The following is a 60,948-nucleotide window of genomic DNA, read 5'->3' as shown; positions in this document are numbered from 1 at the left end:
ATGGCTGCAATCAGACTGGCTGTCTTGAGAAGACTACAGCTGATCTCAGTCTTTCTTATACCCGGTTCCACCAAGGGGTTCTGAACAGAGCAGTCTACACCTCACCCACCAGGACTTAATGTTCACAGCACGAAGGACTGTGCTGTATACTCCTTGACCAGCAGCTTTTTTTTTTTTTTTTTACCTGCCGAGTAAGCCTCTATGCCTATATATATTAGATCATCTTCAGCACTTGGACTCTTTCCACCAGATCTGAAGGAGTAGAGCAGATTGAAATCACTGTCCATTCCCCTCTTCTACAGTAATACAGAGATGAATCTGATTTGCCAGTACTCACAGAAATGTACCAGTTCAACTTGGCAAAAGCCTTAAAGGAACATAAGAGAACTTTTCCACTGAACTTAAAATTTACCCCTGACTTGATGAGTATCACAGAACCATTTGCCAGTGGGAGGCTGGTTGTCCTGCTTCCTGTCAGCAAGACAGTTGGGCTCTCAAACTCATAACCACTGAGTTTACTTACATTGGAACTGTATAGTATCTCCCAGAATATGCTATTGGACGTGATTATTACATTCAAATGGATTACAAGCCGCCTGAGTAGAAGACAAACTTGCTCCTCATGACTTTTTCCAGATACATTTCTTGTCAAGGAAGGAGCCAGTGCCAGCTGTTACCATTCAACTCTATGAGCAGAGGTGAAACTTTTTCAATATCTGGTCTTACCAGTGACCAGATCAATCAGCACAGTCCATCTCCTTGACCATAGTGATTGGTTCAGGAATGGTCATGTAATTCAAGTTGGTCCAGTGATACCCAACCCTGAGAGTTTTAGTGAACTGTGGAGGAGAAGCTCAGAAGCTCTGCTAAGTTTGCCTAGCTCTGTAGGATGAAAAGCTCAAACCATATCTAATGAACCACTCAAAGAATGAAGCCAGTACAGAGGAAAGCAGAGCCAAATGATGGAGAGACTTGGGTCCTGATGACAAGGTTTGTGCCCCTGGATCCAGCCATGCCTGAAGCTAGTATATCCCCTGGACTTTTCAGTTATGTGAACCAATAAATACCCCTCTTTGCTTTAAAAAAAAAAAAATCCTTCATCAACTCTTCGGTGACCTTGAGGTAGTTTGTCCAAGAAAGGCAAGATAACATGATCTTTCCCCTTTCTTTATTTCAGAATAATACATTGATTTCCTAACAGATTTCAATGGTGGTCAGTGGGGGTTAGGTTTTTTTTAGTATCTTTGTCAACTCCTGGATGTTAATATGTGTGACATGTTTCTGTCCATTGCAGTCATTATGCTTTTTGATGCCCAGGGCCCGTCTGTGGTCAGGGAGAGCCTCTTTAGTTTAGTTCTTGCAATTCTGACTCAACACCAGCATGCTTTGGTAGCTTTCTTGCCCCCTGCTCTGCAAGGAGTTCCGGGCATATTCAGACACTTCCTGCCCTGCACCTGGGCTCGACTACTTACACGTTGAGCCTGGCTCCTTTAGTGGGACGTGATAGTTAGAAACCACGATCTGTGTGCTCATCACTACTGCATTGGTTGGTTATTATTTTTAGGCCTTTTCAATAGCAGATCTGGAAAACACACCTGGAAAAAAGTTTTTTTCATGGATTATTTATAACATTTTTTCTTTTCTTTTTAAAAACATTTAAAATCGAATGATTTTTTTAAATTCCATAGTGCTTTACAATTTTCAGAAGTTTCACACACGTGATTTCATATAATCCCACCATAACCCTTTTTTTGGTCCCCTACCCCTATATTGCCCCAGCCCCCTCTACCCACTGGTAACCACTAGTTTGTTCTCTGTACCTGTGAGTCTGCTGCTGCTAGGTCATAAACCCACAAAACTCTTAATAAATTTGTAGGGATAGAAATAATACAAATTATGTACTCTGGCCACAGTGGAATGAAATTAGAAATGAATAACAGAAAGAAGTTTGGGGAAATCACATAAAACAACACACTCCTAAATAACCAGGGGGTCAAAGAAGAAATCAAAAGGGAAATTAGAAAATGCTTTGATATGAATGCACAAGAAGACACAACTTACCAAAACTTATGGAATGCAGCTAAAGCCGTGATTATAGGGAAGTTTATAGCTGTAAATGCCTATATTAAAAAGAAAAAAAGTCTCAATCAGTAACCTAGCCTTCCTCCTTAAAACATTGGTGGAAGAAGAGCACACTAACCTAAAGTAAGCTCGTTAGTAGCCAGATAAACGTGTGTCTGTTAGAGCAAACATTCATGAGACAGAGAACAGAAAATCAATAAATCCAAAAGGTGGTTCACTGAAAAAAATCAGCAAAACTGACATATCTGGCTGCACTGACCAGGAAAAAGTGAAGACCCAAATTACTAAAATCAGAAGTAAAAGAGGGGACATTACTACCAAACTAATAGAAATGAAAAGGATTATGAGAGAATACTGTGAACAATTTTATGACAAAAATTGGATCACTGAGATGAAATGGACAAATTGCTGAAAACACATGATCTACCACAACTGATTAAAGAGGAAATAAAAAATCTACACAGACTTATAACAACTAAAAAGATTGAATAAGTAATAAAAAAAACTCCCAACAAAGAAAAGCCCAGGCACAGATGGCTGGTAAATTATACCAAACATTTAAAGCAGAATTAACACCAATCCTTTTCTAATTCTTTCAAAAATTAAAGGGGACACTTCCTAACTTATTTTATGAAGCCAGCATTACTCTGATTCCAAAGCCGGACAATGACATTATGAGAAAACTACAGACAAATATCCTTTATGAATATAAATGCAAAAAGCTTCAACAAAATACTAGCAAACGAAATTCAGCATCATGTCAAAAGAACTATTGAATATCTGACATGACCAAGTGGGATTTACTCCAGAAATGCAAGGGTGGTTAAACAACAAAATAATAAATGTAATACACTATGTTATTAGACATGCAAGACAAAGCTATTTCAATTGATGTAGAAAACATTTGATGTAAAAAACCAACAGCCTTTCATGATAAAAACACACAACAAAGAATAGAAGGGCCTTTCCTTAACCCAATAAGGGGCACCTGCAAGAAACCCCGTAGCTAACATCAAACTCAATGATGAAAGACTAGATACTTTCTCCCTAAGATCAGGAAGAAGACAAGAATGTCTTCTCTCACCATTTCTATATAGTATTATATTGGAGTTGTTAGCCAGTGTAATTAGGCAAGAAAAATAAATAAGAGGCATTCAGGTTGGAAAGGAAAAAGTTAAACTCTATTTGCAGATATCATCTTACAGATTGAAAATCTTAGGAAACCACTTTAAAACGAACAAACTAGTATTAAACTATTTTGACTAAGTATAAAAATATATTAATCTAAAAATAAAACTATTACACTATTAAAACTAATAAATACATTCAGTAAGATTGCAGGATATAAGATCAACATACAAAAATCAATAGTATTTCTCTACAGTTGCAGTGAACAAACCAAAAGTGAAATTTCAAAAACAATTCCATTTACAGTGGCATCAATAAGAATAAAATGCTTATTAATGCATTTAACAAGACCAGTGTAAAATTTATACTCTGAAAACCACAAAACATTGTTAAGGAAATTAGAGGAGGCCTCAATAAGTGGAAAGACATCTCCCTATCAGAATCTCAACTGACTTCTTTGTACAAATCGAGACTGATTTTAAAATTCATATGGAATTGCAGGGGTCCCAGCATAGCCATAACCATCTTGAAAAAGAACAAAGCTGAAGGACTCTGATTTTCCAATTTCAAACTTACTGCAAAACAATGGTAATCAAGATAGCATGACACTGGCCTAAAGATAGACATACAGAAACAATGGAGTAGAATAGATCCCAGAAATAAACCCATATGTCTCTGTCAACTGATTTTCAACGACGGTGCCAAGAATTTTTAATGAGAGTAAGAACAGTGTTTTCAACAAACGGTGCTGGGACTACTGGTGATCACACACAAAAGAGTGAAATTTGACCCGACCTCACACCACATAGAAAAATTAATTCAACTTGGATTGAAGAGCTAAATGTAAGAGCTTAAACTCTAAAACTTTGAGAAGAAAATACAGGGATAAATCTTCATGTCCTTGGATTTGTCAATGGATTGCTAGATATAAGCAAGGAAAGAAAAAAATCAAAATTAAAAACTTTAATGCTTTAAAGGATACTATGAAGAAAATGAAACATAACCCACAGTATGGGAGATGTTTTGAAAATCATATATCTCATAAGGGACTTGTATGTATTTAGGATAAATTTTAAAATCTTACGACTTAATAATAAAGACAAACAACCAAATTAAGAAATGGACAAAGCGTATGAATAGAAATTTCTACTAAGAAAGATACACAAATGGCGAATAAGCCCGTGAAAGGATGCGCAACATCATCAGCCATCAGGGATATGAGAGAGATCACTTCACAATCGCTAGTATGGCTATAGTCGAAGTCAATAAGTGTCGGTGAGGATGTGGAGACGGTGGAAACCTCGTGCGCTGCTGGTGGGAATGCAAAATGGCGCAGCTGCTGTGGACAACAGTTGGCAGCTCCTCTAATGTTAAACATCGAGTTACCATAAGACCCAGCAATTCCACTCCTAGGCATATACTCAAGAGACATGAAAACATATGTCCACACAGAGATTTATAGCAGCATGATTCATAGAAGCCAAAGAATGGAAACCACCCAAGTATCCATCAGTTGATGAATGGATAAACAAATTGTGGTCTACCATACCATGGAATATTATTCATCATCATTATTATTCATAATAATGAATATTATTCATTATTATATTATTATTATTATACCATACCATGGAGTATTATTCATCCATAAAAAGGAATGTAGTACTGAAACATGCTACAACATGGATGAACTTGAAAACATTATAGTAAGCAAAATAATCTAGTCGTGAAAGACCACATATGATTCCATTTATATGAAATGTCCAGACAGGAAAATACACAGAGACAAAGTAGATGAGTGGCTGCTTAGGGATAGAGGGGTAGGGGAATCGGGCATAAAAGCTGTCGGGCTGGGAACCGTTTTGGAGGATGAAAATGTTCTAAAATTGATTGTGGTGATGGTTGCACGGCTGTGAATGTACTAAAAGCCACTGGAGTGTGCACGTTTAAATGGGGGTATTGGATGGAATGTGAATTAGGTCTCAACAGAGCTGTTCACAAAAGAGTCCCAGCATTCTAACAGACATGCCCTCTTGTCACTTCCGTTTCCTTTTAAAGAGGTGATTTGTGACACCCAGAAGCCATCAGATCCACTTTTAAGGTCTGCTTTATTGTCAGCCCTCCCAGAAGCGTCGCCCTGGTGCCATGTGGTCTTCAGGACGGTGGCTTCGGCCCTGCACACTTCGTCACACAGCTGGCTTCCTGACCCACGTCCTAGTCCCCAGAGCAGCATGGGGAGTGGCTCTGGGTGCTGGTGGGCGCGGTGGTTGACGGGGGGATGAGGGGCTCCCACCTTCTCTACTCTACTCGCCAGCAGGTGTTTCTTTGTGAAGTTCTGCATCTTCAGGGGTGCTGGCGAAGCGGAGGCTAGGCGACCTTTCTTGGGAGGACTGTGTGTTGCTTAAGGCAGGAAGGTGGAGGGACATGGTTGAGCCTCTGATGATTATTGTCGGGGGCTCGCTGCCCTCCCGTCCCCCAGCCCACTGTGCCTCCTGCCACCAGTGGCCAGAGAGCAGAGCCAAGAGTCTCCCCTCCAGAGAGGGGTGTGAGCCGCCAGGCAAGGCCGGAGAGAACCTGGTGCTGCCCGGTGGCCTTTCAAGGTGTGGTGAGCGGACACAGAGCCGGGGCTGGAGGCTGCAGGCCCGAGGGCCCGGATGCAGGAGCAGAGGGACGCCGCCGACACCGAGCCCCACTCTGTGCCCTCAGACCTGCTTGGGGGCTGTCCAAGGCTTGGGGCGCCTGCCTGCCTTGCCGCACAGCCAGGGGTGGGCCCACCACAGGAGGGTGGTCGAGGTGGGCAGCTCAGAGCCCCCTCCGCGTGTGGCGTCACGCGTGACCAGGAGGGCCCGTGGGGGCTAACGCGGTCTCTCGGTGCAACGGAGCTGGCGCCATGTCGCCGGCTGAAGCGGAAGGGCACCGCCTGCCCGAGGGGCTGGGCTTGGACGAGCAGCGAGTGGCAGAGGGTGGCGGTGGGCTGGGTGTGCTGCCAGGCCGGTCCCGACCTGCGCTGCCCCAGACAGCACGGCTCTCGAGTGGCCTGGCCCTGCTGCGGGCGGTGGGCATCCTGGACGGCGCCCGCCCACTAAACCTTGGTGGACGGGGCTGGGGTGGGGCGCGGGGGAGGCACACCCACCGGACTCACTGTTCCCCTGAGGCAGGTGCCAGGCCCACTCCCGAGGTGCGCCGCTAGGAGTCTGCTCCCCCCACCGCAGACTCCTCCCCACTCCCACGCCGTGGTGCGGGTCCCCAAATGGTGTGGTGTCGTCTCCTGCCCAGTCGGGCCGGCCAGCACCCGGATGGCTTCCAGGGCACGGGACTTGTTTCCTGTTCCCAGTAGCACCGCACTGGACACAGGGCAGGCCCCGGGGCTCAGGGCCTCGGGCACAGGTGACGGGTGCCTCCCGACGGCCCACGTGGCTCCCCTGCAGGATTCCCTTCTTCAAGTTCTGCTACGAGTGTGGCCGCTCCACTGGGGTGCGCCTCGCACCCTGCACCCGCTGCTACGGGATCCTGACCTGCAGCAAATACTGCAAGACCAAAGCCTGGAGCGACTTCCGCAAGGATTGCCACTCGCTGATAGCCATCGGTGAGTCCAGGTGTCGGGCCGGGCTGCTCCCAGGACACAGGCACCGGCCTGCAGGGTGGCCGGGCAAGTATCCCCCATCATCCTCTGAAATTGCTCAAATTCAAGCCACTCTGCAGAATTCCCAGATGGGTCTGTGTGGGGACAGGGAGGGCACTGTCCCCGTGTAAGGTGGCGACGCCACTCTCAGTGTGCCCGTGGCTCCCTGGAGGTGTGACGTGACACCGGGGGCTCCGCTGGACACCTGGGGGCTCTGCTGACACCGGAAGGCCCTGGTAGACATGGCTTCCCCGGACCGCAGGGCACTTGGCCTTGGGGCTGCTTCTGGAAGTTTGCTCCTAACCCGCTCTCCCGGGTGTCTGTCGCAGCAGGAGTCTGCTTCTAGAAGCACCCTCCTCTCCCACCCTCCCCACCCCCCTCTGGTGGGCTGCGAGGGGAGCTGAGGGTGCGTGGGTAGTGACTCTCCGCTGGTCCTGTGCTCCCGGTGAGGCGGTGGCGAGCAGAGCTGTGTGCAGACTGTCCCCTGGGACGTGGCCAGGAGGCCCGGGCCTGCTGGGGGCCAGGGAGGGGGGCAGGTGTTGCCTGTACGTTCTCAGGGCCTGCTCTGGGAGCAGCAGCCGCCGGCCCTCGAGGGCGTGCGGGACCCCGGGGGACGGCCCGGGCCCCTCACCTTCTCCTCCTCCCTGCCGGTGCCTTGTGCAGGGGCCCACCGGAAGGACGAGGACTGGAGGGTGGAAGGATCTCGGTGGCGGAGCCGCACCTGGTGCCGAGGCTGCTCCCTCCGGGAGGGCCGGGCTGCCTGTTCTCACCTGCTGGCAGCTGCCCCTTGGGGTCGCTTCTGGGCTCCTGGCCCCAAGAAATCGAGGGCGGGGGGTCTGCGCCTGTAGGGCTGTGCGTAGCAAGGTCTCCCTCCTGACCCCCAATAAAGCGGCGGCTCCTGGGGGTGTTTTTAACCCTCTCTGCCCCTACCCGGGCCAGGGGCTCCCTGTCTCTGCTGGCGATCTCACTGGGCCCGTGGGCCTGGGCCGTCTGTCAGGAGGGCCGGAGGGTGCGGCTGGAGCGCGCTCTAGAGATTATCGCTGGGGTGGGGGACCCACAGCCCTGCTCTCCATCTGGGCTCAGAGGGGATGGGCTGGGTGTCTCACGTTTCTGCCCACGGGCTCCAGGCTGTCCGCTGGTGTCTAGCGCGTTCACTTCTTCTTCGTGCATTTACTGAGTGTCTGCTTTGCCAGGGGTGTTCTAGGGGGGCTGCTGGGTGTGGACTGAGACGGAGGAGGAACTAGAGGGCGACCGTGAGCCAGGAGCACAGCGTGAGGAGGGTGGGCTCCTGGGGGGTGCGTCTGCTCTCGTGGAGGTGGGGGGGAAGGGGGTGGGGGAGGGCGTGGTGAGGAGTGAGGGCAAGAAGGTGCTGGTGTTTCCAGGGAGGAGGTGGCGGGAGGGGGGCTCGCTGCTGAGAGCAGAACCGTGGGGAGTGGGGCAGGGCGGGGCATGGCAGTGGGCAGGGAGTCGGGGCTGGAGCCCCGCAGGTGAGGACCCCAACCAGGCAGGCTTTTTGCTGGTCAAGGCGGCATCTGCAGCCGTGGTGGTTTTGCTTGACTTTCATAGCCTCTTGTGGGAGACGGGGCTCCCTATGTGGAAGGTGTGCTGGGGGCCGTCCCGACTGATGCTCCTGTAAGGGGAGAGGAAGGCCTGTGGGCAGAGCGAGAAATGACCTCGTGTGTCACTCTGGAGCTGGGCTGGCTTTTCAGAGGGGCTCCCCATGGAGGCTGGGGGCTGGGCCTTTGTAGCAGCCTCGGCGAGTTGTGGCTGCAGGCCCCCTGGGGGGACACATAACATGGCAGTGGAGGGCCTTCCTGGGGAGGGGAGGGGTGGGGGTGTGGCTGCCTCCCACTGCATCTGCCAGAGGAAAACGTCCTAACAAGGACTCTTGAAAAGTTAGAGAACATGGGTGGGTGCACGAGAGTAAGAAATAGCGAACGACGACTATCCCGACACCCGGAAGTTACCATGGTCGGCACTGTGCTGTGTGTCCTTCCAACTTCATCTGTGTGTCTACAGACACCACACACACAACACAGACGCACATGCGTATCTGAAGTGGGAGCACGATCGTGTTCTAAACTAGGCCACGAACATCTCTCTATGCTACTAAATACTCGCCTGCAGCATCATTTTCCCCGGATGAAGTTTGTTTTATTCTGGTTATGCACGATGAACTCAGCGTAAAGCATCCGAGCCTACTCAAGTGTAACTATGCTGAACGTGTTTAGACTTTCATCTGCGCACGCATGCGTACATGCGTGTATGTCCTCAAGCACCCCATGCACACACGTGCTTTATCATGCACTCCATCCATTTACGTTAATTAAAACAAAGGTGAACTTTGCGACCTTAACCTGCCTTCCTAGAGCACCGCGCGGTCCTGTCGCTTGCACGCAGGAACCCAGCACGTCTGCCCGATGCCCCTGTGAAGGGCGTTTGGGTTCACCGTTCACCTGTGAGAGGGTGCTGCACACACACCGTTGGCCTATTTTCCCCTTTGTCTAAATTCACAGGCGTTAACTCTTCACACCTTTGGTTTTGCGTTCTGGGAGGTCACCGCGCGTGTCCCCACACCGCACCATCAGTCACGGGCTCTGGCACTGTCGCCCTGTCCGGTCCCCTGGGGAATGCTTGTACCAGTGTGAGCACACTTCCGATTCAACATTTGTCTTTCCTCTTGCCCTGCTTTCACTGGAGAGCTTTGCTCTCCCCGACTTGTGAGGACTCTTCCTAAAGCACATTCCCTCTCCCTCTCCTGTGGAAAGGGCCTTCTCCCAGTTGAACTTGGCCACGTGGAATTTTCTACTCTTTTCTTCACTTCGTCTGTTCTGTCCTTCAGGGTCCGGTTTGCTGGGCTGCTTAGGGAGCAACCCTGGACGAGATTATACAAGGGTGTGCCCAGATTTTACAAACGATTTTCTTGCACTACGGTTTTACCTGTAATTTTATAATCAGACTAGAATTCATTTTTGTGCCGGACCCGAGAGCCGCCTAGCTGGACCTCTCCCCCCAGGATTAATGGTGATCGAGTGTCCACTTCAGTTTGCTGCCCGGGCACACGTGGTCCTGGGTGCTCCAGGCTGCTGGCTCTACTGTCCCCGGGACAATCCCACCAGGGTTCTATTCCCTCTGAAATGCACTAGCTGTTGCCCGTACGCAGATGAATTGTAAATTGTTAGGTTCAAGAATGTGTTGCTGGGACTTTGTAATTATTTTCAGTGTTTAGTTTGATCGGGAGACAGCATCTTCTGTATGTTGTTTTCTAGGCAACAATATGTTGCTGTTGAGTTCGATATTTTCCGTTACAAAGGCATCACGGTCAACCTCTTTCACACCTCACGTCAGATCTTCAGCAAGTCTGATCAGCTCCGCCTTCAGTGTGCGGCCCAGGGCCATGTAGCTCCGCCCTCAACCCGCACGCCCTCAGAGCCCTCGCGCCTCTGGCCGCTGCGTCGCCACACCCACCCTGGCGCTTGGCTCCACCCTCTGGCTGGACCGCCCTCCCGCAAACGTGGTTCATTCCCTCCCTCCCGCCCCCAGATGGGTGCTGCGATGTCCACTCCTTTCTGGGCCAACACGTGCACTGAGTGCGTCCCCGCTGCCCAGCATGCTCTGGGCACCCAGGACACCGCAGAGGACAAGGGCACCGGGTCCCTGCCCTGGGGGGGCCCACATTCCAGCAGGGAGAGCTGCTGTGTGGGGTAGGGCCACAGCTGCCGGCCTCCACAAGGAACTGTGTGCCAAGCCGAACCGCAGGTGCCACAACAGTGCCTCAGTACCGTCCACGGGGGACCCACCCACAGGCCCCAGCGTCCGTCTTACACATGACCTGTGCCCACACCACGGATGAGATCGGGCAGCCGCGGCTGCTGCTTGCCCCCAGCTCTCTGGGTGGTCGGCCACGGGCTCCGGAGATGGCCATGCCTGGGTCCGTCCCTTCCCGGCGTCTGTGGCTCTCTATCCCTTCCCCGGCGCGCTGGCCGGTGCTGCAGTGGTGCTGGATGACGTGGCAGCGGCAGGCCACCTGTGACTTTAAGGGAATGCTTTCAGCCACTGATTTCTTAAAAGGATACGCGGCATTCCATTCTACGGTTGTTGCGCTTTAGTCGTCCCAGCTTAGATCTTACCTCTGCTCCACTGATCTATTTAATGGGTGCTGTGCCTCTGTGTAGTTTTACTTGTGTGGTGAAGCATCTCCCCATCACCGCCACTCTCGGGCCACGGGCCCAGCGCTGTCCTTTGCGTCCCTTTCTCACCCGGAAATTCAGCTGCGTCTCCAGTATATACGGGAACCCATCACCTCTCACCTTGCCCTTGGTGGTCCCTGCAGTGTCTGGGAGGCTGTGCCTCATGGACCCCTCCTTCGTGCCGGCCATTCCCCTCCCACATTGCCGTCCACGGAGACTCTGACCAGAGCAGGGATACAGCCAAGCCAATGGCCACCCCCTCAGGTCCCGAGTGCCTCGGGCAGCCGCCGGTCGGGATTTCAGACACAGGGGTAGCTTGGGCTCTTGGCTGTCCCTGGGGTCAGCTTTCCCCTTGACAGACTCAGAGCAGGATGGCACCCGGCACTGCCAGCGTGTGTGGAGCAAGGGGGGCCCCGTGCTAGGGGCTCCTGCAAAGCAAAGCTCCCTTTCCAGAAAGTTCTGTGATGTTGCTGAGACCCTCTGCCTGCTTCTGTTCTCTGAGCGTGAGGATGTGCTCCGAAATCCCACGTCCCTTCTCCCGGCCGCAGTGGGCTGGCCTGGCCGCTGGCCCCTTGGCTCTCTGCGAACTTGGAGTTCTGGTCGCTTAGGCCCCGCGGTAGGAAGACGGGCCCCAGGAAGCTAGGGAGGCTGTGTCCAGGCTGCACTCTGGGCCCGACCTGTGCCCCCGTCGACACCCTGGACCTGGAGGAGGCTGCCCGCCCCTCCCTCGTGGGTCCCAACCCCTCGGGGGGTCGTGGCGTCGCTGGGACTGCCGATCGCCTGCTGGAGGCTGGTGGGAGGGGAACGTCCAAGGTCGCTGGGGCAGCAGCGCTCGGGGTGAGACCGCCATCGGGGGGTGGGCTGAGGCCAGGGAGTACGGTGTGCGAGGCCTGGTGACTCTCCGGGACCTCGGTGCCCCAGAGGGAGGAGCTCTGAGGGCCTGGCGCTGGGTCCCTCAGGGGCTGTGCTGGGTGTCAGGGCCACGAGGGCAGGAGGGGGACCAGCCACGGTGGGGGGGGGGGCACAAGGCAGCGATCGACAGGTCTAAGTGACGGGTCAAGTTTTGGCGGGAGGGGGTGCAGGGTCAGAGCTCAACGTTGAAACGCTCAGCATGTCCTGGGCAGCTGCAGGAGGCGGGGCTGCAGAGAAGCGCACGCTGGCGCCGGGAGCACGTGGCAGGGCTGCCGGGGTGGGCGCGTCAGCCGTGGGCGGTCACTGGAGCCGCGTGGCTGGATGGGGGTGGTGCGCGGCCTCAGGGTCAAGTCCTGCGTGTCCCGAGAAGTTGAGGGGGAGAGCGGACTGCCCACGGCCTCAGGAAGGGGAGGCAGCACGGTGGGATTTCTCCTGCCCCGGGCAGCTGCGGAGGGGGGGTGTGTCCCTGTGTGTCCGCGTGTGCAGAGGCGGTCACGGCCAAGTAGGTGGAGGGCCGGGCTGCCCGGGGGCTGTCTCGCCGGGCAGCCGTGAGGGGTCAGTTTGCTGAGGCTGCTCCGAGGTGCTCCCACCCCTGCCTTCTCACTCCCCCCAGCCACGCCCACCCTTCCTCTGGCTCAAGAGTGTGCCCGGATGCCTCCTGGCTCCCCTGCGACCCTCGCTCGCAGCTCCCCCCACTCCAGGCTCCTCTCGGCCAGCCACCTGGACGCTGGGGTCCTGCCTCAGGCTGGTAAGAGGGGCCCTGCCACGTGCCTCGCCCCAGGCCCACACCGGGGACACTTGAGGTGGGGCGGGGCGGGACGGCGCAGGGGGGCGGTGGCCCAGGGGGACCGTGGGCGACCTCAGAGCGAGGGTGGCGGCCGTGGCCTCCGGGGTCCAGACTCACTGGAAGAGCAGCAGGCCAGGAGTGCAGTGAGGGAGGACGGCGGAGAGCGTGCGTGAAGGGGGGCAGGGTGCGGGCGGGGGAGAGAAGGGGCGGGAGTGCGGATGGGCTGAGGGGCCCCTCCTAGAGCGGGGGAGGAGGGCGGGGGACAGGCCAAGAGGATGCTATGAGGGGAGCCCATGTTCTCAGGGCATGAGCGGAGGGGACAGTGGGGGGTGGCGGGCCGGAGCCTCTGGGCCGGAGGGACCAGGCCGGTTGGTAGTACCCCGAGGGATGCCAGATAAGGTCTGGGGAGCAGCCCGGAAGCTGGGAAGGGGAGTCGGGGAGCCCAAGAGGGGCACAGCCTGGGAGGAGGCCTTGGAATGGGGAAAGGGCAGTGGCATTTGGCCGGGAATGTTGGTGGTTGAGATAAAGGGCCTGGAATTTGGGGTGCTGGGGTTCTGCCCAGAGCCAGCGTTCTATGCTCTGGAGAGATGGGGTGGGGGGCAGGGTGAGTCCCAGGAAGGATGCAGAAAACAAGTGCCTGGAACCTCAGGTTCCTTCCAGGCCACAGAGCCCCCGCCAGCCCGCCCCTGGAGCCTGGGGAGCTGGGCACCTGCCCCTCCCCCTTCCCGCCTGCTACCTCCTCCTCCTCCGGGTCCTGGGGAGGCTCCCAGCTTAGTTTCCTTTGTGGTTTGTGTTGTTTTTAAAGAGACCACCCTCCACCCCCTTATAAGAGCTTCAAGGCCCTGGATCCGACCTAGTGCAATGCTGGAAATTTAAAAAAGTCAACAATAAAAAGAGCCTCTCCCCCTCCCCCCGGTGGGACAGGTGTCCGCACAAGCGTGTGGACACGCTGGCCTTGCCCAGGCCACCCACAGGTAGCTCCCTGTGGAGATGGCTGATCTCTGCCCGTCGCTGTGGGTCGGTCAGGCTGTCTGTGGCTTCCTGGATCCCCATGAGGAATGAACGGGGCCCAGGAGCCAAGGAGGGGGAGCCTCTCGCTGCCCAGCACCTGGCCTGGGGTGGGCAGGGCTTGGGAGCTCACGGCTGGTCCGGGGCCGGGCCCAGGGCTGCAGGGACAAGGCACAGAGACCCCCGAGGTGGGCGCCCTCCCTTCGTGCTCCTGACCCATCGGCTGTCACCTCCCCTGTGGACTCCTTTCCCCCGACAGGGAAAATACATCCAGCTCTGTTCACAAGGAAATCTTTGAAGCAACGTGGCAACGAGCCACAGAAGTCAGACCCTGAAGCTGCCACACAAGTCGAGGTGCTTACGTTGCACCTACAGTCACGAGTGAGCGTCTGGGCGCCCACCTGCCTATACAGGGCTCCAGGAGGAGCTGGGCCAGCAGGAACGGGGACCACTCCAGGACTCGTGGAGGGGTGGGCGGGTGAGCACGCAGTTGCTGCCCGGCAGGTGTCCAGGGAGGCCTGAGCTTCGCCCCAGGCCCAGCAGGAGCTGCGACCCCTGCAGGACTCCCTCCGTGGAGCTGCATTCCCCTCCCAGGGTGCGCCGCCTGGCCCCCCCGACCCCGTGCTGGGGGCCCAGCAGGAGCTGCGACCCCTGCAGGACTCCCTCCGTGGAGCTGCATTATCCTCCCAGGGTGCGCCGCCTGGCCCCCCCAACCCCGTGCTGGGGTCCCAGCTCCCTGTACTCACGGGGCCCAGGGTCCTGGCTGCTGGTCCTTCAGTGGTCCAGGGCCCCAGGAGACGAGAAGCTTTGCGGAACGTTTGACCGGCAGCCACTGTGGGCTGCGACACCCAAATAAAGTGACCCTCGGTGGCTGGCGCCTCTGTGTTGCAGCCTCTGGCTGAGGCGCCGGGCCCTGCACTCGGTGCGATGCTGCAGAGGCCGGTGTGCAGGTGGGGCTGCAGGGCCCCCCGGGGGCAAAAGTGGGTCTGGCAGCTTCACTCAGGGATCCCACGGGACTGCCTGGGGAAGGGCAGCGTGGCTGGGCAGGGGTCCGCGCTCTGGTGAGAGGAGCCAGGTGTGGCAGGGCTCTCTGTAGCACTGGGGGCTGACTGGACCATCAGGATGTCTCGCCAGGCTCGGCCTCAGGAGACGCTGGTCCCCGTGCTCTGACCTCCTGGGCATCTCTGAGGCTACTTGGCAGGAACTGGTAACGGGAACCTTCCTGGGACACGTGTCTGGATGTGTGTGTACAGAGCAGGGGCGGTGAGGGTGGACGGCACGGGGGACCCCGGTCGGGGGCAGGACAGCACTCTGCAGCCGTGGGCCACACCGCCAGGCGCGATCTGTGTCCGAACCCCTCCTGACCTCCCAACCGGCCACGGCCTGCTGTGCACGGCCCACGGCACACCCTTGCGGCTGGGCTGAGCACAGCGGGATCACTGCAGCCACACGCGGTCTCCAGCCTTTTATTCATACGAGGACTCAAAGAACACACGTCACCTGCTGACACCGTGCAGCACAAGGAGACGGCAGGCCTGGCCGCCGCCTGGCCAGTGCCCGTGGCAGGGCCGCCCCTTCCAGAGACACATGTAGGGCAGGGCCGGAATGCAGGCCGCTCTGGGGCCGTCCTGGCACACGGGTGGTCACTGCCCCAGAGCCCCTGAGAGTTCAGCTAGCCCTCACTCGCAGGGAAGGAGGCCCCAGGCCCAGCCCCCTGCCCAGGCACGACAGGGTTACGATGGGGTGGGTGTGCCTGTGAGGCTGGGCTGCCGGCGGAGTGCAGGACCCCACACACCCCAGAAGCCCCGTGAGGAAAAGCAAAGCAGCGCGAAGCAGCCTTCTCAGGGCCCGGGGGCTGGTGAGGACCACTCTGCCTGGCCATGGTGGCTCAGCACCCCCCAGACCCTCAAGGACCACCTCCTGTGCCCGGCTCCCTCTCTCGCCAGCCCCTCCCCAGGCCCTGCAGAGGGTAGGGCCCAGGAGGGTGGGCCCACAGGTCTACGGAGGGGCCTGGACAGCCTGAGTGAGCGGGGGTGCGCCCAGATCCCAGGGCCGCGGAAGGTCGCCCGGGACCTTCAAAAGCATCTGGGGACGAGCTGAGAAAGCAGCTCTAGGTGAGGACGGGCAGCGCTTGCAGAGCACGCTCGGCTGGGGAAGCCCTTAACTGCCAGAGCGCCCCGGGCCCTGCAGCTGGCGGGCGCAGGGAAGGGATGTCCCTCCGGCCTGCAGAGCCGGGTCTCGCTGGCCCTGAGCTGAAGTTTCACCAGCCACCCAGCATCTCTGTGGCCAGGTGACAGCCAGGGGTCACCTGCAGCCCTGGCCTGTGTCGCCCTGAGCTGGGACTGGCCCTGGGTCTGGGCGGAGACAGGGGGCAGGACAACGGCAGGCGGCGCGTCCGCACAGCCCGAAGTCCCCTGTGGATGGGCAGGAGCCGCGGCCCAGCCCCGCACAGACGCAGCTGAGAGGTGGCTCTGGTGGGGGGCTGGGGCAAGGTTCATGCGTGATCTCAAAGGCCCCGTTAGACCCTAGACGGCGGGAACCCCGACGCCCTCTCAGGGATTCTTGGGCGCTGGGGGTGGGCCTGGCTTTCAGACACCTGGAGGCCCCGGTGCTCGGCGGGGCAGGCGGGAGATGAAGGCGCGGCTCGCGCTCCGGCGGGACTCTGCTCGGGCCGCCTCCTCGCAGGCCCTGGTACTGCCGTGATGGCGCAGGAGCTGGGGGCGAGAGACGGCACCGGCATCCCCGAGGTCCCTGAAATGCATGGCTTTTGGGGACGCCGTTCCCTGCTGACCTGAGGGCCTCATACAAAACTAAAAGCCAGGGTGGCTGGCACAGCCCCTCGCCCGGCCCCCAGCACAGTCACGGCCGCGGTTCCTCGCCGACCCTTCCTGTACCGTCTGGTTTGAGTTTTGGCAAAGTCAGTCCTTGGCCTCGGGCCCTGGGGCCGGGCAGTTACCGCCACCGGGGCCTGGCTGCTGAGAGCACCAGCGGGAGGCCGGAGAGCAGCAGGAGGCGCGTGCAGGGCTGCGGGCGGCCCGTGGCTGATGCCTTCTGACCCTCTCGCTCGGAGAGGCCGGGCAGGGCGTGGCTCAGGGGCGTCCGGGAGCTGGAGCTCTTCCTGCCGACCCTCCGGCCACACTCGTCGTCGGGGCAGCCCTCGCCGCTGCCTGAGCCGCTGCCGTCATCACCTGGGGAGAAGAGGCGGCTCCAGTGGGCCCCCCCCAGCCCTGGGCCCCGAGAGCCGCGTCCCTCCGCCTGGGCCTCACGGGCCAGTGACGCCAGCTCCACCCTGACCACAGCAGCCCGACCCCCTGGGCCTGCCGAGGCTGGGAGGACGTCCGGGCCAGGTCACAACTGTGCCCGGGGACAAGGGGCAGGGGGACTTTGTGACCACACCGGGCAGTGGCAGCGTCCTCAGAGCCACGGTGGAGGCCCGGGGGCTGGGAGGGCCCCGTCCGCTGCAGCCTTCCCCGGCCGGGGGTTCTCCCCGGCGTTCCGGCACCAACCCTCAGCTCCCAGCCCCCAGGCCCACCCGGGCCCCGCTCTCACTGGCGTCCTGGAAGTCCACGTCGTTGCCGTTGTAGGCGCCGCGCAGACGGTTGGTCGTGATCTTCAGCTGCATGATCTGCTGGCGGATGGCCATGTCGGGCTTGGTGATGTCCACCTCCACCTCGGGGTTGTTGATCTGGTTGGCCAGGCCGTCGCCCATCACCTCGGGCAGGTACCTGGAGGCCGGGAAGGCAAGCCCTGGGTCGCTGCCCTGCTCCCCGCACAGGGGCACTGCCCCAGCATGCCTGCCCACTCCCCTCCCCCCGTCAGGGCGGTGGCAAGCCCGAGACCCCTGCAGTGGCTCCAGGGGCCGACGGGAGCCCGTGCAGACCCCACTGCAGTGGGGTGAGGATGCGCTGAGCATGGCGCCTGCTGTGGGGAGCTGGCACAGGGCGCGGACTCAGCCCTCATCCCAGCCCTGGGTCCCGTTGGGTGTCCCGCGTCAGGTATGGCCCTATGCACACAACATCTGGTGCCCCAGACCGGCAAGGGGCCGTGGAGGAGGGACGCAGTGTGTCAGCCAGGGGGCACCTACCGACCCTTGGCCACCCCGTTCCAGCAGCGGTCATCGCTGGCCGCGCTCATGGCCAACTTCTCACTGCACAGCGTCCCCGGGAGGCTGATCCAGAAGTCCTGGGCATCTCGGAGCTGGGCCTTGGCCTCGGAGACCTGCAGGGCAGCAGTCAGGCCCCTGGGCGCCCCGGCCCAGCCTGCCCTGGACCCCCAACCACTTCCCCCCGGGGCCTGCCCGGCTGAGGGGCCCCTCACCAGCTTCTGAAGCGTGCCCGCGGGTGGCTTCTCCGGCAGCGCCAGCTTGCCCCGGCGCCGCTTCTCCTCGGGCTCGGGGCCCTGGGGGTTCACCTTGGGGTTCCCGCAGCCCTGGATGACCTGGGGAGAGAACGCAGGTGTCCTGGAAGGGTACGAGGCCGTATCCGGGGCGCCCACCCTCGCCCACTGCACGCCCCTGCCCGCACCTTGGCTGTGAGGGTGTCGCTGTTGTCCTGTAGGGCGCTGATGGCCTCTGCCAGCCACAAGTGCACGCCGCCGATGACGCTCTCTGCGCCCGTCGGGCCCCAGAACTTGTCTGTGATGAGCACCATGGAGTCTGGCACGGGCGTGAGCACACACACAGGGGGCGCTTTGTACGTACGCGCACTGGCTCACCACGTGCTACCACACACACGGCAGCTTGTACGAGACGATATATCTGTATGTCGGCTCACTTCAGGCCAGCCCGTGTACACGTTAGCGCCTGTGTGTGTCGGCACACGTACACCTGGCCCACCACATGCCTATGTTACCTAGTTTTCACGTTGGCTCGAGGCACGCCAGCACACGTCCACGTTAGCACGTGTCTCAGCACGAATGTGGGCTGGCCCACGTGTCAGCACGCGTTAGAACTTACACATCTCGGTATACAGGCACGCTGAGCCCTCCCGTCAGCCCACGTGTGTCGCTGTGGATGCACGCGGGCTCACCTCGCAGCAGGTGTACACACTGTGGCACATCTGTGTTGGCACAGCTGCTTGGTGACCCACGTCACGTCGGCACCCCTCAGAGCTGGCCCACCCCAGGGCAGCACGCACACGTTAACTCACGCACGTGTTGGCACGTACGCGCTCAGTGGAGAAGGGCAGGACTGTGACCCCGCAGGGCTCCCTCCCGGGCAGCTGCCCACGTTGCAGTCTGTTCAGGACGTTCGGGGGGCATCTTGTTCCTCGCCCCAGGGACCGCCTGCTCCAGAGGACAGGCCCGGTTTTGCACGCCCCCAACCCCCCTTCCCGCAGGCGGTGGCGGCAGTGGGAGCTCACCCAGAAGGTTCCTCCACTCGGCGTCCAGGTCAGCCTGGTTGGCCAGGCAGCCCTTGAGCACGTTGCGGCAGTAGTCGGGGCAGGGCCGGGCGCCGGGCACCCCCAGGCAGTGGGCGCAGTACACCAACTTCATGACGGCCCGTGAGCACTCCGGGCTCAGGGGCACCTGGGGAGGCAAGGCAACCTGAGCGCCAGCCCGCAGCAGGTGTGCAGCCCCACAAGGCGCGCCCGGGTCCTTCTCAGATGACCAAGCAGGCCTGCTGGCCGTGGTGGGGCTCCGTCTAATAAGCGATACACTCACAGTGCCGCGACTCCCCGGGGCACCGCGGTCACGAACCCTCCTAGGGAAGCGGGAATACTGCCCACCACGCAGCTGAATGGATGGAGGCTGGGGCTGGAGGTGACTCGTTAGGGACCCCAGTGGGGGTGGAGGTGGCTCACGATGCCCTCCCACACCCGACGCTGGTGGGTCTGACGCGAGCGAGCTGCCCGACGGGGCCAGGCATCCCTCGCCCCGGCCTCGGAGCACACATCTCCCTCATCCCCCGTCTCCCGTCCACCTGACCCCTGGAGCTGGCTCAGCAACCAGCCGCAGCCCTCTTCCCTTCCCTTTCTGCCCGGGACCGGCCTGGCCATCGCTGCCCCGAGCAGAGCTCGCATGCTGGATCCTCCCACCCGCCCGGGTGGTGGGTGGAAAGGGACACCGGGAGTCCCAGGGCCCCGGGGTGGGGCGCGGGGACGTGCGGCAGGGGGCGGGGCCTCCGCGCGCACCTGGGCCACCTTCCGGACCACGTCGCTAGCCACGCCCAGGCCCTGCACGAAGGCGCGCGCCGCCACGAAGGCGCGGGTGGCGCGCAGGCGCAGCTCGCGGGGGGCCTCCCCGAAGGGCCGCAGCGGCTCGGCCTGCTTGCCCAGGCAGTCCAGGTAGTCGTCGGGCAGCAGCAGCTGCGGGTGCAGCTGCCGGAAGAGGCGCTCGAGCAGGCGGGCCCAGAACTCGGCCAGCGTCTCCTCCAGGTGCAGGTTGGCGCCGCGGTAGTAGAGGCGCAGCTCGGCGTACAGGTCGCGGAAGGCCTTGGCGTTCTGCACGTACAGCTCCCCGAAGGCGCCCGGGAAGGCCTCCTGCAGCGCCCGCTCCGAGTCGTTCAGCAGGCGCTGGAAGTGATCTGCGCACGGGAGGCGGGCGTCAGGCCTTCCCGGAGCCCCCTGCCCACCCCCCGTGCTGTGGCAGCGCGACCGGCATTAAGGGGGCTCTGCCGGGGACCCCCGGTGCTCTGAGAGTCATCAGAGCCTGCACGGGCCCTGGGTGCCCGCCCCCACGGGGCTCTGAGACCTCCCCCTCCTGGCCCCGGGCCTGGGCATCCAGAATCCATTTCTGAGCTGGGCCTTGAGCAGGGGACACACGGTGCCTCACTGCCCCCCGAGATCACCTGGCAAGGGTCTGTGTGGAGGGGCAGGAGGGTGCTCTGAGTCGGAGTGGGACCCACTGGGGGAAGAAGGCCCAGGGCGTCCCTCGCCTGCTTTCCCTCCCAGCAGCTCTCCTTGCGTCCCTCCCCCTCCCCGTCCCCCGGCCTCTGTCACCCAGCCAGGCCCCCTGCCCTGGGGGTGTGCCTCTGCACTCTCCACCCCGCCCACCTCTGAGGCTCTCCTGGGCTTCCTGCCCTCCCCCTCCGTCCTCATCTCTCTCGGACGCCCTCTCTCTGGTTTGGAAGCTGGACAGCCTGAGGGTCTGGGGAGGGTCTCCACAGCCCTCGGGATGCACCCGGAGTCTCGGAGGGGGGTGCCGAGGCGGGGCATGAGCGTGGGCCGCCGACCCCTGTGGTTTCAGGGAAATACCTCTGGGCCCCGTGTGCTGAGAACGAGGCCCCTAACGCCGTCCGCCCCTTTCAGCAGGGAGACGGCAGGGTCCATAAGCACACAGACCGTCCACTCAGACGCTTCCTCGAGAGCTGTGGCCCGCCCTCCCCACACAGGCCCCAACTCGGGTGTCCAGGGACACACGGCCAGGTTGGCTTTGCTCTGAGGCGTGGTGGACGTTAGGCCTCTGGCTCTCGGACCCGTGTGTACACCCACCCCACCAAGACCCTCCCGCAGCTCCGGCTGTGCCCCTGCAGCTCCCCAGGAGGGAGCTGTGGGAAGGAGCGGATGGTCCAAGCTCCCATCCAGCTCCCGCCGCGGGACTCCGGGTCCTGGTCCCCACACCAGCCTCCGGCCCAAACGGGCAGTCTGTAGCTCATCGCTAGCCCAGCAGCACACAGGGTGGTCGCGGGGCCCCCAACCCCACGGCCAGCCCCCAGCCCCATCTTTTGAGCAGGGTCCTGCTCTGAGCCAGGACCCTGGCAGCCGGCCCAGAAGGTGTGGCGCGTGAGCGTGGGCCCCGCGTCCTGGAACACAGCCACCCGAGGCCCTGCGACACGCAGGTCCCAGGCGCACTTCAGACGAAGGCTCTGAGACCCCTGCCGCTGGTGGCCAGGTAAGGACTGCTCCCGGGGCACAAGGCACGGGGCAGCCGGAGCAGGCACGACAGTGGGGCTGAGGCGCGGGGCGGGAAGCGGCACGCAGAGGGGCAGGTGGAAAGGACTCTCGGGGTGGGGGGGCACAAGTGGGCCTGGAAGCGGAAGAGGAGTCGCTTTTAACCCAGATTAGTGTCCCGAATGGATGCTGTGCAGGCTCTGACATCAGCTGTCACTTCTGGGACCCCTCCCACCAGCGCCCGCCATCCCCTCCGAGGCGCCCGCTGTCAGCGTCACAACGTCATCCCGCCATCCCTTGTTTAGGGGCCCAGACACGACGAGAGAGCTGGTGAGGGGCTGGGAATAGATGACTGACACACAGCTGAGCTGGAGGCTCGAGGGCCACGGCAGGGGCCCCGAACTCCTTGTGCCTCCACCCAGCACCCCGCAGCCCCGGCCTGGCCCCCGATATCAGTCCTCACGCTGAGCTCCCCACCTCCAGACCACCTGGTGGCCAGTGGCAGGTGCCTAGGAGAGCTCTGGAGGGCAGAGGGTCCCCTCTGAGGGCCTGATGGAAGGGACAGGCTGGCTCTCCCCAAACGTGCATGCCTTGGGGTGCACGGAGACCTGCAGGTGACCCCCAGTTCACGGATCCCTGCTCAGACCCCTGCACGCGGCCAGTGCTCTGCTACTACGTGCCCTCTGACCCTGCCTCACTGCGAGAGGTCCCCAAGTGCCCAGCCCCCCGCCGTGAGTGTCCTGCGGCCCCAGAGTCCCTCACCGTCAAAGCCCCGCAGCTGGGCGGCCAGCGTGGCCTGCAGGGCCCGGCCGCTGTCCAGGAGCGCCGTCTCCAGCTCGGCCCGGCTGCGGTTGGCCAGGTTCTCCTCCATCTCGCTGGTGCAGCAGGTGTAGCCCTGGGGGCAGATCCGCAGGTGCTCACCTGTGGGGAGGGGCTGGCATGAGGGAGAGGAGGGCTATGGGAGGCTGGGGGGCGGGGCACCAGGAGAGCGGGCCTCGCGGCGGGTGGGCTCTCCTGCAGAGAGGGGACGTGATCGGCACGCAGGTGGGGCTGCCTGCCAGGGTGGGGGGAAGGCAGGCCCGGCTCGGGGCAGCGCCTGGGGTGGGCCGTGCAGCCCTCAGCACAGGGCACAGGAGCAGGGCTTCCCTGCAGAATCCCACCTCCAGGCCTCCTGGGGCAAGCCCCGGTGGGGATGGGTGTAGAGCAGGAGTGCGGAAGGCTGAGCCCTCCTCCACGCCCCCTGCGTGTGAGGAGGGCCGCCCCAGGGGCCCTGAGCAGCTCAGCTCACGCCTGGACCTCAGCACAGAGAGGCCTCAGGTCCTGTGTGGGGGGCACGGGGGGCTGCCAGGTTCGAGGCTCACAGCGGAAGTGCCCAGGCCTGCCCGGCGCCCCTCCCCGACCCCAGTGCGGGGTGCCAGCTCCCACTGAGGACAGCAGCCCCTGCAGGCCACCCACCCACAGCGCCGGGCCGGCCAGAGGCAGTGGCCCCCCAGGCCGAGGCCCACCCCGTCAGGACAGCCCGGGCACAGGTCTGCTGGGGCCCTGCTGTGAGACCCGCACCCACCTGGCAGGACACACCGAGCCCCCTCGGGTGTGCGCACCCTCCTCTGTACCCTCAAAGCCCCCATCACCCCTGTGCCGCCGCCCGGGCGCGGGCTCCCGGCAGCACTGCTTACAGCAGCGCTAGGACGTGACTGAGGTCGCTTCCACCACTCTCGTGGTGCAGGGCGCACCTTTGAAACTGTGCTGGTCCCCGTTCTGAGGTGGGTGTGTGAACCCACTTTACAGACCAGGAAACTGAGGCTGGCAGAGATGACGGTTCCTGTCTGAAGTCACACAGTCAGGGGCCGAGTGGCTCAGGCCGCTCGATTTCAGGCCCCCACGGCCACTGGGTTGCCTCACAGCCCCCCAGGCCCACTCCCCACAGGCCGTAATTCCTGACTCTAAGCGGGGCAGGGCATGGAGGGAAGTGGACGCAGGGGTCTGGCCCGGACAGGGGCTGTGTGGGGCTGGAGTCGAGGGCTCGCCCGGTGCGGCCGGCACAGTTGCAGGGGGTCGTGGAGCAGCCTGGGCAGAGCTCTCTGGGTCCCGAGGCTGCCCTGAGGGGTGGGGGGCTGCAGGGTGGGCAGCGCCTCCAGCGGAGGCCTTGCCTGGGGGAGAGGGGTGGGTAAGACCAAGTCATTCTCCGCAGGCTGAATTAACCCTGGAGAGCCTGCGGGGGGCGGGGGTGCTTAGGTCACGCTTAAGTCTGGGCGTCTTCCTCTCCTGCACACGCCCCGGGGAAGCAGGGACAGGTGCAGAGGACAGAGTCACCCTATGGCCTGTCTGCAGCTCTGTGCCCATCAGTGTAACAGCCAGGAGAGGGCAGCGGTGCCCCAGGCGCGGTGGGAGGGGCAGAAGGGCGCTGCACACTCCGGTGGCACTCGAGGCAGGTGAGAGAGGCTCGGTGGGGAGGAAGGAGGGCGGGGGGCAGAGGCAGGAAGCGCAGCTCCTTCCCCCTTTTCCCTTACAAACCTGCCCCCAGGGCCTGCTGTCTAAGGGGCGCTGTGGCCTCCACCCTGGAACAGGGCTGACTGTGGGGTAGATGTCGGAGCTCGTGTGCCTATGCCCTGCAGAGCCCCAGGCCCGCGGGGTGGGGAGTCAGGGGTCTGGGACCTGCCCCCTGCCCCGGGTTGAGTCAGGCCTTTCTGGCCACGTGCGGGCCTCACGGGAACCAGCTGGGGTGGAGGGCCAGAGCCTGGCTCCCCAGGGCCTGGCAGAGAGTAAGCACCCCCATCCCTGCCCTCCTTCCTTCGGGGGGTGGGGTGGGCGGGCACCTCCAGGCCAGGCGGGGAGGGCTGGGACCCGAGGACGTCCCCAGAGACAGTTCTTCCTCCCGGCTGCCCTTGCTGACGCTGACCCGTGGCCCTGCACCATCGCCAGCAGGGGGCAGCTTACAGAGCAGGACGAGGGTCCCCCACCTGGCGTCCCAGCTGGTAGAGCCGGGCAGACCTGATGGTGGAGGCTGTGCAACAGGGCCGTGTGCACCCAGCCAGGAGGGGCCGGGGCCCTGACCGCCTTCCCCCTGGCAGGGGCCGGGAGAGCACCCTTGGCGAGGACCCTCCCCTGCTGCTTGGGACCAGCGGGCCGTGGTGGTGCTGGGCTGGGGGTCGGGGGCTGAACTGGGTACGTGCCCTGGGGCTGGGAGCGGCTGCAGGTGCCAACCTAGGCTCAGCTGTGACAGGCACCCAGGCCAGGTTGGATGGGTCACAGGGCAGCGGCGGGCAGGCAGGAGAGGCAGGAGGGTGCAGGCTGTCGAGGTGGCCTCCCCGGCTGGCCGCCCTCCCTCCTGAACCTTCCATTCCTGCAGGCAGGAGAGAGGCGAGGACAAAACACCCAGGACCCCCTTTTCTCAGGCCGGCTCCTTGGCAGTGTCGGGCCCACCCACCGCTCACAGCCGTGAGCTGCCCCCCCTCGCCCCCCGCCCTTGGCCTCCCCGCCCCTCCCCCGCCCCCGCCGCCTCCCTGCGGCGCCCCCTCAGCCCCGCCTGGCCACCTCGTCCAGCCAGCCCGGTGACCTGCGCTGTTCCGGCCGCCCCAGCACAGCCCCCGTCCCTCCCTCCCTCCTCGGACACACACGGGAGTGAAGACACGGAGCCAGAGCCCGGGCGCCGGCCTGAGGCCCCGGGCAGGCTGGGCTGAGGCTCCCCGAGCCCGCGGCAGGGCAGACGCGGTGGCCGCTGCTAGTCGGTGGGCAAGGCCCTGGCCCAGCTCGGCCTGGGCCCGCGGGTCATCTGTCGGTCCTGGACATCAGCCGGGCAGAGGTGGGCTCTGCAGGGCACCTTCCCAAAAAGCAAGTCTGCTCCCTGATCTAAGCCGCACGGTTGGAGGGGGGTGGGGCCTGCCAGAGGGGAGGTGAGCTCCCTGACCCTGGAAGTGTGCAAGGCAGACTGATAAAATCCCCCTCTCGTCATTTCACACCTCCACCCCCAAACCCTCACCTCTGGAGAAAGGGGGGCACTCGGGCCAGGCAGGAGGGCATGGCTGGCATCCTGTCCATCTTAGAGCTGCCCAGTCCCACCCTCCGGTCACCCCCACCCCTGCCCTTTCCCCTCCCCACTGGGAGGCATCAGCCTGGCCCCTCTTCCCACTGCCCCCTCCCATCTGCACTGAGGCTTCTCCCCCAGCTGGCCAGTGACGGCCCCTCCTTCCTTCCTCAGTCTGTTGCTGCTTTTTCAACAGCAGACTACGTCCTTCTAGAACTCTCCCTTCCCTCAGCCTTTGGGACACCTCCTCCTCTCGAGATCCCAGGTTTTTTGGGAGGAAGAGGGGAAGCTCTTTCATGGCAGGTTTGCTCCCCCATCCCCAGTCTCTTTAGAGCCTCTCCTCTAGGCCCGGCCCCTAGGTCCCAAGTCTCCAAACCCCCAGCCGCCCTCCCCAGGTTAAAACACCTGCACTCGCTTCCTACCCCGCCCCCCCAGCAGTTCCTTCTCTTGCTGGATGGCAGACCACGTATCCGCCTTCTTCCCCCCATACTCAGACCTCCGGGGGCACCCCAGATTCCGGCTTCTCCTCAGCAAGTCCCATCAGCCTATGGCTTAAACACCTTTAAGCCTCACACCTCCTGCCACCTGCTGACACAGCCGCAGTTCCCAGCCCTCCGAAGGGCACAAGCAGCCTCCTGATGGCGTTCCCACCCAGCAGGCCCCCCACCGGCTCTGCAGACCCAGTGCTTTAGCCCAAGACCCCACCCCAACAGGGATCCCCATCACCAGTGCTGGATGCAGACCTCATCTGTCCGGGCCCAGCCTGGCAGCCGCTCCTGACTGGTGGCCCCAGAGCCCTCCCAGGAGGCTGCAGAGGGAAGATGGCGCGACACCAAGCCGTCTCTCCAGAAGCTTCTGCAGCTCACACAGGGGTACGCAGACCGCCTGCTCAACTTGCCTTTAAAGCCACATCCCAGGTGCTCTGCACCGACAAATCCTGCCGCCCCTAGAATACTCTCGGCAATTCGGTGTAGGCAATTAGCTGCCCTGGCCTCCCAGGACGGTGCTGGAAGGCAGCTGTGGCCAGTTCTAGGCACCCTGGCCTCCAAAACACGAGGGAGAGGCCCAGGTCTGGAAAAGCAGTTAGGGGGCTGCGTCCCTACCCCTCCCTTCTTCTCAGCTCTGGACCCCAGCCGGCCTGCTGAGGGGGTGGGGCGTGCAGAAGGCTCTCCCCAAGCACGTGACCCTTCTTGGGACAACTGCCCATGCCCACTCCTGCTCCTGGACCCCTTCCAGCTCCAGTGGGCGCTGCAGGACCCTGCTGCGGGGGGGGGGGCACTGGACAAGTAACCCGAGGTCCCCTGGGCACCGCCCACAACCCGAGCTCCGGACCTTCTTTCCTCATCTCCTCACTCCGCCCCACCCCCCCGCCCCGGCCCCGACCAAGAAGCGTTTGTTCCTGGCCAGTCTCTGTCGCAGGGTTACCCCGAGCACCTAGAGTCCATGCAGGGGGGCAGCCTCAGACCCACCTCAGACGGGACATTTCAACCACCATCCTCCCCCGCTCCTAACGCGGCAACAAAACCCGTAACCCCTCCTGCCCCGCTCCCAGCGCGCTTCTCTACCCCTCACCGGCCACCTCTCCGCCGGCCCTAAGCCCCTCCACCATTCCGGCCACGTGACAGCATCACCAAGGCGGCCCTCTGCCGCCGCTGCGGAGCTCCGTCACGCTCGGGGACCGAAACTGAGGGGTCTCGGCTGAGACACCTCTGCGCTCGGCGGGAGGGGTCTGCCCCTCAGGCTCGCCAGGGGTCCCGCTGCCCAGGGGCTGCGTCGCTGGCGGCGGGACAAAGACCGAGCGCCCGGGCGCCAGGCGCTGCCGGCCAAGGACCGAGGGCCCCACGCCGCGGCGCAGGAGCCGGCGCGCGGGGGTCTGGAGCGGCGGCCGAGCTCCTGGCTCCTGGCGCAGCGAGCAGGGGGCGCTGGCGCAGTGGGCGCGGCCGCGCAGAGAGCAGGGGGGCCGCGCCGCCGGGGCCTGCGGCAGGCGAAGGGGGGCGGGCAGGAGGGCGACGCGATTGGCGGGGAAGGGGCTTGCCGCAGTGGGCGCGGCAGGCCCTGGCGGGGGTGGCAGGAGAGGGGGCTCGCAGGGGCTGCCGCAAGCGAAGGGGAGGGGAATGGGTTTGACGGAAGAGGAAGGGGGGCTTGCTGCAGGAAGAGATGGGGGCGGGGAGGGGTGGCAGGGGCGCTGCGGGGATACAGCGGGAGGCACGCGAAGATGGGGTGAAGGTGGGGAACTGAGGGGAGGAGAGGTGGGTTGGTGATGGGCGCACTGAGGATGAGGGATCGATGGGGTGGACACGGAGACTGGCGAGGGGGCTCATGATGGGAAGGGGATGGAGAAATGGATGAGGGCGCAGACGAGGGCTTGTGGTGAGGGTGAGGGTGAGGGCGGGGGCGGGGTAGCATGGACTGAAGGTGGGGTTCTCGCGGTGGTGATGGGGGACGACAGCGCTGGAGATGAAGATGGCTAGGAGGAGGGAGTGGAGGTGAGGGTAGTGGGCCTGAGGATGGAGATGCGGTGGGCCGGCGGAGATGGAAATGGGTATAGGGCGGGCGGCCGGCTGGGCCCGGGCGGGGTCACCGGCTTGGATCCCAGCTCCGCGGACGCCGCCCGGGCTTAGCCCGAAACCCCTTCTCGGCGGCGGCTCCGGCGGCGGCGTCCCCAGCTGCGGTGGTGGCGGCGGCGGCGGCGGTCCGGGCGGGCGGCGCGCGACGCCGGGTGCGAGCGCGTGGGGGGCTCGGGGTCCGCCCGTGGAAAGGCGGATGAGCAGGATCGGGTTGGAGGGCTTGGAGGAGGTGCGCGGAAGCGCAGCCGAGCGGGACCGGCTGGAGGACTCCGCGGCCGCCTCCCAGGGCGGCACTACAGCCGCACTGGCGCGCACCGTGGAGGGCGGCGGCTCCCCGCGCGGCGACGCGCCTCCTCCCGCTGCCCCCGCCCCGCTGCGCTCGGCACCGCCCCCGTCTCCCAGGAAACCGCCGCGGCCGCCCCGCACCCCTCCTGCCGCCGGCTCTGCAGCCGCGCTCAGCCCCCGAGCTTCCCACGGCCAGAGGCCCACCCGGTGCCCGCCAGGCTCCTGCCGCCCTGCCCTACGGGGGGCTGCGCCCCATTTGGAGTCTGGTGGGCAGGGGAGCCAGGGCCCATCCCAGAATGGTGATGGGAGGGGCGTCAGCTCTCTCCTCCGAAGGAGAGTGACAGCCCACTGCCTGAGAGTCCCCTCTCCGCATGACAACGACCAGATCCCTACTGCTGTCTGGGCACTCAAGGGCCACCATCGGTCACTCCCGTATCCTCTCCCCGCCCTCTCCAGCCCCCAGCCTCTGGCCTCAGGGACCTGGGCCTCCATCCTAACGTCCTGATCTGCTTCCCTAGGAAATATCAGACCGCGCCTGGCCACGCCCTCCTCTGGCTCAGCCACCTCCTCCTCCTGGCTCACCCTCCCACACCCAGGACCAATCCCCTCCACTCGCTGCAGCCCCAGCCCTGCTCCTTGCCTCCGCCGTGCCGGCCAGACCCACTGGAGAAACCACCCACTGAGTCCCCCTTCCCGCAGTGCCGCCGCGCCGGGTCCCCCCCTCCCCCGCCCCCACCCCGGCCAGCCCGCACAGGGACACGGAGACACGTGCTGCACAGGTAGCTCTGGAGCGAAGTACCCTCTCCAAGGCGGCCCAGAACACCGAGGGCCCCCGAAGAAGGGGGTTCCACCAGGTAGCTCACAAGGCCGCTCTCTGCTGTCTGGTTCCTGCTCAGGGACCCCCCCACCTTGAGCAGGCCACCTTGCCGGCAGGCACCGGGCTTGGGGGTGCCTTGGCGAGGAGGTGGGCCCCCCGGAGGTGGGCCTGGAAGCAGCTCTGGCTCAGAGGCCAGGCCTCTTCCCACTGGCCTCCCCACAGTGCTTCAGGGTTCAGGGCTCACACCGTGGCCTCAGAACAAACTGGGGATGAAGGGGCACCTTCTGTGCCCGCGACCCCAGGTCTTGGTTGCAGGACAGGAGGCTCTCTCGTGGGGCCTGGGAGTGAGATGCTCCCTGGAAGCCTCACCCACCAGGCCAGGCTCAGCGCTGATTCCTCATCCTTGGCCCAAGCCCAGCTGCAGAGGACACTCCCCCAGGGCTCTACACAGCCGTCCCTGACAGGGGCCGGGGGGGAGCTCTGGGCTCCGTACAGCTCTCCCATTTAGCTTGCCCGTCCACCCAACCTCTGGGCCAGGGGGGCCGCCCAGGAGATGGACCGATGCCGCCTGCCTCTGCCGTGTCCACCGAGGAGATCCTGGAATAGCAGGAGGGGACACTGCGGCCCAGGGGTCCTCTCAGCCAGTTTCCCCCAAAGACCCAACGCAGGCCACCCATCCACGCCGGGAAGGCTGAACAGGCAGAGGGCACAGACGCTCAGCTGGGCCGGAACATAGAGCAGACCCCTGAGTGCCACTGAGGGAGCCCTCGGGGGCAGGCTGAGGCCCAGGCCCATGCCCAGCACCGGCTCCATAAATGCAGAGGGGAAGGAACAGAGGGGCTCAGCCGCTCACCTCCCCACAAAGCCTGGCAGCCTCTCTGAGGTCACGGCCATCCCTGCTGGCATCCGCTCCGACCTGCTGCTTCCACTAGCCCCTGATCTCACGCACCCTTCTCCCTTGCCCTGCTCTCTTTCAAGGCCCACTCACCTCTCCCTTCCTCCAGGAAGCCCTCCAGGTCCCTCTGGGCAGAAGCACCTGCCTAGCCTCTAACCTCCCTGACCGTGGGCAGCCCTCCCTGGGGGCTTTCCGACTGGCCCCCCTTCTCAGCAGCAGCAGGAGAGCTGCTCGGCCTGCTGGTGGGAGCCTCTTCTCCTCTCGCCTCTCTGCCCAGCGTCCAGGCTGGACCTGGTGCTGAGTAACAAACATGTACAAAGAAAGGATCTCTGTGTAGTGTTGGCATTCAGGGAAATGAGGCTTCACAGCAGCGCTGCCCCAGAGCCGCAGCCTCAGACCTCCCCTCCCCTGGAAAGCCAGCACCCCCCCAGGCCCGACCCCTCCCCAGAGGTGGCCCCTCCCCAGAGGCGGCATGACAGCCATCTGCATGCTGGTGCGAGGGGGGCCGCGGGGTGACTTCACAGTCCACAAGGACTCCCTTATTCTTCCAGAGGCCCCGGCCACCTCCTGATGAGATGGCGCTCTCACTGGGTGTCTGCAAGGGTCTCAGCCATTTCCGGGTTTGAGAATCCTTTCCTCTTCACGACAACTGCTCTCTCCCATTCTACTGCTGCCGGCGGCGCCACACAGGGAGCTAGAGTGACATGCCCAGGCGACTCAGCTTGGAGTGCTGCAAGGGACACAGAAGCATCCTGGCCTCCCCCGCCTCTCCCATCGCAAGACCTCCCTTGATTCCAGTCCCAGGGGAATTCCTGAGCAGGAGGGTGGCGGCTGAAGCAGGAACAGACACGCTCTGCCCGCAGGCGACATGCAGACGGCCACCCGGAGGGCCCTGGGAGTTCTCAGGTGCGATGGTCCCCAGCTGCTGACTCAGCACATCCGCCCAGGCAGCACCTCCGTGCGCAGCACACACCCAGCTCGCCGGTGTCGGGGCACCGAGCCCAGCCCCAAAGGCACGATTGGGAGGGCCTGCGCACGGATACAGCCAGGACACAGCTAACTGTGCACCTCAGAGAAACGATGCATTATTTTTTCAGAATAAAAGTATCTGGCCCCAAAGAACTGAAAACAGGCACTTGAACAGAATCTTTTCCACCCCTGTTCACAGCAGCATTATTTGCAGGAGCCAAAAGGTGGAAACAGCCCAAGCGTCCACTGATGGCTGAACAGATACACAAAACGGGGCACATCCACACACGGGCCCCATTCAGCCCCGAGTCACGAAGCGCCGACACGCACCACCACGTGGACGTACCCTGAAAACACACGCTGAGCGCGAGAAGCCCGTCTCGAAACGACACATACTGCTACGATTCCACTTAAGTGAGGGCCCCAGAGGAGTCAAATTCAATGAGACGGTAGAATGGTGATTCCCAGGCACTGAAGAGAGCGGGGCGGCGGGGGGCGGTGAGTGTTTAATGGGTACGGAGTGGGGGAAGATGACATTTCTGCGGGTGGGTGGTGGTGACGGCTGCACAGCAGTGTGAACGCCGCTGAACGTGCACGTAAAAGCCGTTAAAGCGGGAGATTTTATTATGTGTCTTTTACCACCGAGGAAGCACACAGTCCCCCTCCCCAGTATCTGGGACATGCTTATACTAAACATGTGGAGTGGACTCATTAAAAATGTATGCGTTGTTTATTTGAAATCTAAATACTCAGGACATACGCTACAAAACTATTAACTATCTGAAATAGCAATTTCACTGGGTCTCCTGTAGTTTTATCTGCTAAATCTGGCGGCCTGGCCCTCTGTGGGGCGTGGGGAGAAGCCTGACCGAAGTCACTCAGGCTCCCCACCGGCAACTCCCCGCCACACGTGGGCATGCACACACGTGCACTGCCTTCCAGGCCCCCTGGAAAAGGGCCTCAGACCCTGCCCATGCCAGCGGCAGGAGGGCAGAGGTTGATGTCAGAGCAGGGTCTGCCTTCCCACAGCCCCCCACCTCCTTGGAGAATGGTGGGCCTCACCGTCTCAGTCAACAGAAGATACAGTTATCCCCAGCTCACAGATGGGAAGACTGAGGCTGGGAGGGTTCCGAGACTTGCTCAATGTCTCAAACGTGTTGCCTAGTGCTGGTCTCCTTCCACTGGCCCGAGTGCCTCCCTGTCTTCACTGAAGGGAAGGAAATGAAAGTGCTGGGCACCTGGGGGCCCACCAGCAGCCCAGAGGTCCCAGGTACGGAGATGAAGGCTCCTGGAAGATGAGGGCAGAGTGGTGGCCTGGCCACCCTGCTAGCCTGCACCACCCCGTCAGTGGCCAGGAGCTGCTGAGACCTAGAACACCGTCAGGCAGCTGGGCAGGAGCCCATGGGGCCAGCGGCCACGCCCAAGCCCCGCACGGGAGGGACACCTGCCGGGACACTCCCGCAGCAGCACAAACCCACCAGAAAGGGCCCCCACCACCCAAGCACATGGAGGGCTCCCAACCTGGGCAGCCGGGTGACCTCGGCATTTGCCCGCTTCCCGGCTCCCCAGAGATGGACCCTGACCTCCCGTGGGGCCTGGGGCCTGTGGGAACGGGTGGGCCAGCCTATTTCCTGACTCTCCAGCTCAGTTTCTCCAGGGTGGTCGAGCTGACGCATCGGTCAGGGAAGGGCCAGGTGTCTACGCAGCCCGGGAATTCCGCTCCCTCAGGCACCCAGTGTCCTGGTCTCCGCTCTGTTCAGCCACATCCAGCAGGCGAGTGGGACGGTCCCGCCCAGGGCAGTCAGATTCCTGGGGCAGACAGCGCCATCCCCAGAGAGGGGTCAAAGGGGCGGGGACAGGCCCCACATGACCTGGGCAAGGAGAGGCCCCTTCTGATGCGGGCTGCCAGGCCCCTAGGCTGGCCGTGAGTGGGGTCCTGCTGGCGCTGTCTTCCCCCCACCCTCCGACGTCTCTGCAGAGCCTGCAGGGCCTCTGGGCCTCTGCTTGGGATTCATGTCTGAATACCACCTGCCACCCTCCAAGGTTGCCCTCCTGGCTGGTGGCACGGCCCTGTGCTGGGGCAGCACTCCTCCATCGCGGGCTGCCCCTCCAGCAGGGGCCTGCAGCCAACTCTTCTTGCAGTTCCCAATTTCTCAGGACCAGGGCCAGCCAAGGGGGAACACGGGACACCACGAGACAGCGCCACCCAGGAAGCAGCAGTAGTGACCAGGGAGCCCCTCCTCTCCAGCCCGATCCCTCAGACCCCCAGTGTGGGGGTGGGGTCGATCCCTGGGCCTGGTTGGCGCAGGCTGGCCTCCCTCCCCACCAGGGGGCACTCTTCCCCACAGCCACCTCGAGAAAGGATGGGCCTGTCTCTCCAACAGGCTCCCCCACCTGCCGTGATGCCCCCCCAGGACACAGCCCCATGCTGAGCACTCCACATGAGAACCCAGTTTCACAACCACTCCACACAGCAGGTGTTGCTACCATCCCCATTTTACAGAAAAGGATTCTGAGGCACAGAGAGGTTCAGTAATTGGCCCAAGGTCACACAGCGAGGGAGCATGGCGCCAGACTTGAAACCTGGCGGCTGGATGGCCGCGTCCAGGAGACCAGGTTTTGGCTTCTGCTAGGGCTCCACCTGTTTCCTAAGACACACGCCACTGGGAATGGCCACTGGATCCAAAGGACACTGGCCCTGGGCCGGGGGGTGGCCTTGAAAACTCTAGGTAGCAGAGGAGGAATGCCTGGGGTGGGGGGCCCAAGGCAAGAGCCCTGCAAGAGCAGCGTGGGACCCTCGGGCCAGGAGGGGAGCTGTGTCCGAGCGAGTGCCTCAAGCCCTCAGGGAGGATGGGGCGAGAAGGCCACGGCTCACAGCGAGTGGCCGAGCGGCACGTGGGCCAGGGGCCGCCCCAGGCTGGGAGGGGTCTTCGCTGTGCGGTCAAGGGGGACATGTATGGTTCCAAACCACATGCGTGTGTCTAAACCCACACGTTACTTCTCGTTACTTATAACTTACAAAAGTAACACGTGGTCATCGTGGCCAGCAAAGCTGCAGTTCACGTGAAGCCTCTGACACCCTTCCAGTCCCTGCGCGGATGGCATTGCAGCTGCATTTCAGCACCGAGGACAGTGCCCGGCACACAGTAGGAGCTCAAGGAACACTACCGAGTGACTCAGAGAGACTGATCTCTGTGTCCCTATCACCCTCACCCGCAGGCAGCTGGCCAGGCCCCCGCTCTGCCCCAGCTCCCGGACGGCCCGCTGGCTCTCCTGGGACAGACCTGGCGCTCCACCGGCCCTCCCGCCTTGGCTGGGGGCCCAGCCCGCCGCCCAGAGGCCTCCCCTTCTCTGGGCCCTGGGCCTCCTTGGACGCTGGCTGAAGACTGCAGACCCGTTCTCAGAATAAAGAAGTAATGAAGTAAAAAATTACGCAGAGGATCATGAAGGAAGCTAGCTGCAGTGCTGCAGCCGTCGGAACATTATAAACAGGTGCGTGAGGTGGTGCCCATGCGCTTTCCTATGACATCTTTCAGGCCTGATGCCCATCAGAGACTCAGAGCTGTGGTGAGTGGAAACGGTACTTTGAGATATTTGCTACAAACGTAAAGGGACATGAAAAAATCAGCAGTTTCCACTGGTGACCAAGCCCCAGATTCTAGAATGTCATCGTCGCCTTGTTCATAGTAACAAGAAATACTAAAGGTTAGCAAAAAAGGAGATTAATTTCTTTCTCAGTCAAGTTCATGAACTCCCTGACCCCTAAACCTGGGCCTCTCCGGTGCACCCTGGTGAAGGACCCCAGCCTCAAATGACCTGCCTGCACACCCACGTCTGTCCACCCCAGTTTGCCCATCCTTCTGGAGCTGACTCCACCACCATCCCTGCAAAGCCATCCTGGCCCCGAAGCAGAGGGGTGCCCCCTCCCCTCTGCCCCCTCGGCCGCTGGCTCGATCCTGCCTAGAGCTTCGGTTCAAGGGCTCCTCATGGGGTGGGACTGGCGTTTCGGGAAGCCACCTCCCCCCTGTTCAGGACAGTCCTGCACTTCATGGGGTCCCTGGCCTCCCTGTCCCCTCCCCTAAATGCTGTGACAACCAAAAACGCCCCCCGGGAACGGCTCCCGGCTGGGAACACCCACTTTATCCTGGGGCGGTCAGCTGTGTGTCTGACCTGCAGCAGCTCCCAAACAGTGATGGGGAGGTGGCAGTCCCTGGGCGTTAGGTCACTGGAAGGGAGACCGGCAAGGCGCCTGGAGTGTCCTGTGGGCGGCCACTGCCAGGCCAGGGGAGGGGGGTCAGGGACGGCGGGGCTTAACGTTTTAAGAGCCTCGTCCCTTTAAAATACCCCTATGGGTCCGGTGTGTCCCGAACTCCATGATGAAGGGAGGTGGGAGTGAACACCTCAGCCGGTCCTGAAGCAGGTGGCATCACCTGTCTCCCCAGGGCCTGCAGATGGTCCCAGGTGGGTGGGATGTACTCTCCGTAGCCCCAGACACTCGAGGACGCACACAGACGTCACACATGGCTCACCACAGGGCCCAGATGTCCACAGGTGGCCCCAGGATGCGCTTAGACACACAGACGAGCCCGTACGGCCACCCTCAGGCTCAGAGAGTGGGCCTCAGCACTGGGAATGCTGTCCGAAGGTGTGCACAGGCCACAGACCTCCACAGGTTCTGGTGCTGATGGCGGGCCCAAGAAATGTCCCCGCCAGGGAGACACGGGGCCACAGTCACTGCCAGGTGCACCTGTCCAGGGCCTGGCTGCCCGCCTGAGCGGGAGACGTGTTGGCCTATCCCTCAGGCTGCTGGGAGCACTGCAGCCTAATCCACCCCCAGGGCCAACTGCCGGGGCGCAGACGCGGCTCAGGATACGGCCAGTGGCTGCCTGGCTCCAGACTGCAGGGTTTCTCACTAGACCCTGCCCTTCTGGGGGTGGGGCCCATAGCTTGAGGGTGAGCACAGAGCGGATGAATGGATGGATGGGTAGGAGGGTGAAGGGCCTTGCCTCCTGCCTGGCCAGCCTCTCCTCGTCCCTTCCAAGCAGGCGGGGCGGCGGGGCGGCGGGGCGCGGGCGTTTGGTGCCCGTCGGCAGGACCAGCTCTGAGCTTAGGAGGCCCTCCTTGAGGCGGTGGGCTGGCAGAGTTTGGGCTAGGGTTGAGCGGAGCCTGACCTTGTCTTCTCCTGCCGGCCGGCTGGCCGGGCCCTCCTGCAGCCCGTGTCCTCACGTGCACCTCTCTTAGGCCGGCTCCTCTCCCGGACACCCCACCCAGCCCCTCCTGGGGCTCGCCCACCTGTCCTAGCCTTGGAGCCCCTCAGTCCTCTGGGGCCTGCCAGGGCCCACCTTTCCTTGTACCTGTGGGAGCTCTGTGGCCTCCCCGCCAGCTCTGTCCTCTGGCCGACCTCACCCCTGCAGCCTGGAACGCACGCCCAGCACCTAAGGACAGGGCCACACGGATGCCCCCCAGCGCCCCAACGAGGCAGGCTTGCGTGGGCTTGCCCCTGACCTCCTCCTCTCTGGGGCACCCCCTCAATGGGTGGCACCATTGCCCGGGGCCCACACCAGATACCTGGGACAAACCTGGGCCAGGGCAGCAAGGCCACGGAGGAGAAGCTACTCCAGGGACAGGGCTCTGAGCACTGGGGACCCCTTTCTGGGACCCAGCTTCCCCACCTGCACACCAGGTGGTACTCAGCCTGCCCTGCAGGCACTCCGTCCTGCCTGCTCTGGGAGGCTGGGAGGGGCTGCCAGGCAACGGGCCAGTGGAGGCCAGGGCACGGCTTAAGGACGCAGGGCCTTGGACCGAGGCCGGGCCTGGCTCCTGGACACTTCAGTGGGTGGGAAGGAGTGGTGAGGAGGCGGGGCCTGCAGGGCCTCCGCTTGCTGGCCTGCTCCAGCCCAGGTGCCTCCTTGGTCCCATGCCCGGCTGTGGCCACCCTGTCCATCCTGTCCACCTGTAGGGCCCTGGGCTCGGCCACACTGCAGACGCGCGAGCTGATGGGAGGCCTGCCTCACGGTGCTGCTGGCTGGTCCTCACCTGATGCTGGACCCCATCTTCCATCTCCTGCCTCCCCGCAGCCCCGGACTCGGCCAGGTCGCAAACTGCCTGGCCTCCCCCCGCCGGAGTCCGAGCCCGCACAGCTCTCCTCCTCCAAGATGCAGCAGGGGCGGCAGGCAGGGCGCTGGGCCTCCAGGGGGCCGAGGTCAGGGCAGATGGTGAGGGAGCAGGGTGGACGGAGCCCGCCGGGCCTGCCCTGTCCTCCAGCCAAGCCTCTAGAACCCAGGGAGCACTTCGTACAAATCGGCAGCCAGCGTCCTCGGCTGGGCCATGGAGCCAGGAGCCAGCGGCCCGCCCACCTCCCCTCCCCACACCCTGCCCCGCACGCTGTGTGCCCTGCTCAGGGGCCCTCGCACTTGTTGTGGGGGGACCCCCAGCCTGTCCACGGCAAGCTGCTGCCAGCGAGCCACAACTCTCCCAGACAGGTGCCCCTGACCCCCACGAAGGTCATCAGCTGAGCCCCTCACTGCCCAGCCAGGCTCTGGGACATGCCACAAGTGAGATGCATCAGCGGGTCGGCAGTTACCAGACTCTGAATGTCAGAATGAGTGGCCCCCGGCCCTCCTCTCTGACTCAGTTGGAGTTGGAGAAGTTAAGGCCTACAGGGTGCAGAGCTCTGGCCATTTTCCTGAGAAGCTTGCAGGCTGGTGGGGGTGAGAGTGGTCTGATACCCTCACTCCAGCACCAAGGCCCCGGTGCACGTCTGGGCCGAGACCCTGAGCCTGTGGCATGGCCCTGTCCTGAGGAGCCGCCCACCGAAATACCCAGAGCTCAGGATCCCCGTCCTGGACAGCACGCACCCGAGAGTGAGGAGCCACGCCTGGAGTGGGCTGAGCCCTGGCCCTCGTTCGTACGTCAGAGTCCCCAGGACTCTGACATATGAACCCCCAGGACTCTGACATATGCCCCCCAGGACTTCAGGACGTGAGCTCATTTGAGTGTGGGGTCTTTGCAAGTGTAACTGGTTGGGCCCCTAACTTCATAGGATTGGTGTCCTCATTTCCATAAAGTGAAATTCAGAAGCAGACCAGCACAGGGACACCTACTCATAACGACAAACCCAGAGACTACAGACCAAGGACCCCCAAGGATCGCCTGCAACCCCCAGGAGCCAGGAGAGGCCCTGGAGCAGCTTCTCTCTCACGGCCTCAGGAGGTACTAGCCCCGTGACACCTTGATCTTGGACTTCTAGCCTCTGAACTGCTAGACAATAAACTCCTGCTGTGAGGCCGCCTAGCCTGCTGCACCTGTGCCAGTAGCCGGGGGAAGCGGACGCACGCCTGACCCCCAGCACCCAGCCCAGCCCGGCACCACACGGGCGGTGCTCAGCATACTTACTGCTGAGGTTGCCCAGACTTGCGGAGCACCCCGGGAAAACAGGGAGAGCCCTGGAGAGCAGTGGGTGTGTTGGGGATGCCTGGGAAGCTGAGCAGCAGGACCAAGCCCCGGAGGGAGGATTGGATGGGCGTGTGCCGAGGGTGGGTGTGGGGAGGGCCGACCTGGCAGGAGGGGGCGCGTGTGCCAGGAAGGTGAGCCAGCCAGGAGCTGGTGGGAGCCAACGCTGAGGCCACAGGCAGACGAGGGGCTGGGGTGGGTATGGCCTGGCCCCCTCAGGGGCTCCTAAATCTACCCAGGAGTCCAAGATTCCTGCCAGGAAAGCCAGTATGCAGCCCCCACATCCAGCGCTTCCCTTGCACCCATGGCGAGACCAAGAACAGTCGAGAAAGCTGGAAGCCCCGGCCCTGCCCCCACTGCAGGGGTCACAGCTGGGAGGACAGGACAGCCCCCACCCCACAGCTGGGGACAGGGCGTAGGGCCTGGGGTTGGGGAGGACTGCAGCACCTCCGCTGAACCATCTCCGCCCGAACCATCTCCGCCCAGAGCCTTCAGGCAGCTCAGAGCACCTGCCCAGGCCTGTTCCTAGACACACGTGGCAAGAATGCCGCCAGCTGGCACGGGGTAGGTGCCCCGGGCTGGAGCCCTCACCCTCCTGAGCCTGTGTCCTCTCCCAAATGTGGGTGATGACCTGACCCCACAGGGCTGTGCTGACGGCTAGATGTGGTCACAGCTGGTGCCAGGGACCAGGCAGAGACATCAGACAGGCAAGGCCTGGGCCCTGAGTCTTGGTCTGAAATCTTCCTGAACCAAGCCAGGACTCAGGGAGGAGGGTCTGGCTTATAGGAGAGCTGACCAACCTCTCACCACCTGGGCATGTCCAGGCCTGGGCCCGATTTGATACCGGCGTGGCCTTGGGTGAGCCCCTCTCCTGGTCTGTCTCCCTGTCCAGGACCAGCCAGGCTGACACCTGCACCCGTGCACGTGGGTGGCCTAGCACAGGCCCGGAGCACCCACACACCCTCTGCTCTCCTCGCGGCTCCGAAGCCCACCTGCCGCCTGGTGGGAGTGTCCTCAGTCCCTCTCCTGGGAGGCCTCAGTGGCCCTGCAGCCCTGTCCACCACGGGCTCATGCTGTCCCTTATTAGGACCGGCATGGAACCAGTCTACCAAGACCGGCCTGTCTTGTCTTCTGGACTCACCTACCCCTGGATGGGGCATCTGTCCATGACTCCTGGGGGACCTGGCCCAGCATGGTGCTGGGGACACGCCAGGGGCTGCTCTTAGGGTCGGCCAGCAGGACACAGCTGGTCCATCCTCTGTGTACACCCCGGGCAGGGCCGCCTGATTCACGCCCCTGGAACAGCCCTCTCTAGCAGGGCAGGAGCGGCAGGCCTTCACCGGACAGGCTCCCGGGACCAGCTCAGGGTGAGGCCCGGCCACATGGAAGGCCGAGTCACCGGCAGCAGTCGGGGTGGAGGCAGGGCGGCCCCGGAGAAGGCGCAGGAGGCGATCCAGTTAAGAGGAGCTCTAACCCGGCCTAAGCAGTGGAGTCTACGACCAGGAGAAGGCAGCTGGTGGCCCACAAGGGCCTGCCCTCGAGACCCCATTTCAGGCCTCCAGGCTGGGGTGGCACGAGGCTTCCAGAGGACACAGAGCCCAGGACTGTTCAGCAGTTAATGCCACCGGCTTTGGGGTCAACAGACTGGGCTCTAGACCTCAGAGCTCCACGTGGGCCGAGGCCCCTGAAGAAAGCTGTGGGGCTTCTCGGCCTCAGTTACTTTTCTGTGAAGCAGGTCTGAAAAGACCCCTCCTCATCTGCTGTACCAGCTAGACAGTCACGCGGAGGGACCCACGCTGAGGGCTCCCAAGTTCCAGACACCACTGCCTGCAAGCCCTCCAGGGGCCTCTAGGGCGGGGGGCAGAGGGGAGGACATGCCTGAGGCAGCCGCAGAGTGCATGGCGTCCGCATGCACCCCTCCTGCAGCCTTCCGGTGGTCATGACTATTCCCGTTGTCACACGTGAAGAAACAGAGGCACAGAGAAGCCAGGTCGGGGGTGGTGGTGGCGGAGAGGCTGACGCGGCAGGGCTGGCCTCTGAGCCCAGGCCCACGGAGGACGTCCCGCCCCTCGGAGGAGCACGCGGCGTGTCCGGCACTGCGGCTCCGGCAAAGGCCAGGCCGCCGCATCGTGCAGGTGGCCCCCCTACCTGTGGTTCTCCCCACAGCGGGGGGGGGGGGGGGCGTATCCTGCCCTCACGCTGGGGATGATGAAACCTCAGCTGCTCTAGTGGTGAAGGGACAGCAGCAGCTGGAGGCCATGGACCACCCTGGGGCCCCAAGCCAGCTAGAGAGGTAGCTTCCCCTCACCTTCCACACAGTGCTCTGGCCGGAGGGAGGGCTACCTGCACTGTGCAGCCCGTAAGAGGGGATGTGACCATCGTCCTCATCACGGCCGCGCCTGGCTGTCCATCCAAAACACTACACACAGTCACGAGCGGGAGCCCCGTGTGCACTGATGGTCCCTCCTTCGTGAGCCCCCACCATTTCTGCTCTCCCGGGCAGGCACAGGCCGGAAAGCCCACCCAAAGACCCAGGGCCGCCCTCCCTGCCTTCCAACGACTAGCAAGCATTGAGTCTCTACCCCACCAGCCAGCCCAGGCGTCCACCCCGGGGGCTCCCCAGGCTGGAGAAGTCTGCCTGCCGGCTGGCAGGACAGGAGACCAAAGGCCCGGATCCCCGAGAGCAGCGTGTCACCACGGGGCCACCAGAGGGCGCCCGTTCCACGGAGCCCGGCCAACTTGCTGGGAGCAGGAGAGGACAGGACTGGCCCCTGCCTTGGGAGGTCACCCTGTTTCCTTCACCCCACGTGGCACCGGCACTCTCCTCGGGGCCTGGGCCCTGCAGGGCACTCTCCAGTTCAGGTGCTTACGGGGGAGGCTGAAGCCATAGGGGGTCGGGGAGAGCAGCTTCCCAGAAGCCCCTGGATCTGGGACGGAGGAGCCACGGGCACTGGTCAGGAGGGGGCGCAGTCCAGGCCCCGGGGGGGCAGCACCTGAAGCCCTGGCTGGCACGGTGCTTGGACAGCTGCTGGGTGGCCGTACACCCCCCCTCCGTCATGTGCGCAGCAAGGCACTCTGCTGGTCCCGGGTCCCCAACCCACTGCAGCCCCAGCCCAACGAGGCCAAGACCCAGCCCCCCGCCGGCCCCGCCTCACCTTCTCCAGCCTGCCCTGCTCTCTCCTAGCCCTTGACGGCTGCCCAGACTCTGCCACTCTGTCTCTCAGCCTAACTGGGACAGAGGCCTGTGGATGCGATCAAGTTTAGGATGGTCCCGAGGACACAGCGGCCGAGTGGGAGTGGACGTGTGAAGGAGAGCTGTGGGGCGAGGGGACCTTGGAGTGCCGTCTAAGATCGGGGCTGGGTGAGGGCAGCTGCTCAGCTGCCCTGAGACCCTGGTGTCAGGGGAAGGGATTCAACCGAAAGGCCAGGGATTCCCGGGCATTAGCTCCTCTGTATGCATGGCGGGTGGCAGGGCTTATGAACCAACGTGTGCTGGCCCCAGGCACCCAGATGTGCCCCCCAAAACCTGTCCCCTAGGGAGGGTGGCAGCCCTGACAATGACAGGGCTTTGCCAGCAGACAGAGGCACAGGAAGGCCTACCTTGGGGGACTTGAACCCGGGGCAGGGGGCTGTCAAGGTATCAAGGCAGAGGCTTCTGTGGGTCCTGCCCTGCTGGGGGCCGGGGTCCAGGGCCTGGCTGCCCCCTCCCATTCCCCAGCAAGACACGGCCATGGACTTGCCCCTCACACTCCTCTCTCGCTCAGAACTCCTGTGGCTGTGGTCATTCCATGTCCCCCGTGTCACTACTCGAATGCCCCCTCCCCACCCCCGCCCCAGTTTGGGAGGAGTTCCCCAGGGCAGGAAGCTGGTCTGCTCCGCTCTCATCCACTGTGTCCCAGGCCCCCTGAACAGACGCGCAGACCCACGGTGGTTCTGGACACATTCGCAGTTGGAGGAAAAAGCCTGGGGGTGTCTGTGAAATCCTTAGACCTCCACCCTCACTCCAGTCCCCAGAGCTCCTTAGAGGCCTGCGGGGAGGGTGTGGGCAGGACTGCGGGCAGCTGCAGGCTGAGGCCGCCTGAGACGGCGATGCTCTTACAAAGAAATGACACGGCCCCTGGGCGGGATCCAAGGCGCCGACCACCTGCAGCTGGACTCCCCGCCCGAGGCGGCCCTGAGTGCCAGGCGAGCACAAGTTCCCCGGGCAGGAATCCCTGCGAGGGGATGTTCCCTTCCCGGTGGCAGAGGTCGAGCCTCTCCACCCTCGCCCCCGCCCCTCCCTGAGCGGACAGTTCGCTCCCGACCTCCCCGGGGCCCCTAGGCTGCCTCTGCCGGGGACCCCCGGGAATCCCCGGGCCGACCCGAGGCGCCTCCCGGAGAGGGCCGCACAGCCGGTGGGAGTCCCCAGCCCATGGCCGCCGTCGGCTGCGCCCCGACAGCCGGCCCCGCAGCTCAGCCCTGCCTGTCCCGGAGGACGCACCGAGCCGGGGACCGCCCGGTCCGCCGCCCGGCGAGGAGAGCTCCGCCGGGAAGGGGCCGGTGTGCGTGTTGGGGGCCGGGGGGCGGCCGAGCGGAGCAGAGGAGACCCGGGCGGAGGGAGGGCGGCTCGGGGCGCGGAGGCGCAGGGCGGACGAGGGCAGAACGGGAGAGAGAAGGGGGCGCAGGGGAGACCCGGGAGCGCCGGGTCACTCACCCGAGATCTCCGCCTGGGGCACGTCGCTCAGGCTGAAGCCCTTGGTCCCGTAGATGTGGCGGACTTCGCCGCAGCTCCGACTCTTGCTGGCAGGGTCCCCGTGGGCGCAGGCGGCCAGTGCGACGGCCACGCACAGCAGCCACCAGCCTCGGGCCCGGAGCTCCATGGCGGGGCCGGCGGCGCCCCCGGCCGGGCCCGTGCAGCCCCCGCCCGCGAAGGGCAGAGCCAAGGTCCCGGCGCACTCGGCTCGCGGTCCGGAGGCGCCGGCGGCAGGGGAGGCGGAGACAACAAAAGCCGGCGGCGGTTGGGCGCGGGGCGCGCGGGGCGCGAGGTCCGGCCGCTCTCTCCGGCGGCCCAGAGCGCGGCAGGCGAGCGCGCAGTCCCGGCCCGGCCCCTCGGCGGCCCGGGAGAGGGGCGGGGAGGGGCGCGCGGGGCGGGGCGCGCAGGGGCGGGGCGGGGCGCGGCGCGGGGGCGCGATCCGAGGCGCACGGGGCGCCCGTTCTGCTCCCGGGGCCGCCCGGCTCGCGCGGATCTGTTGACTGCTGGAGGGAAGCGGGGTGGCCCGGAGCGCGCGGGCCGTGTCAGGGGTCCCCGAGGGCGGGCCCTCCACTCCCAGCGCCCGGGGCGGCGGCACCACCTGTGGGGGCGGGGGCGGGGGTGCTGAGGCAGGGCTTCCCCCGCCGGACGTGACATCACGCCTTCCGCGCGCCTATCAGGGGCTTCCCCGCCCCCAGCCGAAGTCGGCATCCCTCCCGTTTTCGCTCTCCTCGGATCAGGCCGTGCCTTCCTGCACCCTGGCCGCGTGCCTCGCGCGTCCGCTTCCACAGCCTTGGTCCCCTTTGTCCCCCGCCCGCACCTGGCCTGCACGCCTTTACGGCCCCTCGCCCATTTCAGCCTCCTCTCCCGCGGCTCCAGCTCACACTTGATTTTTAATGTGGAGGAGAGTGGGGGGGCTGTACGTGGGAAACCAGCCAGGAGTCTAGACCTCGCGCGCTCCCGTTCCTGCGTAGAGGCAAAACGAACGAGTTAGTTGTTGGAGGTCGTCAGCGGGTTTTGTGTCCCCTCCACGTGATGCTTTGGATGCTCGAGAAGCGAGCGAGGGGGGCAGAAGCTTGTCCGTTGGCTTGGGCCGCTGGGCGGTGGCAGGTGACCTCTTGGGGAGGGGATGGCGTCGGGCCGACAACAGGTCAGATCGCTGGGGGCTGAGGAGAGCGTGACAGTGAGTGAGGCGGCGGGGGGCCGTGCAGGGCGGGTGGACAGTGCTGGTAGCTGCAGAGGATGGGGATGCGGGCCGCGGGAAGTGAGGTGAGCGACCGGTGCGGGCGGACGGGAGCTGAGGGCGCCTCCGTTTCTTCCTTGCCGGCTGCTGCACTCCCCCACCCCGTTCCTGCTCTCCTGATACGTGTGCAAAGGCCCCAGAGACCACCAGGCCATGACCCCGGGTGCCTGATTGGTTGAAATGGGGGGAAATGCAGTAAATAGGCACCCTTGGAAGAGGACCCCAGGGTAACCACCCTGTGCCAATAAGGGCGCCCAGACCTCGAACCTGGGGGCTAATGGTTTCACCTCACGGCAGGGCAGGAAGGGGGGCCCCACGCCTCCCCTGGGGTTCCCTGAGTGCTGGGCTCAGCAGCCTCAGAGGGGCCTTGCAGCCTTCTAACCCCTCGCCCAGAGACACTGAGTCATCGTGTGAGAGGGGCTGGGAGACCCCTACCCCAGCGTGCTGGCCCCGGCCCTGCTCACGCACCTGCCGCCCGGTCCCGCTGGTGACTCCCAGATCCCGTGCAGCGCTCAGGCCAGCCTGTCCCTGCTTGCCCGTGCCCGGTGCAGCTGCCTGGATGCCTCCCCCGTGCCCGCCGGGCCCCTGCCCCCGCCTTCTCTTTAGGAGCTCGCCTCCAGCCACGTGCTTCCGGGTCAGGCAGGAGCCAGACGGCCGGAGGCTCGATGGAGTCACACACGCTTACTGTGTTGTTATGCGGGTCTGTCGCCTCCTCTTAATCTGGCCAGACGGGGAGATTTCTCAGGGTGGCGTCGGCGTCCAGTGCGTTTCTGGGCCTCCAGACAGGGGTGTGGCCAGAATGTCCACGTGCCGTGCTCGCGTGGCCGGTTTTCAGGACATGGTGGTCACGGGCACGGCCCCTACACACGCCCCTCCCAGGTGTATGATGACTCCATCCCCTAGAGAAATCCTCACCGCTGCCTGCAAGGTCCCTGTGTCATTCCCCTCCAGAGGTCACGACCCTTGCAGCCAGGGCCCTTCCCCTAGTGTCCCCTAGTGAGGAGACATGCCCCCAGCTGGATCCGAGCTCTCATTTCCCTGACGTCGAGGGGAGGCGGGTAAGTGAGGGGCGCAGTGTCCCTTTGGAGAATGGCTGTAAGGAGAACTGGGAGTGGCAGCCGGGCACCCTCCCCTCCCCGGGGGTGCGGGGCTCTGGCTGTGTTCCTCTTGGTCTCCTCCACGTCGGGTGGCTTTGTGGGTGCTCAGCCTCTGTGCACTTGAGGGGGCTGAGGGGAGGCCAGGGGCCAGGCTGGGGCGGAGGTTCTTCCCAGGGCACAAGCGTGCCTCCCCACCAGGTGCAGTTTCTTGCCAGTTTTCCATCATCAGGACCCTTGATGACTGAAAGTGACAGAAAGCCTCCGTGAGGAAAGGAGATGCATCGTCTTGGTATCCGGCCCTGGCTGGCTCCCTGGTCCTGTCCCGGAGCGAACGGAACAGACCCGAGTTCAAATTCCGGCCCTCCCACTTGTCCGCAGCGTGATTCTGGACGTGGCACTCGGCTCAGTTCCCTTATTTCCTCTGTGAGGATCTAGGAGGGAGGTCTGTGCCTGTGCGGGGGGGATGCTGCTGCTGTGGCCCAGCGTGGACCCAGCTCCTGGGGGTCCGTTCTCAGGGCAGGAGGAGGCAGTAATGAAGGCCCTGCCACGGTGTTGGCCTGTGGCCCAGCGGGATGCCAGGCGGGACCATCCTTCCGGCTCCGGAGGGGGCCGGCGCCTGCCAGAGGGCCTTGCTGACAAGGAGCTGGAAGGCCGGGTGCGGAGGCAGCTGACTGCTAGGTGGTCACGGCTCGAGGCGGCTCTGCCAGGTCACGGGGCTTTGGGGACCTGGAGAGGAGATGCCTGTGCACCTGCAGTGTTCCTTCACCTCTTCCATCCAGTTGCCCGGCCCGCAGAGCCCCTTCCTTGCTGCCCCGCCCAGGGCAGTGCTTATGTTGTACAGACGTGGACACTGTTACTGGGCGAGGGAAGGGGCCCGTCCCAGGTCATGAAGCCCAGAGGAGCTGCCCCAGTGCCAGCTGCCGGGACTCCGCTGTTCCTGAGGCACAGCTGCCTCTGCCAGGCCCCCACTTACTGCCCCGGCCCTGCCGTTCAGATCTAGTGCCCGTCTGGGGCCGCCCAGGGTGAGGGATCCCCACACCGCCTGGGCTTCGGGAGCCAGGGCCGGGTCACACTGGGGAGCGCCTCGTGAGCCCACACGTGGCTGCTGTGGCTCCAGCCAAGACCACCACCTCCTGCTTTGGGGCCCTGGTCTGCCAGACGTGCGGGCACAGACGTGCAGTGGAAGGAAGGGAGGAAGGTGAGTGGTTTGCTCGTGAAAAGGAAGTGGCATCGTCCCTGAACGAGTGGGTGTGTGGTGGACTTGCCCTGTGCTTACACCAAGGGAGGGCTGACAAGAAACGGACCATTTAGAGTCATCTCGGAAGGGGGCCTGTGCTCTCCCACGTTTCCGTCTTCTCGAGGAGTGACCCCGAGTCCTGAAGGGCAGCACCCTGCCCCCTACTTCCTTTCTCCGGCCAGGGAGGGGTCAGGGCATGGTCGCCCGGCTGCTCAGAGGACGGGGAGTGAGCGGGTCGCCGGATCCACACGTTAGGGCTGCCGGCCCGCTGGCCTCCACCTCTGGATCCCCACGGGCCCGTGCTCCCCTTCCCCAGCTACTGCGGAGCAACAGGGGAGCCCCCAAAGCAAGTTTTCAGATAGACCGAGCGACCCCATCCACGTGTCTGCCGACGACCGCCACTGCCAGCCGCGTCCCTGACGAGGGCCCCATCTTGTTGGCAGTAAGGCACGGGGTCAGAGGGCACTGGGCAGGACAGCTAGGCTGCCACACCTTGACCCACTGGGGCCCCGGAGGTGTTGTGATGCCCTGGGGGTCACTGGAGGACACAGGGTCCCCCCGCCTCTGTAGGGCGCGGGGGCCCCAGGCAGCAGCCTGGGAGAGGAAGTAGATGCCACGGGGTGTGGCTGATAGAGGGGAACGTGACACTGGCTGAGCAGGGGCTCCGCCAGGCGGGGCGTCTGCAGACGGAATCAGGGTCCCTGACAGAGCTCCCCAGAGCCTGGGGGTGGGAGGAGGAGCCACCCTGTGGGCCTCGTGGATGCCACCGGCTTCCTGCAGCTCCTTGCCTCTGTGGGGAGGTGGGAGAACACTCAGAGTCCCTCACTCGTCAGCTCGGGAATGTGTCTCTTGTCCTTATACAGGGTCTCGGCCCAAGGCCACCCCGGGATCGCCCCAGTGTGGAGACCCAAAGTTGGCCCCAACTCTGCCCAGACACTCAGTGGGACTCTGGAGGCCCCCCAGACGTGGGCCTCGTCCCCAACCCCCAGAAGACTGACTCTGCTCTGCGACCGAGCTGCTCCCCAAGCCGGGGCAGGGGCTGCCTCGGGAGGAGGCCCTTGCTGAGCACCGTGGGGTCAGCAGGTCAGACAAAACACGGGTTCTCTTGTTCCGCAAGGGTGGTCCTACCTGTCCCCCTGCCCGGCTCAGACTTTAAGGCAGACTTGTTGGCAGCCTGTTCAGCTCTGCGGGGCCCTTTGATCCGCCAGCAGCCTGGGCAGGCCTCTCGTGCACGCGGGGCTCGCTGGGCTTGCTGGGGAGGAGCTGCGCGGGCGGGGCGCCGAGTCTGGGGTCTGCGCACCCACTGGAGGAGAAGGCCCCACCCTCAGCCCTGGGCCCGCCTGGCGCACGCTTCCCTGTGCCGCCTTCCTCGCCCCGGCGCCTTGGCCCGTCCCCGGGGAAGGGGTAAGCTGGGACCCGGGGTGTCCAGGCACCGTCTGACGTGTTGGGGCGAAGCTCTCCCGGCCCAGGCCACCGGAAGCTTGCTGCGTTCCGGCTGGGCTGGCTGGCTCCCTCCCTGCCTGGTTCCGTGGGCCCCTCTGCACCTCTTCCCTCCTGGACCATCGCTGGCTTCTCATCTTTTCTCTCTCCAGTCCATATGGCCGGGCTGCTGGTTCTAGAACCAGCTTCTACCCAAAGCCCGCAAAGACTCTGCCTGCAGGGTGATGCCAGAGAGCCCCCGGCCACGCACTTTGCGGCTGACCGCTGACGTCACGTTAAACCAAGCCAGGCCGCTCCCTCCGCCCCAGACAAGCCTGGCTCTTCACTCCTGGAATCTTCCACTCGTCTTGGGGCAGGTCTGAGGTTGCTTCCAGCCCCAGAGGTTTGGGGCCAAGGACATATGTGTCCACGCAGATGCAGCACCTGAGACCTCGCGGAACCTCAAGGGAAGTCGGTCTTCCGCACTTGAGGCCTTCCAGCATTCCTTCATCACCCGGAGAGCCCTCGGGCTGGGTCCCCAAAGCAAAGAGCAGTTTCCAGGGCTCGGTCAGGCTCGAGGCATCCTCTGAGAACCCCATGGAGGACTCGCCCCTGGGAGGAGCTGGCCCAGAAGAACCAGGGTCCGCCACGTGGCCGAAGGAGGACCCAGATTCCAGTTGTCATTTTCAGGAAGAGGCAGATCGGCATCTACAACAAGGCACCACCTTCCTCACTTACCTAGATGCTCCCTGAGCTCCCGTAGGCGCGGGCCCCGTGCTTGCCTCGTGGGCCAGGATCCCAGCATGCCCAGGACACGATGATTCCTCTGCACCACGCGGCCGTTGAGTGGTGCTCCAGGAACGGACCTCTCTCTGACTGGCTGTCCCAATCTTTGCTGCTCCTGATGAAGGTGCCCCGGGGTACAGGGCCGTCGGTCCGAGGGTCTTCCCCAGGGAGTCCGCCTGAGAGAAGGGGCTGAGTCGGCAGGGAGGACGGGAGAGGTGGCCAGGCTGGGGGCCCCTTTCGGCCAGCCCGGGAGGAGCAGAGAACAGTGGGCAGGTGGCTCTGGCCTCAGCGGCCTTGGTGGGCAGCCCACGGGCTGGGGGCGGGGCCTGTACGCCGGGCTGAGGAGGCCCCCAGCCTGTGTGGTCAGGACCCGGGCCAGCCACCCAACGCTCAGCCCACCATGCGCTGTGTGAAGCTGGGGCCGGGGCAGAGCCAGGGAGGGGACGGAGTGTGGGCCCACAGGGAAGCGCTTTCTCCTGGGGGGCCCTGCAGGGTCCAAGGAGCAGGTCTTGCAACCTTGGCAGGTGCAATTAGTCCCAGGGTGGGAACACGCGTCTTCCGGACCCCGAGGGGAGGCACTGGCAGGTGGGGCTGAGAGAAGACTCGACACTGCCGGGCTCTGACTCTCTGTGCAAGAGTAAAAGCCTCCTGGGTGGGAGGGGACATCTGATGCTGAGCCAGGGACCCCTACCCCTGGAAACGGGCGGAAGGTGGGAGGAAGGGGTCGTCAAGGGGCAGGCTGCTTCCAGAGTCAGGGGTGCGCTGCTGGGAAGGACGGCGTGGGGAGCGGTTCGGCCTCGTCCTGCCCTGCTGTCCTGGGTGCAACCCAAGGTGAGGGAGGGCTCTGGCCCTGGCCCTGCACACGGGAGGCTACAGGCCCCCGTCCCCCAGCACAGCAGGGACATCCCCATGGATAAGGGAGGCACCGGCTGGAGCAACACGGCTGAGGAGTTGGGTGAGAAAGGGGAGGCTGGTGACCACAGCTGCAGCCATGACCTGGCCTGTTGGGTCGTTCCTACAGCCAAGCTCAGCCCGAGTGTCCCAGACCTGGGCCAGTTCTGGGTGAGCAGGACGTGGCCATGGCCCACCTTTGCTGGGAGGCAGGGGGCACTGGAGGTCGTGTCCCCTCCGTGTAGGCAGCTGGTGGCTTAGACCGGATGGTGACGTTGACCAGTTTGCCTGTCACCTTGGTGCCTGCCCTTCAGCGAGAATCTGGCAAAGGTGTCCCCGAGAAGGGGACAGACGGGCCGGCCTAGCCCTTCCCAAGGGCCCCAGATCAAAGGGCTCCCCAGGCCTGAGGCTGGGGCTGGAGCCGGGGAGGGTGGCCAGAGGTGCCTGCCCACTGTGCCCTCAGCCCCCGGCCCGCAGCCCCAGTGCCCTTGCCTCGCCCCGAGACCTCTCCCCTCATCCCCTCCAACACAGCTGAGCCACCCCAGGAGGGCACTGTACACAGTGCTGACACAGCCTACGACCTGGATGAACCTCGAAATCACTACGCTCAGTGGAAGGAGCCAGTCGCAGAAGCCACGCATTGTCTGATTCCTCTTATACGAAATGTCTGGAGGAGAGAAATCCGTAGGGGCAGAAAGCAGGTTGGTAGTAGCCAGGGGCTGGGGCGGGCGGTGGATGTGGAGTGACTGCCAATAGGCGAGGCTTCCTTCTGGGGTGACGAGAACGTGTTAGAACCAGAGAGAGGCGGTGGTTGCACGACAGTGTGAAGGTTCCAAGTGTCACCGAACTGTGTGCTTTGAAATGGTTAATTTTATGCTATGTGAACTTTACGTAACCCGCTCCCCACCAAAAAAACCGGGGCTGTCATGCTTTGTAAGTCTGATTAATTTGAGTGAAGCCTAGGAGCACACCTGGCGTGAGCGATCCCCCTGGGACGTTCTTGTGATAAGCTGTTGTGACAGTTCCTTCCAGAGCGGGGACAGCGAGGAACACCAGAGTTACAGGGAAGGAGGCAAGCGGGCAGTGCGTCCTCCTCTGACTCCAGCCCTGGTGGGGACCTGCATTTGTCACCTCGAAGGCAGGTCCCCTGGGAGGGAGGGAAGGGGTGGCGAGGGGAAGTGCGTGGCAAGAGCAGCGCTTCTCGAGCTCTGAGTTTGTAGTTTCCCACCCACTGGGACTGCATCTACCCTTTTACAGCAGACAAGAGCAACGTCGTCGCAATGTCAGGTGCCCATAGAGGCTTCTCCGTGTGCCACTGACGCGTCACCGCCAGGCCAGGAGCCACACGGAGCTCACAACGGGAACTGGCACATCCATCCTTCATCCACAGGTGAGTGAGGCTGCTCCCCGACACCCCTACCCCTGACCCTCCACCTCTGGCTCCCTGGCTCAGGGACTCCCGGGGGGAGAGTCGCCTTTGCTCTGACCAGCACAGGCTGGCCCTCACCTGAGTGTTCACACCCTGCACATGTCCCTCATGCCCTGGTCCAGGCCACGAAGACCCCCGATGTCCTGCTTCTTCATCCTCAGGGGCCTGTCCTGTGGGGATGGGACACGCCCCTCAGGACCGCGTTCAGAATGAGGCTCAGAGCGGTGGTCGCCAGCCAGCCTGCTTGCTGACCCTCCTGTTGCCTCAGAGAGACCCCCAGCCTCAGGCTCCTTCCCACCCTGCAGATTCTCTGGAAGGAGCTAGTCTCACCAAATGACCATTTCTACGTCTGCACCTTCAGGCTGTCCAGACTGGGTATTCTGACTTAACTGCAATTGTGGAAAATGCACTTCAAAACCAGAGACCTTGCCAGCCCCCTGCCCACCCCCCGCAGTGGTCAGAAACACCCGGGGACACCAGGCAGGAGCTGGGTTGGGTGCCCCCGGCGCCGGGAGTGCAGTCATGTACGGGGTAGAAGGAGGGCCCGGGATCTTGGGACTTACAGGTGACACGCTTGGTTTGGACAGGTGGGTCCACCTGTCCGAACCAAGGAGGGTGTCCCGCAGGGCCTCGGGTAGGGGGACTGTTTGCTGCAGCCCCTGCTGGAGTGGGCGGAGGTGCTGGGGTGAGAGGTGGCCGAGCAGGCCGAAGCCCGCTGCTGTCAGCCGAGCTGCAGTGAGCGTGACCAGCAGCCAGAATCGAAAGCTTCCCAAAAACTTTAAAAGATTCTCTAGTAGCGCATGTACACGTGGCTGTTATAACTCCAAATTCAGAAGTGTGTGATGAAAAATAAAGTTCCTGTTCACGCCCCAGATCACACCCTCCATCCAGAGTGTGGAGGTTAACACTGCAGGCATGCCCTTCTAGAACTTTCTCTGGGTCTTAGCTGGGCATCTGAGAGACCCTGATAGTTCAGGTCTATCAGGCATATTGTTGTGGAGTGTTTTTAACTGAACCCTGAGTCCCGGTGGTCATTTCACATTCGTGTGTCCAGGTTGCCCCGTCCTTTCTGTTTGTTTCCTCTTTATTCTGAAAGGCGGCTGCATTCTCCTCCTATTAACCACGCCTCTGCTCGAGAGTCCTGTTATTTCAGACAAATCGACATTAAACCCCACCAGTGAGTCTATGTGATCACACATGAGTTCTTCTATAGAACAGATGATCAGAAACACGTCTGCTGAGTTATGGGGTGTGCACTTCAATATTTTAAATAAACATGGCCAAATTGTCCTTCCGAAACACCGGGCCAGGTGAAGCCCCTTGTCATGTGCCCACCTGGACGACAGGTGAATCTCACGAGTGTTTCCATCTGTGCTTCCCTAGGACTGGGAGGTTGAGATGTTCTCATAAGTTCGTGGCACCTTGCGTGTTTCCTGGGGCCCATCTATCCGAGCCCTTTGCCATCTCCCACCTTTGTTGTTGGTCTTTCTGTAATGATATCTGAGGAGTTCTCTATGGATCAAAGACAGGTCTCTCACCTGGAGTCTCCGTTGCAGATTCCACCTCGCCTGCAGCCATGTGAGTCAGTCCACATGAATTCTAACCCACGCAGGTGGTTTCCGGACTCCCATCCTCCCGTCTCTGCACAGGTTTCCGTCTGGACCAAAAGCTCACTGTTTCAAATACCGTAGTTTAATAGGACACATATTTCTTAATTTTCAAAATTTCTTGGCTATTCTTTCAAATGTTCTCCTCTGTAAGAACTTTGGGCTCGACCTTAAGTCTCATGAATTGCCCTGAATGTGTAGGCTAGTTTTGGGAGAATTGATTTCTTTTCTCAAAATTGAGAATCTTACGTATTTCAAATTTCTCCCTTTATTCAGTTTTTTTTAAAATTTCTTTTCAATGAAGTTTTATAATTTTTATCATGTAGGCCAGTGGTCCTCAACCTTTTTGGCACCAGGGACCAGTTATGTGGAAAACAATTTTTCCATGGGCTGGGGGTGGAGGGATTGTTTCGGGATGACTCAAGTGCATTTGTTGGGCACTTTATTTCTATTATTATTACATTGTAATACATAATGAAATAATTATACAGCTCCCCATAATGCTGACAGGAGGCGGAGCTCAGGCGGTAACGCGAGCCATGAGGAGCGGCTGTAAATATCGCTTGCCCCCTGTTCACCTCCTGCTGTGCGGCCCGGTTCCTAACAGGCGATGGACTGGTAGTGGTCCGTGGCCCGGGGGTTGGGGACCCCTGATCTAGGCCTTTTACATTTTATTGGATTTATTTTTAGATTTTTTTGGCTCTTGTGACATTTTTGGCAATGTATTTTCCTCAGTCATTACTTGTACAGGAAAGTTAGTGACTATTGAATGTTGCTTTGTGACCTCACAACCTGACTGAATTATCTAACTAGTTTTAATATTTATATATATATATATATATATATATATATATTTTTTTTTTTTTGGCTGCACTGCGCTGCTTGTGGGATCTTAGTTCCCTGACCAGGGATCGAACCTGGGCCCTCGGCAGTGAAAGTGCCAAGTCTTAACCCCTGGACCCCCAGGGAACTCAGCTTTTCAGTTGGCCCCCTTCTGACTTCTCGATAGCACCTACAGTTAATCATGGCTTGATCTTTTTATTTTCAAATATTTATGGCTTTCAGTTCTTTTTTTAAAGTATATATATTACTGCCTTGCCTATGATCTCTAGTGTAATACTGGTAAAAGATGAAATGTTGTAAAAATATTGGTGGGACTTCCCTGGTGGTGCAATGGTTAAGAATCTGCCTGCCAATGCAGGGGACACGAGTTCGATCCCTGGGCCGGGAAGATCCCACATGCCGCAGAGCAACTAAGCACGTGCACCACAACTACTGAGCCTGCGCTCCGGAGCCCGCGAGCCACAACTGCTGAAGCCTGTGTGCCTAGAGCCCACGCTCTGCAAGAGGAGAAGCCACCATAAGGAGAAGTCCGTGCACCGTGACGAAGAGTAGCCCCCGCTCGCCGCAACTAGAGAAAGCCTGTGTGCAGCAACGAAGACCCAGCGCAGCCAAAAATAAATAAATAAATAACTTTATTAAAAAAAATATTGGTAACGATGGAGACCTTTGTGTGTTCTCCTGACTGTCAGGGGGGTGCTTTTAAAGTTTTACCGTTAATCATGACTTTGGCTGAAGGTTTCTAGAAGAAATCTTTATCACGTTAGGGAGGTTTGCTCCATTCTTTACTTTAGTAGGAAAGGATATGAAATGCTTTCAACACCTTTAAGATGATCCTATTTTTTTCTCCTCACTTCTTCACATAGTGGGTTATATTTATAGATTCACTGATGCCGAGCCGTCCCTCTGTCCCAGGATTAAACCCTACATGAGATGCAGGCGTTTTCAACCCCATCCTGGCTGTGGTTTGCTGAGGTCAGCCCCCAAGCCCTCCGGTTCTGTTGGTCTGGGTGACTTCTCCTGCCCCGGGGCTCCCTGCCGGGCTCGGGGCAGGCGGCCACATCGCTGTGACTGTGGGGTCAGAGGGGCGTCAGTGGCTCTGGCCCCTGTGTACCTCTGGCTGCTGTTCAGCCAGGGTGTAACAGGCAGCACCTGCCGGGCCCGGCCTGCCTTACGCAGCTTCTGGTGCTGTGTGTCCCACAGTCTGGAAAGTTCGCTGTAGAACCCTGGCCCCCTCCTGTCCTGCCCCGGGCTGTCCGTGCTTAGTGTCCCCAGTCATCATCGCCCGTGCTCACGGCGGCGCCGTCCTGCCTTGGGGAGGCAGGTGTGGCCTTTCCGGGGCTGCCTGGAAATGGGTGGAGTCACCCACCCCGGAACCCCCCAGGCCCAGCAGCTGAGACCCAGGGGTCTGCAGCCTCTCCCCGCACATCTTTGTACAGTAGGTCCTTTGGAATTTTGAGCTTGGGGGTGCACGGCTGAGCGCCGTGCCAGGGCTGGAGCCTGCGCCTGACTCTGTGGGCCTGGTGTCCCCAGCAGGCTGGTGCCCCTGGGCAGATCTGCAGAATGGGTCACGTGGTGGAAGTGGAGATGCTCATCCCTTAATCTGAGCAGAAACCACTGCTCAAAGCTGTGGACACTTGGCTCCCGGCCCCGTAAGTGGGCTGGTGCCTTGTCATCACACAGAGGCGTGTGGCTCGGCGGCTCCCTGGGGCATGGCACCCGCCCATCTGCAGAGGGCGTAGGCCCTGCAGCATCCCTCCTCCGCTGAGAGCCCCGGAAAACCCACGATGGAGGACATACGGGGCTTGGTCAAGTCAAATGGACCAGACAGCAGATCCTGCCTGCCTGTCCCAAGAGCTCAGCCAGGGGGCCTATCCCTCTGGCGTCTCCCCTGCCTGGGGTCTGCTCACCCAGGAGGCCACCCTTCTATCCTTTGTTTCCCCAGGGAACCCCCAGAGGGCAAGGTGCAGGTCGAGCACCAGCCCTGATCCCGAGGCCCTCATCCTTCCCCAGACCCCGCCGTGGTAGAGCAGCCCCTCCCTGTTAGCCCCTGGAGCATGGAGCAGAGGCCCCCGAGGCCCTCTGGGCCCTGTGGGTGGTGTCAGCACGTCTGTCTGTCCTGGCACACAGAGTCAGGAGACGGTATTGGGTCCCTAGCCTCTGAAGTGGACGGGCAGGGTGGAGGGCGGCAGCTCACAACCCAGGACCCCTCGCCGGCTGTCCCGCTTCCACCCACAGCTGGGGTCTGGCCCGCCGGCTCCCGGGTACCGGCCCTCAGGCCTGGCAGCCCTGGGGAGGGGGTCTCGGCAGGGATCACCTGGCCAGCTGTGGCCTGGCCGGCTCCCAGATCCCTGCAGAGACAGCACCTTGTGGACGGATTAAAAATAAAACGATAAAATAGAAAATGACCAAACTCGGGGAAAGGCTCTGCGAGGCTGTTGGACCCGACGCCGATTCTCCAAACCGTGATTTTGATGACGCGGCAGAAGCGGCACACAGGCCGGGTTTCCCTTGAAATGCACAGTGGTTTGGCGTCTTGTTTTTTTTCTTCTTTAAATTACAGGAGGAAGGAGAGCTTGGCAAAGTATAGTTTGGGACTTGCCAAGCCCAAACTATATGAAAAGAAGAAAAATCACAAGATTTTTGCCCAAACTCTAAAAAGACTTTGATTCTGTTTGAAATTGAGGTCTGTGCAGATGGCCCGCTGGGCGGGGGTGGAGCCTTGGCCCGGGCCCCCATCTGGCTGCAGTGTGGCCCTGGAAGGTGACCTCAGTAGGCGGACCCCGCTGTGCCGTTCTCCAGCTAAGGAACCTGAGTCCCAGAGGGCTAGTGGCCAGAGCTTGTTTAGATGTTTACAGACCCTTCTCCATCTTCACTGCCCTGCCAGCACAGCCGTTTGTGTTCAGAGGAGCAAGTGGGTGACCTCCAGCACCTCCGCCACATGTCGGGGGCCCCCCGGGACGGCAGGACCAGTCTCCCCGCAGCAGCTCTGGGAGGTGGGGTCCAGAGTTTACCCGGCCCAGGCGGGAGGGAAAATCCACACAAGACTGTTTCTGACATCAGTGACAAGTCTGCGGTCCCTGAGACCAGCCTCACGTTCTGTAATTCACTAGAAAGACTCTCAGAACACACCCGAGCTGCCACACTCAGGGTTATGGTGCTTCCCGGGAAAGGAGACATGTTAAAGGCAGCCATGGGGAGAAGCTGAGCGCAGAACCTGGGAGAAACGCCAGACAGGAAGCTTCCACTGTCCTCTCTTGGAGGTAGGGTGGCCGGCCTCCCCACATCCACGTGAGATCAGGGCCTGGAGCACAGCCAGTCGTGGGCTCACTGCAGCCCGAGTCTGGAGCTGCTCCGGGAGCTCCGCTACGGGAGCACGATTCATTGATTGATTCAGGATTGGCCAAGTGGCTGACCTCAGCGTCCAGCCCCTCCTGAGGTCAATTGATACCACATGACCCCAAGACTGCACCTCACATCACATTTGTCACCGAGGTCGCCAGGTGAACAAAGACACCCCCACTAGGTGGTACCTTCCAAGGGCTCAGGGCTCACCTCCTGGAAGCCGGGGCCGTGGCCAGACCTCGTTTTGGGCGAGGTTAGATTCTCTGCTACCCGGGCCTGCGCTGGGGCACATCTGAGGGATTCCTGTCCGGACCAGCATGCTTTTTCCGGAGGCATCTCTGCCTCCTGTGTCTTTCCATCTTGTCACCCCAATCCTTCTCTGGGGCCACCCTCCAAGGGGTTCCCTGGATGGGGAGTGGGGAACAGACCCCTGGGGGCCTGCGTGTGGGGGGCTCCAAAGCCCCAGGGGTCCTGGCCTGGTTTGGGGTTGGCCTATCTTTAGGACTGGCCGTGGCGCCCAACTCTGCATCAGCGGGGCGGCGGGCAGGCAGCACCCCCTACGCCCTGAGACCACCACAGCCAACCCTCCTACCCAGGGTCCCAAATGCACAGCCGATGGAGGTGGGGCTCAGCCTCAGGAGAATGGCCTGGAGCCCCACCCCAGGTTGGCGCAGGGCGGGGGAAGAGGAGGCCACCAACAGCTCCCTGACGCCACCCCGCTTCTGGAGAAAGAATGGGAGCGGTGAAGCAGATTGTTCCGGAATCTTCCAGAAGAGAGGCCCCATCAACCCTGGGTGATTGATGACAGACCTGGGGCTGCCCTGCCAGTGATCGATGCCGGGAGAGGGGCCGGGCTGCCTGGCCCGGCTGCAGGGGGCTGCCTGCCAGTGATCGATGCCGGGAGAGGGGCCGGGCTGCCTGGCCTGGCTGCAGGGGGCTTCCTGCCAGGTCCCTCTCCCACCCTGGCCCAAAGCGCCAGACCCAGACAGGGAGAGGCTGAGGCCGCAGGGGGTGTGGGGCTGTGCCCAACTGGCTTTGCCCTTGACCGGCCCGGCCTCTTCCTCGCCTGGCTGCACTGCCTCCTTCGGGGCGTTCATGAGGCTTGGCTCCGTCAGTGGTTGGCAAACTTTACTTTTAGCGGAAGATGCTTAATTGAAAGGAGAGCTTACCTGGACCCCAGCTCAGTCTATAAAACGGACAGGCCCGAAGCTCTTCAGGCTGTTGCAGGAAGGCGGCCCTCACCCCGCCCTTGCAGCCCCGCCGTGCCAGAGAGATGGAACCAACAGCACCTTTATCATCAGTCAGGAGATGTCTGGGGGCCTGCCCGGGTCACGGGGGTCACCTCCATTACTGAAGCCAGCTGACTCGGATGCTGGCCCGTCTACAGCCGGCTTCCCAGCAGCACCTAGATTCCTGTGCGATTGGGTCACTGGCACCAAAGCTCAGCTGAGGGTCCCGTAAACTGACCACTGCCCTCGGGACGCCCAGGCTCTGGAGCAGCAGGACCACCTGCAGACGCCTCTGCTCTCCATAGCCATGGCGCCCCCGCTTACAGAGACCGCAGGACCGGGGGAGGACTGGGCACACCTGGCCCCATGCTTGTTCGGGGCTCTGCCCGGGAGTGGGCTGGGACCCTCGCCCCACCGGGCCCTCCTCCAGGAGCCTCAGCTCTCACACGGGGGAGCAGTCCCCGGTGATAACAGAGAGAAGGGATGGGTGGAGGTCCATGCAAGTCCCTGCTGGCCCAGGACGTGTCTTGAGAGCCTCTCCCTGGCACGGTGGAGTGACCTGGGGCTCACCCCACACTGGACCCAAAGGCCCACGGCCCCCAGAGGGCTCTGAACCTCGAAACCTGCCCATGGCAGACATCCCAGGGCAGAGGCCTGTGTGTCGTCACCTTCCACGTGAGGCCACCACCTGGTCACATGGCTGGTCAGGCGAGGGCAAGGCTGGGGTGCAGCGTTCAGACTCAGCCCGAGTCCTTCCAGCCGCTGCCCACCCTGCCGACCACGAGGGAGCCAAGCTCTGCTCTCGTGGGCCCCTCCCTCTCCCCTCTTGGACCCGGCATCCATCCCTGGTGAGCTGGTCTCGGCCTCTGCCTGAGCTTCTCCTGCCCTGGGGGCTGGCGAGCAGATGCAGCTGGGCCTCAGCTCTCTCTGCGCCCCGGTGGGAAGGGGAGAGTCTGCAGGGCGAGGACAGTGCCTGCGACTCCGAGGTCTCGTGGGGACGACTGCTATGACCTCGTGGCCCCTGGGCCCTTGGGAACTCGATGGTGGAGAAGGGCTGCAGCAAGGCTCTGAACTCCAGGGGGTTCCTGAGATAGCCCCCCCTCCCCCTCACACACGCAGGAGACGCAGATACAGGCCACATCCTGCGTGGGAGGTGGGGGGTGGCCACGCCGTGAGGAGAAGGGCTGGGTGGCAGGCCAGGGCCCTCAGGAGACTGTCCGAGGCTGGGCCCCAAAGCCAGGGCCTGTGCTCGGTGGGAATCAGGGGTGGCTGCAGCTGTGGGAGACGCCCTCCCCGCTGGGACCCACCTTCCCGCCTGCCCGCCCGCCCCTCCACAGCCTGCGGCCTGGAGAGAAGGAGAGGCCACCCCGTGTCTCATACATGACGGCCGTGAGGCTGGGGCGAGGGGCGCTCCGGTGGGCGGCCCAGGAAGACCTCTGGTGAGGCAGGCTGCCTTCCCTCCGTCAGGTTGCAGAGAACTGTACCCAGAGGGGGACGAGGAAGGGGAGAAATGTGGGAGGACAGGGGCGCCCCCGTGGGGTGCTGACGGGGGAGGTAGGCACACGTGGCCACCGTGGAGGGTCTGGGATGCCGTGGCCCTCGTGTGGCCTCGGAGCATGGCGGACTCCAGTGGGGCTCAGTGCCCTGCTCCCCCAACCCCTCCCGGCCGGCCTGGGACCTGAAGCTGGACAAGAAGGTCTGAACAGGCCACAATCTCCCAGGGCAGGGCCCGTGGGCCCTTTGTCCCTCCCGGGTCTGACCTGCCCTTCCCCTCCCGGAAGGGCCACCCCTCTGTCTCCAGCCAGGAGCACCGTGTAGAGCTGTGCGGGGGGTCTGCGGAGAAGGTCTCTGGGTGGACCTGGCGGGGGGGCGCGGACCAGAGCCGGGGGGCTAGAAATGCAGCTTGGAGGCAGCGGGGTAGGGCCGGGGGTTGGGGGTCATGGAGGCTAGTGCCCCTGAGCACCTGAAGGTCAACAAGCGTGGACAGCATCCCAGCACTAAGCTGTGCACAGGTGTCCACTGTTGAGCAGGGCCGTCCCCTCGTGCTGCACAGCCTCAGCCTTTGCTGCGTTTCCAGAGAAGGTGAACAGACCCCTCCCCCCCACGGGGCAGCATCTCAGCCCTCCCAGTCCTGCCAGAGTGTCTGGGCCCAAGGTGGCTGCAAGGAGGGAAGAAAGGGGGTGGGAGAGGAAAGAGTGGGTGGGAGAGTTCTGCTCTGTCTCTGGAGATGAGGAGAGCTGGTTCCTGCCCTGGGGGGCCAGTGAGGTGAGCCCAGGAGTGCCACTAGGATGGGTGGCAGAAGGCGGGGCAGGGGGCAGGTTGGGGAGCTCGAGGGGGAACTGGGGACCTTCCATTGTTTCTTTACCGGTTCATTCTTTCTTTCATTCATTCATCCAGCATTATGTGATTCCTGCTCTGTGCCAGGTGCTGTGAACCCCAGGAGAGTCCCCCAGCCGGAACCTGCTCTCCCCAGGAACCACTAAGCATTATTTAAAACGTGTACAGGTAGCGTTTCTGAGTAAACAGTAA

The 60,948-nt window shown here is 62.4% G+C and overlaps 1 protein-coding gene across 1 annotated transcript; it reads right to left on the bottom strand.

Moving 5' to 3' along the window:
- Positions 1 to 16,614: 16,614 nt before the first annotated feature.
- On the bottom strand, positions 16,615 to 43,426 carry GPC1 (glypican 1; the record flags this gene model as incomplete). The annotated part of the gene is made up of 9 exons (XM_082841264.1): positions 16,615 to 16,917; positions 17,279 to 17,454; positions 17,814 to 17,947; positions 18,047 to 18,166; positions 18,253 to 18,383; positions 19,090 to 19,255; positions 19,861 to 20,252; positions 22,321 to 22,479; positions 43,261 to 43,426. 9 exons carry the CDS (start codon positions 43,424 to 43,426, stop codon positions 16,682 to 16,684), a joined length of 1,680 nt encoding a protein of 559 aa, XP_082697390.1. The 3' UTR covers positions 16,615 to 16,681.
- Between the last annotated feature and the right edge of the window lie 17,522 nt (positions 43,427 to 60,948).

The sequence above is a fragment of the Leucopleurus acutus genome (genome assembly GCF_964270905.1).
Source record: "Leucopleurus acutus genome assembly, chromosome: 6".
Lineage (NCBI taxonomy): Eukaryota > Metazoa > Chordata > Mammalia > Artiodactyla > Delphinidae > Leucopleurus > Leucopleurus acutus.
This window is presented reverse-complemented; position numbering and strand designations above follow the sequence as displayed.